Source organism: Vicugna pacos, chromosome 35, assembly GCF_048564905.1.
Source record: "Vicugna pacos chromosome 35, VicPac4, whole genome shotgun sequence".
In the NCBI taxonomy this organism is placed as follows: Eukaryota; Metazoa; Chordata; class Mammalia; order Artiodactyla; family Camelidae; genus Vicugna; species Vicugna pacos.
This window is the reverse complement of record NC_133021.1, coordinates 29,383,903-29,455,991: the sequence shown is the minus strand read 5'-3', so window position 1 is coordinate 29,455,991 and position 72,089 is coordinate 29,383,903.

Genomic DNA, 72,089 nt, shown 5'->3' with positions numbered 1-72,089 from the left:
CATTTGCTGAGCATTAAACAGCCTGAAAGTTTTCAGCAGATTGCAATGCAGTTGGAGTTCTTGGAGCTAAGCCCACGTCTATCCATACAGAATGAGCAGATGATAGCAGGGTGGATATCTTTGTTGAGCTGTCTCAGGAATTGATCTAAATGGCCACTTAAATCATTCCCCCGCAGAGATGGATGGGGAGGTGGCAGAAGTGAGCAGATGGACTCCACAGTCCCGGGAGATCTGAAAGCAGACACTCGGGTGTCAGAAGATCTCGGAAAGCAAATGGGCATGATCACAGCTTTGGGGTTTATCTATCTTGCATGCCGGGGCTTTTACAGTGCTGGTAGGTGCGTGGTCAGGACCCGGTGTTTGGGGAATTCTGGAGACACCTGGGGTTATGGAAATCTGCCTGCTTCTTCTGGGAGCCTGTGTGTCATCACACCTCTAGTTAAACTTAGAATCCTCTCTGCAAGTCTATTATTACACAGAGGTGATGTTTGAGAATTTAAATTGTGTCTAAGACAAGCCGTGTGGTTTCTGGCGATCTAGCCTTCTCTATAGGAAATCTGTATATGAAACATATAAACATACAAAACAATCTTGGGGATGGTCCAGCTCTTTTTTTTTTTTTTTTTTGAGAGACAATAGTTGATCATCTGACCTGAGTCAATATAAAAGAGAAGACTGGAAAAAAAAGAGAGAGAGAGAGAGAAGATACATTCTGCCATCTGCTTATAACAATTGCCAAACTTCCCAAAAGAAAAATGGATCTGCTTTTTTTGATTCTAAGATTGTGAAGGCAAGTGTATTCAGAACGTGTAGTTACTTTTCATTTATGAGTTCCTTTAGAAAACAAAAGCCTCCCCATTCTTGCCTTTGAAGCATGTGTAAGTGTATGGAGGATTATCTGTGAAGAGCCATGCTTCTGCCAGAGTGAAAATATCAGAGGATAATGGTTTCTTTCGACATAGTACCTCTTTCAAAGAGGAGTAGATGGGAAATTAGTCTTAGCTTATCAGCTAAAAATCCAGGGTTGAAATCTCAAGCATTGAGAAGTCCCAGTATATCATGAGACAAGACAAAGGACATGGAGCGTTTCAATCCCAGGGCTCTTGGGGGAGAGAAGAGGACAATGGGATAGAGCACAGCCTGATGGGCACAGCCCATCTCCCCACCTTATTTCCGTCGCTGAATCAAAGTGGAAAGCAGTTACAGTAATAGTTTTGAGACCATCAAATTTCAAATATGATTGTTCTAATAATTTGGGATAAATAATCATGACATTTAAAAACATCTTCCTCCAGGCTGCTGGGTATCATAGTCAGTCATCTTGGATATTAAGAAACAAATGATAAAACCATAAAATCACTTTCAATAGGCAGTAAGAGGAAATATAAGGCACACCTGACCCATTTAAGTTACAGGACGTTACTTCCAGAACTCTGTCTACCATGACCTCCAGTAGACAGACCAGCATGGTCAACACTGGGTTCTGTATTCCTTGTCACAGCTATTCTTTAGCTTTGACTTTTGGGGAAATGGTCCACTTTTTCCCCACTCCAACTCTCCTCACCCAGCTTCAGGAAACTAGAAAGCTAGTCCATTTATTCAATTAATACAGATGGGAGAGAGTTTACAAGAGACCAGACGCTGAGTGGAATTAGGAAATGCAACAAGATGCAGAAGGGGAGATACCTACATCCAAGGACTTTACCATTCCATAAAAAAAAGGACAGATGTAAAAGGATGTAACAAGTACAATAAAGTGCTCCAGGGAGCTATGAAACATGAATACACAAGGAGAACAGTGAACTTCTGGATTTCTAGATTGGATGCTGGGTGTGGTTGCAGAAGGGACCAGAGCCCCCACAGTCAGACACCCTATAAAGACCTATCAGGTGCCTACTACAGTGCCAGGTCCCTGTTTAGGTGCTGATGATAGATTTAGTAAAACTCAGCTCCAGCACGAAAGATGCTCATAAACTAGAGAAAAAGAGATGAACGAGTAATTCCCGAAATTCTTGTTTTGTAGATGCTCACCACGGTCTCTCTCACCCCCACAATTTTAATGCCGAATATACTTCTTCCAGGAAGTCCTCCCTCTCATGCAGTTTGATCACTACTTTACCTTGCATTACCTTTCTAGTTTTATTTCATTCAACGTTAATTCAACAAATTATATTATTTGAGTTTCTACTATACACTAGATACGTCCTAGGTATATAGCAGTAAGGAATGTAAACTCATGGAACTTACATTCTAGGGGAGAAAATAGGCAAAAAACCACAAACAAAGCCCTGGACCTTGGGGGACAGCAGTGCCTGGGCAGTGTTGGGGGGGTGCTTTCATTGCTTCTAGGTAGCTGGTGATGGATGAAAGACACACTTTCATATATCATTAGGCCAGTGAAGCTGTACATGCCTTGAGGGGCAAAGAAATTTTTACATGAGGCTTGGAGTTAATACATTTGGGTGTAAATCCTGGTCTGTCACTAACCTGTGACCCAGGGAAGTGAATTAAGCTGAGGATCAATTTCCTTGCCTGTAACAATGAATTTATAACAAACACTTCACCTCCTTCCCAGAGTGATGACAGGGATCCAGTTCAATGACATTCTAGTGTTTTTTGAACTGGTGTTCTAGATTGACGGGATCTTTTGGGACTAGTGCTTTAACTTCATGGTGAGAGATTTAAACCATTTTTTAAACTGAAGTATAGTCAGTTTACAATGTTGTGTCAATCTGGTGTACAGCATAATATTTCAGTCATACGTACACATACATATATTCCTTTTCATATTCTTTTTCATTATAAGGTACTACAAAATATTGAATATAGTTCCTGTGCTATAAAACAGACACTTGTTGTTTATCTATTTTATATATAATATTATCTGCAAATCTTGACCTGTTAATTTATCCCTTCCCACTCCCTGGGAACCATGTTTGTTTTCTATGTCTATGAGTCTTTCTTTTTTGTGAATAAGTTCATTTGTGGCTTTTTTTTTTTCAGATTCCACATATAAGTGATATCATATGGTACTTTTCTTTCTCTTTTGGGCTTACTTCACTTAGAATGATGATCTCCAGGTCCATCCATATTGCTGTAAATGGTATTATTTTATTCTTTTTTATGGCTGAGTACTATTCCATTGTATATATACACCATAACTTCTTTATCCAGTCATCTGCTGATGGACATTTAGGTTGTTTCCATGTTCTGGCTATTGTAAACAGCGCTGCTGTGAACACTGGGGTACATGTATCTTTCTGAATTAGAGTTCCCTCAAGATATATGCCCAGGATTGGGACTGCTGGATTGTATGATAAGTCTATTGATTTAAACCATTTTAAAATAGAAGACAAGAAGGCTTACTGTGGAAGATAAAAAGTTCCTGTGAAGTCTTAAAGAAAAACAAGAGACTTAAAATATTTCACACTTGCCTCCCTTTGGGGGGCTGTATTCCCATGCCCTTGAGACAGACGCCTGTTGTGTCAGGGGAAAAAGACTGGGAAGTGCAGTTGATGGAGGCCCTGAGTAAAATGTAGGGCACTGTCCAAAGGGTGGTCTTAATGATCATTGATAGGTCATCTAACTCCTCACAAGCAAGAACTATACTTTCGTATAGAAAAAATGGCTTTGGAATTTGGTGGCTAAATCCTACCCACATTTATGTTTGCCTTTACAAATAGTTCTCAATTTGTGAAAGACACACAGAAGAGTTGAGATCCAATCGGAAAAAAAGCAGCTTCTAGTTAAAGGTGGTGAAAATGTGCCTGCCCACACATGGGGTGGAGTTGAGAGGGGGTTCAAAGAACAGGGAACCTCAAAGACCAGGGTTAGTTAGCAAGAAGAGCGTCACAGCAGGTGACCCTCCAGCTACGCCCAGAAGGAGGTTTTGGGTTTAGACTGGAGGAGAAATGGGGCAGGGGAGTTGGCCACGATGGGAGGGGAGAGGCAAGGGATTGGGCTGTGAGATATGGAAGGAGGGGAGGGGAGGGTTGAATCCAAGAAGGAGGGGAGAGTCAGTCATGTCTCCATGACCCTATTTATAAAGTCACAGGGATATTAGATGGCAGGAAACATGATATATTCTTCCATTCATCATTGTTCTCCCGAATGAGGAGGCTTGAAGGGACGTATAATGGCTGAGATGAGTCCAGCTGGTGGAAGGGCATAGCGCTCACCCTTCTGGGCTCTCCTCCTTCACTCTTAGCACAGAAAGAGCAGAGCTTACAAAACAAATGCACAGCAAATCTAATGTATTAGGGACAGGCTCTTGGCAAACAAGCGCCAGGCAAGCTCCCCCTAACGATGGGGCACCTCCATGCCACCTGTTTCTAGTCAGAACATCCTGGTTCAATATTTTATCACAGCTTGTCATAAATATTCCATGAAACAAAACTCAGGAAGTAAGACTGGATTTGGATCATTTTTCTAGTCTCGGAAGTCGGAGCAGTGATTTTAATTTTCAAAGCATCTAATCCATGTCTTAATTATGCATGAAGATGGATGTGAGTGCTATAAGATTTAACACTCTCAAGTGTCTAGTGATGGAAAGAGACTTGGTTGAATAGTGTGGGAGCCAGGTGAGGGCCCCAGCGATCATGTGCAAGAAACCAAGTCGTCCTTAGCAGGGTAACAAGTGACAGATCTATGTTTTATGGGAAGACTGTGGAATTTGCATCAGTTCAACGTGGTGTTCATTTGCATGGATTCATTGATTTTCTTTTTCTCCAACAAATGTACTTTGCTTTTAATTGTGAGTGCTTACTGACTGGTCATTAGGAAAACGGTGAAGTAGGTGAATTTTGGTTTTGGTGGTTTTCTACTTTTCTTTCTGTCCTCACTCAAGACCTCCACCTTTTGTGGTCCTTTATCTGTGGGTGCTCAGAACACTGAGGTGGCCTCAGATGCCCTGTCTTGTAGGGAAAAGTGAACTAACACAACCTTACTAAATTGTTAGCAATCTCATGTATTAACTCTTATGTGAGAACTTGCACTTTCAAAGGAGAATAAAAGGTCAAGCTTCCAGGATCCTAAATCAAGGGACTAGGATTGGAGCATCTGGAAAGATCTGAGTTCATACACTCATCACATGAGAGTGGACAAGGTCCAGGAGGCCAGGGTCCTGCTGTCAATCCCAGCCAGCAGAGGGCAAAGCCTGGACCAGGACTTGATCACCCTACCTGGCACTCTCCTGAGAGCTCAGACTGGAGTTGCTTCAATCAGGGAAAGAAACTTTGCTTTCAGTCACTGATCTATTCAGAAAGAAATACATGGACTGCCTGTTCTTGGTCAGGAAATCCACAGCGAACAGAACACTCCAGAAACTTATCCACCATCAAGCAAAAAATTTCTTTCTTTTTTTTAAAAAAATTTTTGGAGGACTTTAATACCTTTCATTTTATTAATATTAGTTTTTCTTACAGGTTATCACTCAATATTCTGTCCTTCCCCAATTAAAAAAATCTGAACATTAAAAATGTATTAATATGCATCAGAGTAATTGATAATATTTTATTAATTTTTAAAATTGACGTATAGTTGATTTACAATATTGTGTTAGTTTCAGGTGTCCAGCAAAGTGATCTGGTTACACATATACGTGGATATCTGTATTCTTTTTTTTCATTTTTTCCATTGTAGTTTATTATAAGGTATTGAATATAGTTCCCTGTGCTATACAGGAGGTCCTTATTTTTTTTTTAATCTATTTTATGTATGGTAGTGTGTATCTGTTAACTGCATACTCCCAATTTATCCCCACCTTCCCCTTTGTAACCATAAGTCTGTTTTCTATGTCTGCGAGTCTATTTCTGTTGTGTAAATAAGTTCTCTTGTACTATTTTTAGATTCCACATATTAGTGATATCATATAAGGAAATCATTTCTTCATCACAATTGTGATGAGTGTAAATCATGAGTGGTGACCCTCTATTCCAAGGCAAGTGAATGGACCCGCTCCCTGAAACATCTATTCAGCAAGAGGGGATTCAACAGTATTCCAGAAGTAGGGCATGCCGCCAGCCAATAGCATCCCACATCCACGGAACAAGTGAGTGAGGAGGCATCCTACTGTCCCGGAAGAATCACTGCGCTTTCAAAAGAGGCCAATATCCCCAGAAGATGGTTCATAACCCTGGCGGGATTTTTCATTTTGGGTTTGTTTTCACAGCTGCTGCTGGAGGGGAGTTCTCTCCTAGGATGTGGGCTAAATTGACCAAACAGTGCCCTGATGCACAACTGTCCCACTTCATTCCCCTGTCACTAGGATTTTTTAAATGATGTGAAAAAGTTGAATTCTGTCTGACATATTCATAATCATGGCTGATTTGCTGACATTCTCCTAGTTGTCTGAGGGCTAACGGTGAGACTTTCTAAAACGTGTTTGTCAAAAGAGCCCTCAGAGTGAGAGGGGGTGGGGCCACCAAGGGGAAACCTCTGGAAGCTTATGGAGCTGAAAAAGGGCTTTCGTTTGATTTTTAAGACAAACCATCTTGGAAAAAGAAATCCACGAACATGCCTCCAAGCCCAGACGGCCTCCTGCTTCCCCCACCTCGCTCAGATTGGTCCCACCTCCTGCAAAACCATGGGACAGAGGAAGATGAGTTGGTCAGCCTGCCTTTGTGAAAGTGAACATGGAGATGCAGTGTGTGGTTCCCTGCGACCGGCTGCTGGCTTCACCCCATGGTCAACACTGACTTCGTAAGAATAAAGCCGACACTGCTGTGTCTCAAAGCAGAAGCTCTGAAGTACACACACACACACACACACACACACACACACACACACACACACTATGTCGTCTCCTAATTGAATCTAAAATGTAAGTGCTTTGCTGTTTAAAAGGACCTTGCTATCTTGATAAGAAAAACTAATGAGATGCCCTTTCCAGAGCTGGTCACACAATAGCCCTAGTGACAAGGACCCCTATCAAGAAATAAAGCAGAAGATAAATGAGATTTTTCTAATATCCATTTCACCCATTGTTCACAAGTGTCAGGCAGCACAGATTCTATTTATCCTGGGGTTGTAGAGAGGAGACGTGATTTTGTAAAGAAAGCCAAAATCGCACCATCCTGTTTTCAGCCATAGGTAAACCTCTTTTGTTACCTGGTAGGAAACAAAGTGAGGCCTGGGCTTGAGGCGCAGGGAGGTGAGGATGTCTGTAATCTTGCATTTTTACCTGGAGGCTAAGACAGTGTCCACACTGTCTTTTGGAAGACACAGGAGAGAGATTATTTCTGACAATGGACTATATGAGTTTACCCATCAAATTGTAACTGTGTCAAATGTTCAAAATGCAAATGGAAACCTAATTGCCACTTAAGACTGAAGCAACTTAGAATTTGCACAGGTGACATAAAGACAAAGTCAAAGAGTAGTATTCAATTTCAGGTCTCGGAGAAGGTTGGATAGTTTTATAAGAAAACCCTGGTGTTCATCTTTCTAAAAGAAGGGACTCCACAGATATCTTGTTGTTCCCTAAGATCCATGATTTTAAAGACAGCATTAAACAAAGGGTCAGGTATAAAGCAAGAAAATATTTTAAAAACTCTGTGGTCCAATGTTCAGAAATTTACATTCACAAGGGTTACATAATCGTCAGAAATCTGACTGTGCCAAGGGCTCAACTCAAGTGAGATGTTGAAATACACTTCTGTCCTCTGCTTACCCGGCTCAGCATTGCAGGGAGTGTAGCCTTGTGATGGTTAAAACATTTTCTAATATTTTGCATTTCAAGAGAACTTTCTTATCTGCAGAACTCAAAGGGCTGAGCCAGCTCGAGTTCTCACAACAACGGCTGTTTACCAGGGATGGAGATGAGGAATGTCCTTGTTCTCTGAGGCTGGCTGAGAGGCAGTCCATGTGGAGTGACAGCATCCAGATCAGATGGCCTGCCAGGCCTGGGGACCACAACCCCCACCCCTGCCACCGGCTTCCTGTTGAACCCACGACGGAGCAGGGCTCCACCCGCACCCCTGCTGTCTACGGACTCACTGGGAAAAAGAATGATTCATTTACTCTTCTGGGAACTTTAACTCTTCCATTTGCTATTTCTAAAGAAAGTATGCATTTTTAAGATAAGTATTTCCTTTCCAAAATTCTGATCTATTTTCACAGTATTCCTGCCCTGTAACATGGTAGAGAAAAGCAGGTGGGGGCAGGGACGAGGCAACATTGCTATCTTCTAACAGATTTTCTTTTTCAAAAGAGCTAAAGTACAGGCACAAAGGATTCATTTGCATTTCAATAAACATTTTCTCTCCCGGGTTGTTTCCTTTTTCCTATTGCTCCTTGCTAGAAAGACATCCTTGGTCTGGCTGTGACATCATTATTTGATGAAGGCAACCATGGAACACTCTGCCTGTTAGGGAATATGAATTTTAAGGTAATCTGAGTTTGGCTTTGGGGCTCTGTGGGAGAAATGAGCCCGAGTTTGGTGGCTGGTGTGACCTGAAGTCCCTTTTGCTCCACCACTGTGGTGACAAGATCCTGGGCAATGACTGTGTGAGACAGAGAACAACTTGGCTCTGATCATAAATAGAAAGACCAGCAACCCTGGGACTCTTACAAATCTCCTCACCGAGGCAAAAAAGGGAATGATCCCTTTCCGCTCCTCAGCCTGCATGCAGCTGACTTCCTGGTTTCTTTTTCATTCCAGGAGCTCTTGATTGACCACCGAATAAATGAACGACTCAATCATTTACTGACCATGTACTGCCAGATCTTTACAAGGCACTCAGAATCAGAAATAAAAGCAGTAGTCCTTCCTCTCAAGGGATTTATGATCTAGGTTGAAAGCTTATTAAAATAAACAGCCTGAAAAAATGACATGACAGTAGAGAACACAGGATGCTTGGGGAGAACAAGGGAAGAAGCCTACGTAATACAGCCCGGGGGTCACCCAGCTGAGCCTTGATATTTACTTTAGCCCATTTTTATCTAAAAATGATAATGTGGCTTGGGGTGAGGGATGTCACAGAGCAAACTTAGATAATGCGAAATATGTTTTAAAAATTCTTTAGCACTATACCCATCGGGAGAAGTGAAAGCATACTTAGTATATTCTAGACACTGTGCTGCATATAGACGCATATTTTGAAGCTGACTTCCTAGGAGTAATAAAACAAAGTACTATATTATTTCCGTTTTACAGATGAAGACACTGAGGCTAAGGGACCTGCCTAAAGTCATACTAGGAAGTGGAGTTATACAATGTAAACCTTGGTTTCTCTGGACATAAATCTGTACTTTTCCCCACTACTCCATGCTTCCTTTCAAATACAAATATTTCTTAGTGGTGTTGATGAGCTCAGGCTACGGGAAGCTGGTGAAATTTTATGCTTATCCAGAACGTCCAGTAAGTTATTACTATGATTGATATACCACACTTTCTCCACAGCATAGTTCATACTCTATTTAGAGATTTTTAAGCTCTTCCTTAAAGAGAGTATATCCTACTCCTGTAATTGACTTCTAGCCAGTTGGAATCTCTGCTGCTCAAAGCCGAGTAGATGGGACTGGGTGGTGGGCAAAGTGTGGAGGAAAACAAAGATGGCCACTCGGGGTATTGATTGCTGAACCCAGTCAATATTCTCATGTAATGACTAGTAGAGGTAAAAGGAAAATGAGGTCAAGGATTCTGAGATATGCTACGTCAATTATTTTTTCTTTTCTCTTTCTTTCCTTCTTTCTTTCTTCTTTTCTCTCTCTTGTTCTTTCTTTCTTCTTTCTCTCTTTCCTTCCTTTCTCCCTTCCTTCTTTCCTTTTTTCCTTCCTCCATCCCTCCCTCTCCCATTTCCTTCTTTTTTTCCTTTCATTTTCACAAAATAAGACAAGGGTGATAGTAAGATCCTCTGATTTATCTGCCAAATTCATTCTGCAAATACTTACTGAGTGCCTACCATGCTGGTTTTAGAAATTCAGAGACACAAGAAATGATTTCTGTCCCCAAGAAACTCACAAGACTACTGAGTACAACTGCTGTGTAAATGGGCCATTACAGAACCATGCAATCCCTGCCATGATTGAGGAAGAGATTTCTAGAAAAGTGCAGAGGAGAGACCTAAGTCCCTGTTGATTTTCGGCACAGGGGAAGGTGGTAATCGGAGAAGGCTTACAAGGACCTGACAATTGGAGAAGTCTTAGCGCCTGAGGAAGAGATTTGGGTAAAGAAGTGGGTAGGACGTGGGAGAAGGCATTCCGGGCAGAGGGAACAACAATGTGGACAGAGGCAGCTAGACGAGAAAGAGAACTATATCTTCACAGAACTGCAAAAGTGATTGAAGTCAAGTATCCAATGAACACCTGATATTGTCAAAACATCGTTAGGGGCAAAAAGATACAAAGGTATTACAAGGTCTTCATTCTCAGCATGTTTAATATGTCATTGGAGAGAAAGACATAAAAGTAATGGCATAAATAAAATAAATAAAGTCATACTGAAAATAGCATGAAACAGGGGTGGAAATAGCAGACTGAGTGCAGAATAAGGGGCAATTAATTATGAGATAAGGAAAGGCTTTTTGGAGGAGATGACATTTAAATAAAATGGGCTTCACTAACGAGAGAGCTTCTGTAAACAGACAAAAAGGAGGAAGAAGTCATCAAGGTAGCAAGAAGAGCGTGCAAAGACAGAAGGTGTGACCCGTCCCATGTGGGCTGTCCCTGGGGGCTGGAGCATGGCATAGCATCCCAGGAGGAGGAAGAAGGGAAGGCCATGTTAATTCCATCTCCTCCCACAGGTTCCTGTTCATCGATTGCCTCTAGTGAATCTTGTTTGCTCAGTCTAGGCAACAGGCATGTCCTCACACTAAGAAATTAACTCCTGGAAAGTTAGTTGCCCAAATAAATAGATTTATTTTAAAATTAGGTACTTATCTGCCCCCAAAAGAAACTCTACTCACAAATAACATTATGGCACGTTAACTAGGGACTGTCCAGGGGTTTTTCATCATTTCAATAATGTCTTGGAAGGATTTTAAAGATATATACCAGGGCAATTAAAATCCATCTATTCTAAAGTCTTTCATAACATGCAGTTTGAACGAAGTCCAAGGGGACATGGTAAAAATAAAAAAGAATGAATTCATTATTTGCATCACTGCTTTGTGAAAATAGATACCTCCTCCAACACTTCTAAAGCCCCTGACGTGTCTTTCATTTTATATTTAAATTTTTTAAAAAATAGGAATGTTTTCAAAATGGCACAAGCCCTGTAAATTGCAACCACTATTTCAGTATCCAGAGAAGGAATCTCAAGAGGGAGAGTGAAATCTGTCATACAGTCCAGATTGGAGAATATTTCTTTTGCCATAATTAACAGCACCGTATGCCACAAGCCGACAGTGACATTAGCCATTAAAATACTCAGGCGACTTAGGGTATTCACGTGCTTGGAAAGAATGTCACAGTGTCCATGCTAATCCCACAATCACAAACTGCACATTATTCCAGAATATATATTAGTTTGTTTTCTTATGATCATAAAGTGGTAGCCAGAGTTGGATATGAAAGTTCTCTTTTGATTTTTTCAAGTTTTTTCCTATTTGTTTCTTAGGATAGAATCTTAGAGGAGGAAATGTTAATTAAATGTGTGTGACAATTCAAACTCCAGAGGTGAGGACACAGGGTCTGGACAGGGCAGGGCTGATTGTGGGAATAGCAAAGCTCTGTTTTCGTTGAGTTTCATAATGGGACTTCTACTTTGCTAGTCAGGATGAGGTTGAAAAGTTGGAGGATAAGGTGACATTTGACTTCAACTGACATATGGACCAACTCTTCATGGTCTTGAGGAGGGTTCTGCATTTCGAGAAACCACCTGGTCTAGAAACAGTGGAGAACTTGCTCCCTTGCCAGTAGCTCTTGACTTGCTCTGGGGCACGTATTATAATTAGACACCTGTGCTCTTTATCATATGTTTCCAGTAGCATCTTTGGTGGGTTTTTTTTTGGGGGGGGGTTACTTAACATTTGTTCATTTTAATGGAAGTACTAGGCATTGAACCCAGGACCTTGTGCATTCTATGCATGTGCTCTACCACTGAGCTATCCCCTCGTCCCTTGTGGCATCTTCTTTAGTGAACACCTACTTCCAGATCATTACACGTCATAGTAGGAACAGACGCCCTCCAAAATAAGGTAGCTGCAGTGATGGTTCCTGCCCAAATAGGCACTTCTGTTAAATGTTCCTTTTCCATTACTGAATCAGAGAATCTGGGACTAATCTCCTTCATTTTATTCATGACCTTTCAGTAGACTTTGTACAGATTGTTTCCCGGTTCCAAGCTCTTTTTACACCACAAGATGACCACTTCCCCTCATTTATAAATGAAGAAATCGTGAATGAGTGAATGAATGGGTTCATGTAGGAATTTGTTAATGAGTGAAGCCTTTGGTGGTCAGATTAACTATAGGCTTGGAGCAGAGGATATTTATAACCTCAGATACAGAAACCATGAGGCTCCATGGATTGAGAGAAGCCTGGACTCTTTAGTAATCAAGTGTCAATGATACTTATCTGCTTGCATTAATTTATATAAACAAAAGAAAATAGTACGGTGGTGGTGTTTTACTCCGTGTATCAGAGTCACTGGCAACATTGCTTATGATCTTTGAAGATACTCCAGTCCAGACGTATCAATGCCCTTAATGAAACTGAATACTTGTCAAGATTCTGTGTATGATGAACTATTCATCAATCAGACAAAAGGGGAAACCAACCATAATAACCTGATGATTTTTCTTTTCTATTTAAAGAAGTACAATTTTTAAGTATTATCAAACCTTGTAAATATGACACTTATATTTAGGACCTTGGAAATTCTACTTAGCCCCTATTCAGGCTGTGGAATTTAATGGAGCTGCAACACAGGAGGTTCTGATGCAGAGGGCCAAGAAGGACCAAGAATGTTCTGTTCCAGTTAATTTGAGCAGAGCAGAGACCCCATGACAAGCTCAAATCATTTGAGACTCTGTGTTCAATTGAAAGGTGAATCCCAAATGTTTCAGGTAACTGTTGGGATCACATGTCCACTAAGGAAGGGCACAGTTTCATCATTCGTATTTGTCAGGCATTCGGTGTATTGATGAGATGATGCATTAGGGTTCTGAGAGCAATATGTTCTTTGATTTGGGGCTGATGGCTATGCGGTTTTTCACTGACCACCTGTTACCATAGCCAGAGCTGATGTGGGATGTTCCCTCCTGCTCTGAGAAAACATAAGCCCATTGTGATGGCTGCACAATGTGTTGTTTCTGTGGTGCTAAGGGGGATGAGACAGCGCTGGGGAAATTGCACTGCTCTGGGATCTAGCAAGCCTGGGTGGGTCTCTAGTCCCAATCCTTACTGGGCAAACACGTTATCTTCAGTTGAATGTCTCTGTGCCTGGGATTCTGGGAAACTACGTTTTGAGGGAACATAGTAAGTTGCTAGGGGATGAAGACTTTACTTCAATATTCATCGCTTTCCCTTAATAATTTACCAGGGGTTGGTTACTCATGTGGTGTAATGGAGAAAAGTGGACTTCAGTGGGCCAGGACACTGGGGTCTAATGCAAGTGCTGTGTGACCACTGGAACTCTCTGAGCCCCAGGTCCCACATCTACACAATTACCATGATATCCAACACACTTTCCACCTTGAAAATCTTTTGATTTGTAAATTTTATTTATGCATGCCACCTATATAATCCCTAGGAAAAGGTATATTTTAAAACTCATATACTAATATGAAAACAGTACTTGTTTCTCTTTATTATAATAATTTCATTGCCACATTTGCAAATGTCTCACTGGTCTAGGTTTTCAGAATTTGGTGAACCACTCACCTTCATAATCTCTCTTACAGATTATCTCCACATGGAGGGTCTTTTTGACAACAGACATAAATTATTCACCCCATGATATTAGGGTGAAGACTCTCAAACAATGGCGATTCCCATTTTCTCAAAAATCGGGAAAAAAACTGGACATTAAACACGCATCTAATGGATTATTGCTATGTTGGGCTTGGTGATGGGAGGGGAGACTGAGGATGACATATTTCCATTGCCATTTTTTTTCCCATTTAAATCATCTAACACAGTCAACACAATGATTGTGACATAGCTCACTGATGTCCTCTGAAGTGATATGTTCTGCTCTAGCATGAGGCTATTAACATAACAGAATTGTAATCTGATTTTATTGCTGAACTCAATCCTGCTTTAAAAAAGTAGACAGAAAAATGTTAATATATGCAGTGGAAAATACTTTAAATAAATATCTGTCATCTATAGTTAAACTTGTGCTTCCCTGGTCTTAATTATGACACAATCAGAAAAGAATAGAGACAAAGGTACTTACTGCAGGTTGAAAAGCCAAATATCAGTTCTGCGGACTGGACAAAGTCAGTCCAGTGAAGGAGCAATTATATACTGTTTGGATCATGCAGGGAATTTTTAAAGACAGATATCTTCTTGTGTATATATTGTTGATCAGAAGGAAATAATTCAAATAAAAACTTTGACTAATTGGCCACTGAGATGATATTTTGGAAGGGTTAAAAATTCATTCCTTTAGAATCTTTGATATATTTCTTATGTGAAAAGGATTTCTGCCCAATAATCTTTTCTTCACGCTATCTGTCACAATATATTTCTGTTTAGTTGGACCCAAATGGGTCTGGGGAAGAAGGAAAGATTTTCCGTAAAGAAAACATGAGTTGTTAGAAATTATATTATCATAGTCACCACTCCAATTAGTAGGAACTGCAGGTCACACTAGATGGTATCTGTTTACTATCATCTGTAGTAACGTTCTTGTTTGGAGATAGAATTTGAAGAAAACAGTGCCTAAAATTCTTTCCAGAGGCATGTAGTATCACTCCTCTCCTATGCCAACATTTTCCATTTTGCTAATTATTTAGAGACAACTTGAATATGTTTACTTTTGAAGTTGTGACTTTTGAGGTGAGCAGATGGAGAAGGTAAAGGTTTATACACATACAGTCCTTCCCCTTCCATACGTATCATTTAAAAACAAAGATTTTATATAGCACACAGTGCTCAAAGAAAGAAAGTGTCTCTCCTCTTCCCAGAGGTACAGAGTTAATCCAGAATTAAAGGGATAAACCACAGAAGAAAAACTCAAGGAGATAAACCCTACAGTGGATAGGATTAGAATATGGCATAGCCTCCTGGAGGAAACACTGAAAAACTGACACGTGGGGCCTTGCACAGAGAAAGGGAAATGGACTTGGGATTATTCCTAAAATATGTTTGAGAACTGGACTTCAGTAATGATTCCTTTTAGAAAGAATTTGAAAGATTTTTTTTTAATCATTTCCATGTGAATTTAACTTGCAGGGTGGTAAATAAATCAAAGAGTTAATTCTGCTGGGAGCACCTGGAAAAACTCAGTCAAGAGAATTAAGGGAGAAGGCACACTGCATTGTATTTGAATCACCTCTACTTCCTGGGATGCAATAGGATTAACCTGCACTGCTCTTGGATTTGAGTGCACTGTTTCAGTTGCTTTGAACAATGAAACATAAGCAGAAGTGATGCCTGTGCCTACTGGGTTTAATTGCCAGTACCCTACTCTTTGTCCATCCCTTCTGCTGCCTGGGCTCCACGGGAGTATGTGCCAATGTAAAGGTGCTGTAAGGGTCATGCCACCTGGAGTGCCGGGCCACGCACGGAGGACTGCTGTCCTGGGGAATCACCTGGACCCACAATAGACCCGGGCTGGGCAAGAAACACACTTTGAGCTAAACCTCAAGAATTTAGGGATGCTTAGTATTGCAGCATAACCTAGCTTATCCTGACTAACAGAAGGTAACATTAAGAAGGGATATTTGCAGTTGGTACGTTATTTACCTGTAAAACACAGGGAATCAGCTGACAAACCGCTACACACAGTATGATAATTCAGTAAGACATCTGGTGAAAAATTCATATACCAAATGAATAACCTTCAACTATCCAACCAAGAATAAATATAAAAGTATAATAGAAGAGCATTCTCTATTTACAGTCACATCCCCAAATTCAAAACATACTGGGGAATAAAACTAGTGAGACATGCATAATATACATAAAGACAGTTTTAAGATGTTTCTAAAGAACTAAGAAACTTCTAAAGAAGTTTTCTAAAGAAAACTTGAAGGAATATAAAAGCATGCCAGGCTCTTAGACAGAAAGTCATGGTATCACAGAGATTTAATAATCTGATGTTAATTAGTAAATTTCATGTGGTCTAATTAAAATACCAAGACAAGCTTATTCCAGAGTACATATGGTAAATAAAAACAAGAATTCTAGGAACACTCTAGAAAAGCAGAGAAATGGGGAGTAGGTCATCCTTAAGCACTTACTAATGTATTATAAAGCTACAATAATTAAAACCTGTTGTTTCTGGCAGATGGAGAACTGGAACAGAGTAGAAACAGCCCAAATACATACAAAGATTTACTATATGATAAAAATGGTATTTTAAATCAGTGGGAAAAGATGTAATGTTCATTAACTAACAAATGGATAGGTACATGAATATATTCTCTCTTTCTCTCTCTCACTCCTCACACAAATACACATGGTAGAGCAGTTAAATTTTTTTTTAAGTAAAATTATTAAAATAAAAGAAAAAAATAATCTCAGAGTAGGAAAGTTTTTTCTAATGTGACACAAAGCTCAAAAGAGATAGAAGATGAGAATGAAAAATTAAGTTACAAAAAAAGTTATATAAAAATAAAAATATTTTCTATGTGACTAAAAATATCAAATACAGAAGGTTAATGACAAGCTGTAAAAATATTTGTAACCCATACGACAAAGAGTTATTATTGTTAACATAAAAAGACACAAGTCAACATAAATACCAACAATCCAATAGAAACACAAACAATGGATATGAAATAAGACATATATGAGGGATTAAAAACATGCAAAAAAAAATCCCAAGCCAGAGAAATGCAAGCAAACTCCATACTGAGAGATTATTTTCACAGATTAGCAAAGATCAAAACAGCCAACAAACAGTGTTGAGGATGTAGGGAACGAATTCACTTGCATTTCTGGTGGTATAACTAATCACATCTCTTGGGGATTAACTTGGAAACATCGATCTACCTTTCAAGAAAAAATCCCCATAGTCCTTGAACCATTGGTTTAACTTCTGTAAATCTGTCTTACAAATAGGTTCACCCAAGTGCGAAATGAGTTAGGCTCAAGTATAGTCCCCAAGATACTCTCTAATTAATAATAATAATAACAGTAGAGACTGAAGAATGACTTCAGTGCTCATGCAGAGAGAAACACTTTCAGGGCAAGCACGTACATTCATACAATGGACTATTACACAGTCTTTATCCAGAATGAGGCATCTCTGTATGACTAATATGGAGGAAGCTACGAGGTATATGGTTAAGTGAGAAATGCAAGGTTCAGGTGCAGAACGGTGTGTATCTTACACTACTATTGGTGTATATATTTGTACCTTTCTGTGCACATAGTCTAATTCTGGAAAAATATCCTAGAGCCTTGGTGATAATGGTTGCCTGTAGAGACAGGACTTGGAATACTAGGTTCAGAGGTAGGAAGACTTCCCTTCCACCAGATGAATTTGAAAAGAAAGCAGAAGGGGAGGATGGAAGGAGAATGGGTTGGTACACGGGGGTGAAGTGAACTCATAGGTAGGAACACCTGCTGTGTGGTGGGCATTGTGCTAAATGTTTGCACTGATATTTCCTTTATGTCTCACAACAACACTATGAGGCACGTATCATTAATGTCATTCTGTGCACAAAGGGATAGGTAGCGTTGCAGCTGGTAAGAGGCAACCCAACTTCTCAGCCCACTTCCCTCGATGCGCACGGCACAAGAGCTTTGGCCATCACTTAGCATCTTTGTTCAACAGTTTCCCCCATCCTTATCTCACATTCTGTAGAATGTCATTCTTCCTTCATGAATAGAATTTCACCCACGCCAGGGAAAATTTCGCTATTAAGAACTCAGAAGAGGAACTGAACATTAAATGTGGATGCTCTTCCAAGAAAGGAAAAGGAGGGCGATCTACCAACATCTCAACTTTCTGGGAGTTTACAGCTTCCTTCCTCTTTCCCTCAAAGGAAGTAAGATTTTTAGGTTTCTTATTTTTAAGCAACTTAAGTTGGTTGTCAAGGTGTAAGTCATTCCTCCATGGAATGGTTGGTGCTGGGATGACTGGTATTCCTGTTTCTGGAGTTCTGGAATTTTTTAAGGTGACATTCTTCAAATAGGCATGACCTCCAGAGACAGATGTGAAGTATATTTCTGGGTTGGAGAAGACAGGTTAGTCCTGAGACCTTCCGGTCACTTCTGTGCACACACAGAAGAGCATCAAGTCCAAACAACAGTTTCCAATGACATGCACATGCTTTTGAAAGTAGTTTTTTTCTTTAGTCCCAGCCTAGTTGGTTCAGACTCATTATGAGTTTGGCTTTACTTCTAATGAGGAAAGGTACCTTTGTTAATTCTCAAGTCTTCCATTTAGAAACAGAGTTCCAAATGTCAGGCTGAATCTGGAAGTCATTACTCGTAGGAATAAAACATGGTAAGTACATATTTGAATGAATGCTCACAGCTGTGTTTTTTATTAACAAAATTCAGCAAGAAGAAGAGTTTTAATGCCAAGTTACAGTTGAGAATCTTAAGGTGCATAACATGGGCAATTCCAAATTAGAGCTCCCCTGACAACTGTCACTCTGTGACATCACATTTTATCTAATGAGGCATAAAGATGTACACTTTGTGCACGCCACAGCAAAGTCCCATGCAGGGGTTAAGAGTCGAGGGGAGAGTGGGAGTCCTCTCTGTGGAACCTTAGCTAGAATGCTTCACCTCTGCAGCTCCTTTATTTGCAGCTCTATTTTCTGCAGTCCTTCTCACTCAGTAATGTTAATGCTTATAGAGATATTTAGTCAATTCCTTTTCCAATTTCATTTATCCCACTCTCATTAATTTCCCTTCCAATCCATATGATCTTTCGGAGCTATTAACAGATTCTATGTTTATGCTTGTCCAAATCTCACTCATTTTATGAGCTGTTAGCTTAATGGCTACAAAATGTTTTACAGCATCCAGCGACAATCTCTACCGAGTAGATCTGGTTTCAACTAGTCATTGGAGACCTGTTACATTCACTCATGATCTTGGCTTCTGTCTTTCTCCAGCTAGGGGACCAGTCAGTATTGAACAGAAATCGACTGAACCTCCGATCCAGACACCGGGTACGTGGATTAGTTCTCTTCCCAGAAAAGACACAATTCCTTGCCTAATATTTAGCACGACCCCCACTGAGCTAAAAAAAAATTGGTGAAAACCGCAGACTGTGTGATGGCCTTTACAATTGCTAACTGAGTTTTACAAAGTGTAGCTGTGTTCCCGCGAACACCCTTACATTCAAGATGTGAACTGAACGAATGTTATATCCTCAATCCCTTCCCCCAGATGGAACCACACAGATGGGCTGATTAAAATCATAGGTCTGTGTTAAAGGAAAACTATTGCATTAGAGGAAGCATTTGGGGAAAGTGGGCGATGGGTTGGGAAAAAAAATAATAAACAAAAACAGATGGAGTGTCTTGCTTGGCAAGATATTCTTCCATTATTCTTTTATTATCTAACTTTTGAAATGGGAGAACATAGAGTAATCATCGATACAGATTTGTCAGTAATAAAACAGTAGGTAAAACTCCTTCAGGGCCAAGACAACTAATAGGCTATTGTTTAATAACTTCACAAAAGCAAGATTTTTTTTTGTCTTCATTTGTGCTTTGCAATGATTCACTTATGCAAAGAGCCACTGCATATGTGACACTGTGTTCAATGTGTCCAGATTCCTCCAACAAATGCCTCCAATTAGTATTTTAAAATGCAGCATGCTGGGCACACTAACATTCCCACTAGAAAACATTTCCCTGGAAGAGTCCTGCTATCTTCAAGCACACTGGTTCTTTTGTGAGAGAAAGTGTAACTCCCAAAGTAGCTGGGTTTATGTAATCCAAAAAGAATGCAGCTCAAGTAACAATGATTTTGAAGTTTATGTTGCAGAAAGCATGCAGGTTAGACATTTATCTAAGATGATATGAAGGGAGATTTAATTAAACATAAGGAAATCAAATTTTAAAAAAGAGGTTAGAAACAGTTTGCAAGTTTTCTAGGGAATATAAGATGCTTAACATTAAAAAGTGAATGTACTCCTTAGTCCAATAAATTGTGAACTGGACTCCAGGAATGAGAGTGCCTTTTGTGAGCAGTTTCCTTCTAAAACCATGGGCGGGGGTGGGGGCAAGTTATGAACTTGAGGCTACTTTCAGAGTCTGGGAAGATGAACTAGAGGAAGATGACAAAGAAGGTCAACCCCAGGGAATGACTGAGGCAGAGGTTTAAGGTCAGGGTGGTGAAGGAGTTCGGGGCAATTACCCATCAGAGTCCAGGAACTGGGAGATTCAGCATTAACCAGCTCTTTGGGAAAATGGGAAACCCTATCTCCCCATCACAGCCCATTAACGCCACTGGATGACAAGTGTGGGTCCTCTCTACTCTCCTGAAGCTCTGAAATGAGAAAGTGATTCTCTTACTTACATTCATAATCCTTTTCTGGGGATCTTCTCGATAACCACAAATTTATGGGAAGGCTGCATGGTAAAGAGGAAAGTTTCACTGTCAGACACACGAGTACGAATGTCTGCCATTTTTAGCCCAGGGACTTGGATAAGCTACTTCATGTCTCCCAGGCTTGATTTGTTCATCTCCAAAAGGGAGATTATGCTCCCCACTTCTAAATTTTTTGGAAAGATGGTGAAACACACACCCGGAAGGACCTAGCAGAGTGGCTGGCATCTGGTAGGTGCTTCATAAATCGAGATTCTCTCTCTGCCTTCCTTCTGTTTCCTTTTCTGGAATGGAAACAGCTCGGTCTGCATGAGAGTAAAATATTTGGTTCTAAAGACACAGGGATTGTGATAAAAGTTTCAGATGGTGCCCGGCGGCACTTACCAATTTCAAGAGGGTTAGATAAAGACTCAGGCATCTACAACGTCCCAAATACCGTGTTAGACACTAGGAATATAGTGATAAAGACATTCCATACACATGGTTCTACCATCCGGGAGCTTCTATTCTGGTAGAAAGTGGAAAAGAATTTTATTTTCAAGAGGTTATGTAGAAAAGCTTCTGCCAAGGGGAGGACTTGGTCTGCTGGGCTCAGGGCGGGCCTGACACATCACACAGGCTCTTCTGCTATGTTCTGCTATGTGCTTCTCTTGCACACGTGAGCCCTACATCAGCGTCACAGTGCCCTGAGATCACTGGTTGCCTGGCGACAGGCACTGAAGCCCAGACGGGAGGAAATCTGTGCAAGAATTCGGGGCTATAGAAGGTACTGGACAGAAATGGGCAGTTCCATTGTTTGAGGCTCTGTCTTCACACCCTAGGGAGCCCTGACTTCCTGCCACCCCTCCACCGGCCCCGTTCTTGGGTGTAAACGCTAGGGGCCCAGTGAAGGCTCCAGGAGGCCATCCTGAGACCACTCGCTTATGGAGTATTAGCCCACCAGCAGCTAAGAGTGTCAGCAAGGCTGAAACATATCTACCTTCTTGTACCATCTTTAAAGAGCCCTCCAAAATCTGCACTCTACGCTTTCCCCCGGAAGGTATATGCATTCATTCCCAGGTTCTATTGGAAAACGTAAGGCCCAGAGACAGGAACTCTTGTGAGCACAAACCTAACAGTTCCTGCTCTGAAAGCAAGTTTATTCACTTTCCTTCAGGCATAAAATGAGGCTCTTTGGTGGAGGCAGTTTGGGGAAGTTGTACATTTTTATCGGGTGACCCTGGCACTGGGATTCCTCTGATCAATTCTTTGTTCAGTTACAACAGCCACTTAGCAGTAGCTTCTTAAATGCCAGGGACCTAGAGTTTGGAATTAGATGGATTCGAATAAACAAGTATTTATTTTAGGAAATGTTAAAAAAACAAAACAAAACATAAAGAATCCCCAAACCCTCTAAGCCCTGGAACAGCTGATGTGACATCAGCATATCAGCGATGTTGACAGAGAAAAATACTCAGCACCTTAAAATTCTATTGTAGACAGGTGATTAAGGATTGATTTTTCAGGATTTGAGGACTCCAAAATTAATATACAAGAGATAGCACAGTTTAATAAGCTGTCAATGAAGTACACCAAATGGAAAGTTTAGTGCTGCCTGCTATCAGAACTAGCCAGCTGAAGAATTATTCTGCTTCAACGCAATAATATAGGAACCCTTAACAGCATTAAACATTAAGTTCTAAAATAAGAAAAAAAAAGTAGAAAGAATAAAACTCTGTAGCAAAAAGACAAAACCCTAGGGGGAGAATGCAAGAAAATCTGTATATTTGTGTTCTTCTTTTTTCATTCCCTTATGAAAGCTCTGTCAGGAGCTGACGGATCTCACATACAAGAAGCTGTTAATCACATTTAGGAGATGTACATGCTGTTAACTGCATGTGAAACTCACGTCGGGCAGATTTACTACCCCAGACCAGTCTTACTTCATTTACTCCATACCTATTACTGATACAAATTCATCCCAACACGAATATGTGAGTCTTGACTGGACAATAACCCTTTCCTTTCATGTGAATGACAGCCCAGATGCAACTCCCGAGCCGTCTGGAGAAGGCGTGATTCTGCAGCTCCAAACCAGGAAGAAACAGCAAATCGATAAAGCAACTAATGTGCTTCACAATTGGGTGCAGACACACAAGAAATACCAGCTGAAGGAAAATAAATTCAAGGCGAGAAAAAGTCTACATTAGCTTTTGATTTTGGTTCAAGTTGGGAGCAAGTACCAAGATGTTTTTCTCTTTCTAGGTGAAAGCAGTGGCAGGTGAAAGCAGATGTAACGGCACAGTCCCGGGCTTGAATCTTGTTACCAGACAACTCGATATTTTTAGAGGAAAAAAAAAAGTCACATGAAATCAATGCCAGGGCTAGAACTTTCAAAGAAATGAATGAAGCGAAAGAAGAAAATTGTGCTGGGTCTGTGACATCCAGACACTTGTATTCACCCTCCTGTCCCTTTGGGGCTTAGGATGACACTGTGTGTGCCTTGTACCTCTGCATTTCTTCAATCCAGGACGGATGAGGGGTTCAGGTGGAGAGCTTGGGCTAAGGAAGAAAGGGAAGCATACCGGGAAGAAAGGGAAACTCAAGGAAGCTGACCCTACCAGGATGCTCTCTATACCCAGCCTGAGTTATAAATGATCAAGAAAGAGGTTTTCACTTTGGCCCTGAGGCTATTTCATTACTGGGGGAGACCTTGCTTTTCAGAGCTTCAGGATTTGAAGTTTTGAAACGTCATTGCCTTTCCAGCGGATCCAGCAAAGCACGATGCTCTTTGTTCTACGAAAATACAGGACGTCATCACCATGCCTCGAACGTACGAAATGTTGCTCCATGGGTAAAACGGGATTGAGTACCCACTAAAGTACCTTATAAAAGGTTGATGTGAGCATTAAATGAGTTTATTCATAATGGCAGCCCTGCACAGTACCAGGGCAAGGAACCTGAGCTGCTGTCCCTGTGGACAGTACGGTCATATTTCCACAGTGGGGACTGCCCTCAGTCACCGTACTTGGAAGGCAGGCCGATGATAACACAGAAAGTGGATGGAAGGCCAAATGGGGGAAAATTTTAATTTGTCATTTCTATGAATACTATACCTACAGGGTTAGGGGAAAATCTCCAACCTTCCCTGCATTGTTACTCAGCTGTTTTCAAATGAAAACTGAAAACTGGTATGGAAAACTTGAAGGGAAAAAAAGTCCCCAAAGCAATTCAAAGACTGAATTCTTTATTCTTTATTATTCTTTATATTTATATATATATATATATATATATATATATATATATATATATATATATATATATATATAAAATACACTTTTTTTTTGGTATACTTGAAAAAATATTGTCACCCACTTTGGCAACAGTGTCACTAGTAACAGGCATCAGCAGAGTGGATACATGTGTCTATGTGACATCTTATTTTATTAGTAGCAGCAAAAGCAGCAGAACCAGGACCTTTCCTCCTGCTGTCTGCCTCCTTGTGGCCCTGAATTTGCTCTTTCTCCCCTCACTCCCTGGAGGGAGATGATTATCTGCTAGTGATTGGAGTGGGGCAGAATTTCTCTCAAAAATGCCCAGGATGATTGTCTTAATTTGTCGAATTCCAGGAAAACATCTGAGTATAGTATGTTATTCACAGATTTCTAGATCTGCTGGGATTTGAGACTCTCCCCCAGGGTTTTTCTGCAATCAACATATATCATAGCATCAGGACTAGGTTTATATGCTGAAAACATGGTGCAGCATTCATTTGGGTCATCTTTATAAGCCATTATGCATCGACTGACCAAATTAGCTGAATGTGATGCGCGCTGATTAAGGGAGCTAGATTCACTAATTGATTGGACTGAAACAAAAATCATTTTGGTTGTGTAGATGCAGACCCAATCTTTTAAGTGACTAGTATAGCGCAGTGCATTGCAGAGCTATGACGTATGACGTTCGTACGGTGACTTTATGTGGCTCATGTGGACTAGAAAAAAGGTGAAAGGTTAAAGGTGCTGAAAGGTCTTTCTGATTTAGAAAATGATATGGAGCAGCTTTCTGGTATTGATTATAGAAATCTCTGCACAAGCCCAGCTATGACCTATGTCAACTGTCACTAAAGCAGAAAAGATGATAAAAAATGAAGCAAAGGCTATGGGGAAAGGGATCTGCTTGTTGTCCATGGGATAGTCTTCCTAATGCCACTGCCCAGGCACTCATTCCAAGTCACAGAGATAAGTTTAAAAAAAAACACTGGATAATTAGTGACAATGCAGAGAAAAGAGACAAGAGCACAGCCCAGAAAGGCTTGCTGAGTCCAGTTTTATCAGCGTCCCATCAGATGGGCACTCTTTGTGTGCTGTGGGGTTAAGTACATCACTCTGCAGTCAGACTCCCTGGGTTCTGCACCAAGCTCACCAGTTTCACTCCTTGACATTGGGCAGTTCATTCCCTTAACATCTCGACTTCCTGGTCTGTAAATTGGGTCTAATAGAACAATCTCATAGCGGCACGTTAAGCATTCGATGAGGTAAAATTACACAAAGCATTTAGTAGAGTGTCTGCCGTGTTATAAACCCTTATACTTCAGCTCTGTTTTGTTTTCATCATCTTCCTTATTTCGAGATGTCTTCTTCCTTCATCATCTCTGGTTTGTCTTGACTTCTCCAGCTTCTTAATACTTAGGCTCAAGTGTGCTTCCTCTGAAATCTAGAAGCCACGGGTGCTGGCCTGCTGTTTCCAAGGGGAACTTCCAGTTGTAGTGGCTTGAGGTGAAGTCGTGGCCAGGGAAATGGAGCAGCAGCCAACTCTGCCCAAGGGAAAGGGGCTTGATGCCGCTGAGCTACTGCCAGCATGACATAATTCCCCACTGGTAAGATTAGCATCTTTGCAGAATCAGAATACAGTATTAGTAAAAATAACAGAGTAAATTAAATTACTCCACAATCAACTTGCAAACTGTCTTTTACTTTTAGTAAAACGAGCTCTCTTCTGATGGGGATTTATGGCACAGATGACCATATTTGCTGCCCTCTGGAGAGTAAGAAGGGACTTCACTACATACTCTCTCCAGATGGGTTTCAAATTCCAGCAAATAGAGACAGCCATGCTGCCATTCACAGGGACTCCATAGGCTGCATCGCCCGTGTGAGTGAAAGAAGGCATTTCATCAAATGGTCATATTGTTTAGAGCAAGGTTGCTTATGGCCATAAAGAGGGTTCCAACCATCTACTTTGAAACCAGGTACACAAACACACATCCTGCCTGGAGTCCACTCCTTGGCCCTATGACCAATCTTTATTACAGCTTGAAAATTTCAATTCTCTCCCCAGTCCATGGCAATAACCTTGGCCTCTTTCAAGAATCAGTCCACCTTTCAGGTACTTAACCCTTCACTGAGTTACATTAAAAGTCATATTGGTAAGTCTCCAAGCCAAAAATATATTCATTTGAAATCTGTGTCTAGAATGATCTAAATCAGAGAATGTACCGTCCCGTGGTGATATCTGTATCTCAGAATCCCCCATGGGGATTTATGGGGATGCCTGGGCCTCAGCCCCAGAGATTGTCAATAGTGGGGGGGGGGGCCTAGGGATGGGCACTTTCAGAAGCTTCCAGTGTGAAGTCAGCCTGTGAACCATCCTGCTTTTCACTGCCCCTCCAAGCACCCCTCCAAGTCCACAGTGAGAAATTAAAATTTAGGGCTGAGAAAACATTTTAATTCCCCAATAGAGACTCAGCTTTCTTTCTTCTCCTTCATAGACAGAATGGTATAATACACTTCCCTTCTTAGTATACCTGATATAAGGAAGCTTAGAGTAAATTTAAGATTTAATGACAGAAGCCATCTTAGCTCTCTCAGTGAGTATATTTGAGCCCTTCTTTTTAAAATTTCATTTTAATATTGCTCTTAAATACATTTGGTATGTATTTCATTGCCATTTTCTCCCAGTTCTTGGAGGAGTTGCTTCTTATTTCTGTTCTTCAATTTTTTCAACTATAAAATGAAGGATGAAAATGGGCAAGATAATAATAATAATTATGATTATATAATTATAATATAATATATAAAATATTATGATAATACATAAAAATTATATAATGATATAATCATTATCATTATTATTCATGGTGTTTCTTGAGTGCCTTGTGCCCCAGACCCTGGGCTAGAGGTATCATATAAGTAACCTGCGCTGGTCATGGTTTCAGGGGAAAGGGGGTAAACTCAGATTCAGCACCCCTCCCCCACAACCCATAGCCCACTTAATTCCTGATTAGAAAATCCCTGTTGGGGATTTCTGTGCATCCTGAACAGGAATCCCAGCTCTCTCGCTCTTATTTCCACTTATAAGAGTATGGTCCTTTGCCCTGGATGTGAAATTCAACTTTCCTTCCAACTTGCCATACAAAGTCCTCTCAAATAAAAGCTTCATGGACAAACCAGCTCTTCCCCCCAAATTAAGGAGACTAAGGGTACTAACAGTGCACATTCGGTTGTGTAGTAGGCCTTTGTGATCTGAAAAGTTCTGTTGTTAAACAGTTCTCTCTAACAAGCACAGGGCTTGCCCACCGGCTGTTTTCCTGTGTCAAGGATCCGCAAGCTTCTGTGCAGGACCAGAGAGTACTTTAGGCTTTTAGGGCCGCATCATCCCTGTCACAACTATCCATCCTGCCCTTCTGGTGTGGAAGCAGGCGTGGACCATCTACAGGCAGATGGGCGTGGCTGTGTTCAACACAACTTGATTTTTGAAAACGGGGGCCAGGCCAACCTTGCTCTAGGGTATTCTTTTTGATGTCTTGGGGGTTCATTCTCCCTCCTCTGTTTATCTTTTTTCATCAATCCTTTCCCCATCCATCATCACCAACAACCCCAAATGACCCTTTTCTCCTATAAAGAGCAATTCTGTCCTTTTCTCCAGAATCTTGGCATCAGTTGGTACCCATGAGCTTGGATTTTCAACTTCTACTCTAAGCTCTTATGATGATGTTTTTTTCCCAAGCAAAGACAACTCTCGTATTAAAAGGGATTCTGATGCTAACTGTTCAAATGATACAATGTTCGCTGCCTTATTATGTTTCTATATCACCTCACAACAGTTCTGTGCATCAGTGGTCAAAAACTCTTATGCCTTAGAGACCAGGGAGAGGCCAGGTGGGTGAGACCACAGGGAGTGGGGAACCAGGAGGTCAACTGGAGGGGATGCTATGATTGAGGAATTCACATCTTTAGAAACAACACTGTGTTCTTCGACATAAAATCTTGCAGACTAAAGACAGAGCAATCAAAGACACTGGCAGTATGTGAGCTGTTCTGTAAGGTTGGTGGGTAGGATTTCTACACATTTGAAGCTGACACTCAAAGTCTTGGTGGTTTTTCCACAGCTGATAAGTGGCAGAGCACTTTAGCGATACTTATTGAAATCCCGCTGGCTTTACGCCAAGCCCTGTGGCTGGCCTTGCAGATCCTGTGACAGACAAGGGGCAGTTCCTGTCCTCAGGGAACCTGCAGTCAGGTGGGGGTGAGAGGCCACAAAGCACTGGGATGGGGATTAGTTGGGGTTCTCTGCATTGGCGTGGTAGAATCATTAAACCAAATCACATGCGGAAGCAGCTTCCTGGATGATGCAATAGCTCACTTGATATTCAAAGGCAAGTGGGATCTCATGAGGCAAATTTTATATCGAGCCAGAAGGCCAGCAGATGCAAAGACTCTGAGATGTAAACGAGCCAAGGAAAAACATAAGCCATGGAACACAAGTGGGAAAGATGCAGGTAGAGAGGCTGGGTAGAAATACTGGCTCAGGTCATCAGAAATCTTGAAATAGGTTTATGTCTAGGAACATTGGGGAGCCATCAAACAGTCTTAAGTAACAAAGTTACATTTTGAAAAGATTCTTCAAGATGGATTATAGCTAATGGATTGGAAAGATGCAAGCCTGAAAGAGCAAGCTGGGGCTGTCATCCAAGCATGAGGTGCTGGTGGGTTAAATGCAGGTGTGAGGGCTGAGAGAGCTGGGCAGAGTCAAAAAGTATTAAGGCAGTGAGTTAGCAGAAGTTCAAGATTTCTATGATTTACAAAAGTTAGGGAATGGAAGAAGTAAGAGTTATAACTGGGGTCCTTTCCGAGCCTCTCGCTTTCTGGTTCCAACACAAGAATTTTGTACCAGTTAGAAAAGAAGGGGCTGCTATGGAAATGGAATATTAATGTAAATTAGATGTGTGCCCTTTTTGGCAATGCCACTGCACCCTGGTTCATGATCACTTAGTCCCAACAAAGCTTTAAAGTTTGTGCTTTGTCTCTCCCGGACTTCCCTCTCCAGGACCTTCTTCTCTTTTCTGGACCGATCCTTTCCCTTTCCAAAACCCTAAACACTGTTGCAGCTCTTGTGTTTTCATGATTTCTAAGAGAAGACTTGGTGGGGAGCTGCTGTATCTAGTCAAGAATCTTCAATCAGAAGACCTATGTTCGAGACCCAGTTTAACCACTTAATAGCTGCGTAAACTTTAGTAAGTTACTCAGCCTCTTTATGCCTCATTTGCTTCACATTAAAATGGAGCTAACAATAGTTTCACCTCTATAATATTTTTAGGAGTAATAAATGAGTTAAAACCCACAAGTGCGCCCACCACAGAGCGAGGGATCAAAAAATGTCAGCTACTATTTTAGCATTCTGTGTAACCATGACTTTCCCTCATCCCCAGTTTATAAACCCATACTCCCAAAGTTATTATTTCATTCTATCACCACCCAAACTCTCATTCTTTTAGAAGATTTAGCTGCCAGAGATCTGAGGAACTATCCGATGGATGGGAATTGATATCGGCCAATCTAGGATTTTTCCATCTTAAAAGAGAAGTTTGGAGAGGAGAAAGCAGTAGTTTTGCTTTCATTCTCTTGGAGAGCATGGGGTAGATGACAGCCTCTTTCTGACTAAAGGGAGTGTGACTTGACTGCATTATGACACTGCCAGCATAGTACAGGATTACTATAGAATCCCATTCATTCATTCAACAAACACCAATCAAGCCCCTCTACAGAACCTGACACCTAGAAGCCACCTTTATGTAACCCCTTTACTTTATACTCCAAGCTGAGCCCAGAAAGCCTGAGAGACTTGCTAGAGACCAACACTGTTTAATGCCAGAGTCATTTCTAGGACAGGAAGCCACAGAATCCCCGCATTTCCTCTGAGTAACAGTTTCTGAATCTGCTTTCTAGAGGAACTTCAACATAATGAAAAAAAAATGCTTTGAATCCACATAGTCCTTTTTACGTTTCAAATTACAGTTGATGCTTACATGTGGTAGTTAGATTCTATAAAAGTCATGGTAAACACTGAAGTAGCAAACACTGACCCACCACTCCCAGTGGAAACATAAGGTTAGGTTCCTGTGAGAGTCTGGTCGTAACACTTCCATCAGCCTATCAGTACATAACCTTGTTTTATATGTTTAAAGTTTAAAGACACCTGTATTTCTGTTTAAAGAAACTTCATATAATATATGTTGTTGATTCATTAAGACTGAACTTAGGTCCAAGAGCACTTTAACTCGTTCTTGGATGATGTTGATCTAACACACGTATAAGCATATTATAGCCTCCTTGCCCTTAGAAGCTCTACACTATGCTCGAAGGCCTCTTTAAACAGCAAAACGTCAACAAAAAGCACAACATTGTGGAAATGTGACACAAAATAGACTGGGAGGAGGAGGCCTTGTTCGACAGCAGTTAGGAACGTACAACATCTGGTGAGTCAAGTTTTTTGCTGCTCTGTGTATGTCCATAAATGACTGCAAAAGGGCTGCAAGTATTGATCTGGGGGCTACAAAGCAAGTTTAGCGATTAGGCCAATTGGCAAATATGCAATCAATGAATAATGAGGATTAACAGTACTTTGATTCACATCTTATCTCTCCAGTAATTGCATTAAATGCTTTTTTATCTCTACTTCATGGCTTTACAAATTACAACAGAGAAGAGTGAATAGGTCACACAGTCATGTAACAGGGGCTAGAACTTTGTAGACTTAATTTATTGATGGAAGCTGGCTCCTAGGAGGCTGGGAGACATGAGCTGGGCTGACCAAATTGAACCCTGATCGAATTGAGCCTACAGATACCATCAAGCTCTCCAGAGTTTCTTTCTCTTCCCATCACTTGATCGCTACCCACCACTTTAAGGTAAAAGATCTGTCTGGCTACGTAAGTGCTGTGGTTTGTTGCTTATGTCTGTTTCCTAGAGAGGGATTTTTCATTCAGCAATTCACCTTTGCCTGGGCTCTGGCCAATACTTGCAGAGAGAAAAGGATCCTGAGTTCACTATCCAACTTCCAGTCAGTGGTTTATAAAACCAAGGTCACCTTGCTTTATCTTAATAGTGTGATAGCAACTGGCCAGGGCAATAACATGAAGATAAGCTGCACTCATCTCTCTCCCTGTCAGCAGGCCTGGTACCCTGTTCATTTTTATTCTTGAATAAGTGACTCAATCAGTGCTCCCTTGCTGAGTTCCTTGTGGCAGCCTCTGTGAAGTGGTGGGGAATCTCAGTCACTCAGGATCAGTTCTGGAGACAGTGGGATTCTGTAACTTTTGTTTCCTTTTGTCTAAATGGAGCTATCTTCCATAAGATAAATCTGCCTTTAAAGTCAGAAAAACAATGTCTGGGGAGATGGCCTTATGGAAGTTCCTTCGGGGGGACAGACACGTTTTACACTGGCTTCATAGTGGGGTCCTATGTCCCAGGAATGGGGAAATAGCCTATTTGGAGGAAAATGGTGTGTAGAGGGTGGTTGTTCTAGAGCAGAGTAGGAATGTTAACAGACATCTAACTGGTGTTAAATCCAAAACTATAATAAAAATTACCAGCATTGCCAAAGAGACAATGGAAGAGAAAGGAGACGTCTGGTCAACCTAATCAACTGTAGCAATCAGTTGACCCAGATGCTCAAATCCAAATTGCTCTAGAAACACAAGCTCAGTCTCCTCTCTGCAAACATCACTCTGGGTTGCAGCCCATGCCCATGAATTCTGGATTAGTTGGGGAAAGGGCCAAGGCATCTGTTTATGCCCTTAGTCTGATCTACCCTTTATTACACATTCACTGGCACAAATAACAACACTTTCAAATTATACACATCGAGTATAATAAAAAAAAATCCAGCCCTCATTTCCAAAAGACCTGATCACCTTACCGGAAGGAGCAATGAATCTAAGGGACATCAGCAAGATGAATAATCATTTTGGGCAGGTTATAGTACTCCAAAGTGCCATTTCTATTTTGCACTGTGAGTATCTCACCATAATCATACCCCTGTGCTACATTATTGCTCATAATAAAAGTCCACATATTGGAGAGGAAAAGCTTTTTTTTTTTTTAAAAAAAAAGCATTTTCAGGGAGGATTAGAAATTATTTGAAATACAAGCAACAGCAAATCTAACAGGAGACCAACTAACATAGCACATTCGACAGTTTGAAAGTAGGCTAATAGTAATTAAGGGGGGATGTCGGGAATCCGCTACATTCTGGCATCTCCGTAATTAAACAATAAAACTACTACATCATTTCACACAGACATTTAAATACTAAATTAAGAAGCTCCGATGAAATGTCAGAAGCATTTTCTTATGAGTTTATATCAGACATGTGATTATCACATTGATTCTGCATGCCAATGAGATAACATTCCACTCTGTTTATTTTTCTCCCAATTGCCTTCCAGAAAGTAATAAAATTAAATCCAATATGATATTAAATGTAAATATGCATGGATAGTGAATGTAAATACTCATTTTAGACTCTCTTTGCTTTCTGATATTTTCTGAGCATAATGTTGTCAAGCTACAGTAATATTCCTTACCCCCACAGGGCCCGCCCCTCACTCCCAGTACCGTGAGAGGGAACACCCTTTGTAATTCCACTTGACATTTGTTTCATGGTTTAAACAAAAGAAAACACCAAAAAAAAAAAGTCTGCTTATAAAAGTTACTGAACTAAGAGTTTAAGAGTTTACAAGCTAAGAAAGTTTGATATCTGATGTTGATGCCTTGAATGGGTATTTGCCATAGGTGTCATTACACTGCTTTACTTCTCTTCATGTTAATTTTATCTTCCTCTAAATGTGTCACTTCATGTTAATTGGATAATTAAAACAATTGCTGACTGTTGATTGAAATGTCCAGCTAGGACTCTGTCCTTGCAACTCAAACATCAATGAGACCTTTCTATTTGCAGAAAACAAGGCTTTTCATCAGGACAAAGAGACTGGTCACCTTCGCTAAGTCATGAGGATGCAATGCAAGAATCTGGCTCAAAGTCCATGGAAGTTGGTCAGACGTGGTGGCCCCAGATGAGACCAACCAAGGGCATCACAGGGCACATGGAAGAAGGGCGTCCAGTGCAAATCAGTAACTTTAAAGATGTTCTAATTGAGGTCTGGAGGAATTAAGAGGCTTGTTCAACTTGACTCAATCTCCTTTCATCACTCTGCTACCATCTTCTGTTGCAGAATTTCTGTACCTTTGCAAACATTGTCCCCTCTGTCCAGGAAGAATAAGTCACTTGCTTCTATCAGAGATCTGTCTCTGTTAATCAGAATAATTTGTCCTTTTCTCTCTGGCTTGTATGTCCTTGCATCTAGCAGAGCTCATGGTACATAAAATTCTTAATAATTGTTTGGTGATAGGCTGCTTAAGGTCACACAGCTAATTAGCGACAGATCTGAGATTACAAGTCGGATTTACTTTGTGTGTGTGTGTGTGTGTGTGTGTGCGCGCGCGCCTTCCCCCTATTGCTCCATTCTCTTTCCTCTGCAGACAATCTGTGGAAAACTTTACCATTTCACCATTTCCTGGGGAATGTAACCAAGAAATGAAGATGAAAGGTATGATAGGATTTACTGTACTCATAAAGTAAATTGGCTTTTTTTTTTTTTTTGGCCAACAGAGCCTTAAAAAAAAAAGACTATTTTTTTAGAGCAGTTTTAGGTTTACAGCAAAATTGAGCAGAAGGTACAGAATGTAACCCCTGCCCCATACCCCCCAGATGGCCTCCCCCACCAGAGTGGTACATTGTTACAATTAATGAGCCCGCACTGACCCATCATAATCACTTAGAGTCCACAGTTTATATGAGGGGTCACTCTTCGTGTTGTACATTCTGTGGGTTTGGACAAGTGTATGATGACAAGTATCCATCATTATGGTCTCATATGGGGTAGTTTCACTGCCCTAGAAATCCTCTGTGCTTGACTTATTCATCCTGCCCTTCCCCTTTACTCCTGGCCACCAATAATTTTTTTTTTAACTATCTCTGTAGTTTTGCCTTTTCTAGAATGTTATACAGTTGGAATAAGACAGTATGAATAATGGAGCCTTTGCAGTTATTTCCTTTGTGGAAACATCACTGATGATACTTTGGATAAAAGTCACTGACATATTTTTACGGCAGGTCTACCAATACAGCAACAACTAGACTTGAAGAGGAAGCCTCAGTTTTCCAGTAGGTTGTTGCTGCTACACCATACCACAATGAGGGGATAGCGTGATTCTTTTTCTTTTTTTCCTCAAATTAACTACACTTTAGGTTGAAATAATAGATCTCCTTGGAGTCCTCTTTAGTGCGTAGATAGTGCTACAGATGTTTACGGAGTCCCTCCCTTCTCCCTCCAGTAATGATGGGCTGCACTCAGTTTGCACCTGCTCTGCCTTCTGACAAATAGCTTGCCTTTACAAGATAGTTGGCTGGTTATAAAATAGAAATATAAAAAAGGTTTTACACATATAATATTACATATGTATGTAACACGTAAGTATACATACAGACACCCCCCCACACACACACACATATACGGAGAGAAAGATGTTTCTGAGTGTGTGCTCGAGTGCTTGCATATCATTTAAGGGCCTCATATGTCTGTGGCCTCATTGTCATTAATCTCTAAGCAAGTCAGGAAATCAAATTCGACATGGATTGAGGGGCTGCTGAGTTTCAGTATCCTTTCAGGGAAAGGGCTTTACGATCATGTTGGATTTTTTGGTGCAATAATTTGAAGTGATCTCAGCTACGTTTTGTTACAAATATGGCTTATTACATCTGTGTCTTCATCTCGGGGGCTTGTGACTTACAAGTTCTAGATGATATTCCTAATGCAACCACGGTGCCACTTTTCTGAGCATTTTGCCAAGGTAATTTATTGGAGGCAGTATCCTTGCAGCTCAAAGAGGAGATGTCTAATGAGATGATGCAGAGTTTCCTTATAGTCCCTCAGTGCCGGAAGTTAGGATGAGTCAATGTCTCCGGACTCTCAAAGGTCCTCTAGGTGTGACTATAGTGTCAGCTGCCCCAGAAGGACTCATGCTACAATCTAACATCATGCAATAAAGTGGGGGACACTTCCTAGCTACACGAGGCCATCCTCTCACACACCGTAAGGCAGAGGGTACAGAGTAACACTCCTTAACCTGGCTCCACTCTAGGGTACTTCCAGACTCTCCTGTCTGATTCCCATCATAGTGGGATCACAGCCAAATGTGGCAGAGCACTCAGAAGCGCCTCTTTCAAACTCATTGCCCTTCCCTCCATTCTCCCCTTCCAGAGACAGAAAGATATGCAGTCTTGAGGGGCTGTGTGGTCATTTTGCTTCCAGCTTCCCTTATTTGGATCAAGACTGACTTACAAAAATGTCTAGGTTGGCTTTGTTGTCAGCTTCATTTCTTTCTTTTCTCAACCCTGAATCCTACAATTGACTCCCCCCAAGCATTGTAACTGATCTAAAAATGAGACGCTAGCCAGGTAACTTGCTCTCTTTGTACCTACCCAACCATGACTTCAACTATTTTTTATTGACCTTTCCGAACCCACTGTTGGCTCTTTTGGCATCATATAGACAAAAGCCTTTACTGACAGGAAAGGACAGTTTCCTATAAGTTGAGTGGAGATGAATCAAAGAAAAACTCCTTTCTTCAAACTTTTAGTCCAAAGAACATGTAAATCTGTCTAAAGATAAAGTTAAGATTTTAAAGTTATTTCATATTAGTGAAAACAACTTGGAGCAATAATCATTTTAAATGAACTGTCAAAAAATGTCAACTCTAAAAAAAATTATCAGCCACTCACAGAATAAAATCACATTCACACATGTTCTGAAATTGAGAATGAAAAATTTTGTTTGGCACCATTTTAAGGAAGCACTGAGGGAGAGAAGTGTGAAGATATAGCTTTGCTTGTTTAGGAAGAATATTTTCATTTTCTTAAACCATGAATATCTTAAAGATACAGTTCTGATTAGTAATGCTGGGTGCCGTGGCATATTCAATCAAGTGCGTAGCATATCCATTTTGAAAGATCTTATCTAACTGCCTGAAGAAAGGCAAGGTTCATGCTGTCACTGTCTTTTAGCCTTGATCGAAATATCAAAGGGTAGTTCAGCCTGAACTAGTTATCTTAATTGATATGATGCACTGCAAACTATATTGACCCACAGGAATCGATCCCAGATCAATTGTCCTTTTGAAAACAATATTTACATTTAGAAAGGACCTCAGAAATTCAATGAATACAAAGGTGAAAATTAATTTCCCCTTAACAATAGCAATTAGTTGAGTTCCTTGTAACTTGAGTCATTTTGAATTAATCTGCAATCTCCCAGAGATGTTGTAATGCCGGTCTTCAAAGCCTATCTGTGAGGCAAGTAGAAGCAGAAGATGGTGGGGCCCATTATTTTAGCATGTGAGCAGATGGAGAGAACTGAGTCACAAGCCAGTTGGGTGATTTGGCTAAAACCACAGCATCTACAGTGATTACTGCAATCCCAGAATAGAGTTCTCAACTCCTACTTCCCATCTGTTCTTTAAAGAGACTTTGGGAGCCAAGTATCTGTTCTTTTGTAAGAAGAATCTATTCGTTCAATTCACAGGGATAGAGTTGGCCCCAGAAAAGTTTGCCTAGACTTCCCCACCCCCTCTTGCCTGCCCTCTTTGCTTCCAACAACAGCCTCCTCATCAACTATTCAGTGCCTTCTGCTGCGATGCTCCTGGAGGGAGTGTGTGTGTACACGGGAGATAAAAGCGGATCTTTGATAAAGGAAACATTTATTAACCATTATCTATGTCCCAGACACAGGTGTGGGGACTTGGAACCATGTTCTCATTTCACCCTCAACAGGACTTACTGGAGTGGGTCTGTATTTCACAAGGTACATGATAGATGCTATAGAAATATATTGATGATGATGGTGCTGGTGATGGCAAAGTAGAATGTTACTGAACCAGACTGAAATAACTGGATTCTGGATTTGGTGGTTGCCACAAAACCCACGTGACCTTGGTTACTACACGTTTTTTCTCTCTGGACTTAATTCTTTCACCAGGAATATAGGCAGGGGATGGAGTAGACGAACCCTCAGACTGTGCCAACTCTAAAATCATAGGGGAAGGTGATTGGAATCATTCAATTATGGTGGGAAAGCTCAATGGTGCCCCCAGGGGAGATCACCTTTGCAAGAAGGCTGCCTTTCCATCCTGGTTCATTTCAGCATTCTCAACACTGGCCATAAATTGTAGTCACCCCCATCCCCAGAGTATGTGAAATCTCTAATACTGAACCTGTTGATTCAGGAGGTCCCCTGGGTACCTATACCTATATTTTAAAAAAGAACCTGAGGTGTTTCTAATAGGTACTTCTAGATAGACAGATTTAGTTAGGAATCACTGCTGTAAAGAATTCCAGACATCTGACAGAGAGTCAAGGCTTTCCCAAGCTTCCTTAATGCGCACATCTATTTGAACTCAGTGTGAGTCTAGACCTACCCATGAGGTAACTGGTTGGGCTGGGGAGAGTTTGGAAGAGCTGGGAAAGTACTGATCGTAGGACACAAGTCAGTTCTGTCTGTGAGGCCAGGCGTCATTTGCTTTCATTTCATCCAGCTCTTTTTCCCTTGCTTCCAATTCAACCTGGATAGAGTTTTACATCTTTCTTTAAAGAACACCCATTAAAGATGATGAAATAGTCTGGCTTCCAGATCTATTCAACCCCTCAAGCCCGAAGATGTAATAACAGAGGTATCTACAGTGTCTAATGTTGTGTTTGGAGCTAATTCAGTATCCTGTGGGAAGAACTAAGTGCAGGATGTTATTTTGCCTTAAGTAATGGACAGTCACCAAGGATGAAGGATGGTTGGTCCTCAGGCCAGTATGAATCTGGTTGTCATAAGGTAAACACATCTGGAATTCCAAAATGCTCTCTCTCATCTAAATCAAACAGCTACTTTAACTTGGAAATCCCCCAACCAAGTATCTTTTGTATAATTCCATGGACTTCCAGGATGTAACCAGGGTTATAAGAAATTGTTTTCCTCAGTCAACTGATATTCAGAACTTTCTCTTGTTGGTACTCAAGAAAACAGAAGCTTGTATTGCTTTAAAATGCCTGGACTCTCATTTTCAATGATCTTGGGCAAGTCATGAACATAATTGAAAATGAGTCACACACCAGGTTTAAAGCTGTCTACTTTCGATACTTCTGCCCTGATGTCTTGCATCTGAAATATACCTAAACGGTCTTGCTCTAAAATTAACTGAGAAAGAGTTACTTACAGCACTCCCGTGCCTTTCTTTACAGTGGTTGTCTTTTGATACCTCTGTGTCTTGGGGGCTCCAAATCAGATGAACGGAAAATCCCAGCTGCCTTTCAGAATGGGATTCTATCTGTGCTTGGCTTTGAGACCTATCAAAGAGTAAACCTGTAATTTCAATACTTGTAGTTTGAACCTCCAAGTTACAAATGGAAGTCACAATTCCTGTGGCAGGCATTTTGTTAGGCTGTCAGGTAGCTCATTTTGCTGCTGTTTCCTATTTTTAACCTTCTCTTTACATAAATAAAATGTAACACTGTGAAAAATGAAACACCTGAACAAAAACGCATGATGAGGTGCACCAAAGAGCATGTACATTAGTCATCTCAAGCGGTGGGTTGACGCGTGATCTTTGCTGCATATTTCAGTGTTAGGAGTGTTACTAAGGTTACAAACTGGGTAAGGAAATAAAATTGCTCTTGGTCAAGGATCATCTTCCAGCATTAAATAGCTTTTGAATATTTATGGGGAGCATGTAATACCATAGTTGTGTTTAAAGACAATCTCAGTCACATTTCTCCTCGGTTACTCCTTTGATGAAAATTACCATGGAATTTCAGGTCAAGAAAGAACTTCAGAAGATGGTGGGGATAATTCTTGCCCTGGTTTACACTGGTGATTCTTAACAGACCTAGCCTAAATCCCTCGTCTGTTATCTTCCTTTCACATGTAGGCACACATTTGTAGGTAAATGAGGAATCAGGCTTTTCCAGTGTTTACTGTTAGTTAGCCCATCTCCATTTTATCAAATAAATTATTTCAATATTCTAGTTTTCCTCTAGTGATTCCAGAGAGCTTTATGGTACAGCTCAAAAAGAGACCAATAGAATTTACTTCACAAGTTGCTTAGAACACATTACAAGGAACCCAGTTTGTTGACTTGGAGTCCACACGATGTTAGTCACTGTTTTGTGAGTACAGTACCTGCAACTCGTGAAAGAACACGCCAGTGGCTGAAGACTGGCCCCGGGGTCTGCTTCTGCTCAATTCCTCATTAGTAAACCCATCCAATTCAAAGCTCATTCTCCACCAACCACGGGTCCGTACCACCGTGTTGATTTACAAAGGACATTCATACTCAAAAACGTCCGTAAGTGCCTTTAGTTTCAGGACTAGGACTAAAGCTTAGGTCTTTCATTCTCTGTCCAGTGGGTTTTCCATCACAGTGTAAATCCTCCCAAGGTCTCCTGGAGGAATGAAACTGGCCAAGTCTCCTCTCGTAACATTTTTTGAAAAAAAAACAGATTAACTCAGTGCTGCAAAGTCCATTAAATGTGTCTTAACTTGCAGAACCAAACAGAGGCAGTGATGCTCAGTAGCTTCTCTGAAAACCAAGGCCATGTCTCCTTCCTTTAAAGGGAGGAGAAGGGTTGGGACAGAATGGGATGAGAGGGGAGGGAGTGAGAAGAAGCAGTGAGCACAACAAAATGCCAGCACTTTCCAACTCTCTGAGTCACATCAGGGTTGTAAAATGACTTATAGCCCTGAAAATGTTGGCAGAACATTCAGCGTAGATCATGCATTTCAGGCATATGATGCAAATGCTTTTTGGCTCTTGATTACAGGCAATTTATGAGGCCCTAGTACACTTCCAAGTAATTCATTGTATTTGCTTTCTGCACTGAGTCCCTTGGACTGATTAAAGAAAATCTTCCCAAAGCGTCTCTCTTACTTGCCATACGACTTTGCTGTTTCTCACATGGCTGATGTGATCCTCTGTTCCGGCACTGAGTTTTGGGAAGATGAGTGATCTCCATTTCCTGGACACTTCTCAGAGTTAACAGGCTTGTACAATGTGCTCAAATTGGCCAGGGTGTGGTCCAGCCAATGCTTTAAGCTGCTTTCATGTTGGACGATGTAGTGAACCCCAGGCTCCTCCACACACTCTGATTTGACCAATATACCAGCCAAAAGATTAATCATATTAGGGGTGGTTCAGTTGTAAAGACAGAGGTTTTCTTGGTTATATGGAAAATCCAAAGTTTCACTGTATAGTTGGAAGTATGTGTTTTTATTGGCAACAATATTCCTAGGAAGATAGTAAAGGAACAGTGACAGAAAATATATGTATTCAAAGGATAGACATGAAGTGTATTTTCATATTTTATACGAGGGTAAAGGTATCTCCATCAGTTATTATTAATTTGAATGCAACATTCGTATGAATGATGAAGAAGGTAGATGTGCTTAATTGACTATTTTTTCTATTATCTGATCAAGACTTATGTTCTGCTGATTGGATGCTGGCTAGAACATCTCGGTGACTCTAGCTAAATTTACTGGAGTAACTCTTTGTAGAAAAAAGTTGAATACATTCAACAAACCTCTTCTTCCCCTAAGCACTTATGTCTGTCCCCCAGCAGACTTACTATAACTTATATAATGATTCAGTGAATTATTATTATTATTATTACAACTACTACTGCTATGAAGAATCTTACAGGTCATTTTACTCAGTCTACAGGAGTTAAATCCACTGAATGCAGTAATTTCAACATTTTTAAAAAATTCTTTTGGTCAGTCAAGACTTTGTAACCATCAAACTTCTTTTTGACCAGAACATTTGATTTATTATTTTCTAGCAAAATTACTAAATCTATAGAGCTTTAAGCTAATTTGTTTTACCATATGACAGTTAGATAATATTTGTAAATTTTCTAAACATTTTTATTTTATCCCTCTCTGAATTGCTCTAACCTTTATATCATAAAAAATTGATTTTGAGGTGGGAAGCCCCATAAAAAGACAGGCAGGACCCCCAGGCAGGGCCACTACTCTCCTGCCAGCACCATCTGGTTCCCTGGCCCAGAGGCTCTACCTTACTTTTTGCCTCTGAAATGGCTTACTTACCCCTAAGATTCTATTGGTTCCCTGAGCTCGCTTCTGATTGGTTATTTCCTTCACTCCTGATTGGCTATTTCCCTCACACCTGATTGGTTATTTCTCTCCCTCCTGATTGGTTCATTTCTACAAAGCTTGTTCCTAATTAGTCAACTTTGTTATACCTCATTTGCATATGATGTTGCAAAGTGTAAACCGGCAGCCTATAAAAGCTGGTGTAAACGTACAGCCGGGGTCCAGAGCTTGGAGTGTTAACTTCTCTGGGCCCAGTGGCATAAGAAACCTGAGTTCTCCAACTCTCTGAGTGCTTCTATCGCCCTGATCTAGGTTGCTGTCACAACTGAGCTGTAACACATTTTTTTCTGCAACAATTTTACAAGTTCAAGTTTTATTTTTAAGGATTTTTTTGGAGGGGGAGGTGAGAATATCTCACACATTGTTTCCTTACTTTGTGCATCAGTAAGATTTGACCACTTTCTGTAGGAACACTAAAGACTAGACGTTTATTAGCAGACTATTAGAAAAAAAGACATTTATCCTTATCTTATTCAGAGAATGAAGATTTTTTTTTTAAGCAGTAAAATGTTCTAAGTTTTTGTTTAAGTTGGTGGTTAAGTTCTGGTAATCAGATTAGTGGTGAAATCTGCTTTGGTGATAATTAACACTCTTTCCTCCCTACTCTCCCAAAATATGAAGAAAGTTTAGACTGAAATTCATCCCAAGAGGTAGAAGACAGCAGCCCCAAGGAAAAAGCAATTTGAGTCTTCATGTCAGTCCTGCTCCCTTAACTGTTTATTCACTTTGTGGCCTGAGAAAGCATTGTCTAGATTTGTAAAAATATATGGAAAATAATTCTACCTCCAGTTCAGTGTCCTATTGGCTATTTTTCTCATTTTGAGGCTGCATGGAATGATTTGAGGGCTTCCCAGTATACTTCACATTGCATGAAAACAGATTTAAGTTTCCCTACAAGACTGAATCTCCAATTCTCCATCAAACAGAGCCGTGTGCCCTTAAAGATCTATGAGGTGTTTCAATATGCACACGTGTATCTGAGGCTCCTTTTAGTGAGACGTGATAGCAATTGAAATTGAAGATTTATGGTTATGGTGTGATTTGATGGAAATACTGGTGTAAGAGCAGCTTGCTGAATACTTGGCAAAGATACCAATCCAAATTATACTTTTAATGTCAGTACGTATTCCTTCTTGGTGTAGCTCTTTGACAGGCACAGTCTCGTGTTTTAGAGACAAGTCCAAATCCCCCAAATAATATCAGTCACGAAGACACAGGTAAACTTATCTGTGAATTATGCGCTTATGGCATACCCGTTTTGTAGCTCATTTGGACAAGTTGTTGAAAATGAAAAACCGGCTCGTTATGGCCATAGTGGATACTTTTGTGATGCCCGCCTATTTTTATAGATTGGATGTGTCTTCACCTAAGTGTCAATCCACCAAAAAATAGCTGAAAATCATATTAGGAAATAAAGTTCTCTTATCTGCCTCCAGCTCTGGTGGGGAACCCTTTGTCCAAATTATAACATTTTTATTGATTTTCGAAATCTCATCAGCAAATCTGAAGTTTGGTACACAACCGACACTCAATAAATTTTTGTGACATGGAAATAAATTAACCTAAATATAAAAGACTTTCAAGTCACAGTACCTGCTGCTTTTGTTTTATCGAGCCCCGTCTTGAAGCCAGGGGTCGGGTGGACTTTGTGAAACTGTAAAAGGTCAACACCATGAGCAATTCAGAGAAAACCCTTGTCTGCAGCCTCACTCAGTGGGTGGAGTAGCCACTCTGATGAATCAACAACCCAAGGTTTAAGCCAAATTGCTATTAAGAGACAGCAAATCTAGGAGCTTAGTAGTGAGCACAGATGGACCATTCCTTAGATGTACAGTGCAGTCCACGACACCTGTAAAAGGTTACAGACAGAATGGTTTGTAGAGGAACCAACTGTAGCTTAAATGTGCCTCATTTCAGGACGGGCTTTCCTGGCCCCAAGTTTAAGGAGCTGTGTCTGTTTACATATACATATATATAATGTGTGTGTGTGTGTGTGTGTGTGTGTGTGTGTGTGTGTGTGTGTTTGTGCAGTGGAGTTCTGAGCTATTAAAAGTTGGTTATGTTTCCTGATTAAATCCCATCCCCCCAACTAGAGATGCGCTACAATTTTTACAGCATCATTAAAATCTTCCTCTCATCTCCTGTGCTCCCTTGTCACTCCCCATCCCTGTACCCTCTGTCAGTGCAGCAATAACTTAAAGTGATTTCTTCCTTTTCATTTCCCTCCATCCGCACTTGGAACATTTTTCTAATTTTGGGGGGATTGGGTTAAAGCGTGATGAAGAGACTGGGACTGTCTCAGGATTTTAGCAGGGAACTTAAAATCTCGTTTAGCTGTGGATGAAGAGGAAAGGGAGTTCTAAAAGCGAGGATGCTGGTTGAACTTTCTGGAGCCAAGAGCTCCCTGTTCTGTACCCTTCCTTCCCTATTTCTCTTAGCCTGATTGCTGTGCTGGCCCCTTAAAGTCCTGTTCCCCCTCCTTCACCTTATCTTCCTAGACTTTTCTAATCCTGGAGTCATTCTTTCTGCATCTAAGTGCTGGATCTACTTCTTATTGGCTGTGTGACCTCGAACCAGTTACTTCAGCTCTCTGTGCTTCAGTTTGCTTATCTGTAAAATAAGCAAACATCAGGGAGGGAGTAATCATAGTACCTATTTGCCAGGGTTGCACAAGATTTAAATGAGTGACTTTACATATAGCGTGCTTATAAATGCCGCACAGTAATTCCTACCAGCTTGTTCTTGTTAGTTTATTTCCTGAACTTCACATAAAATCATTTGAGAATAAGGATCTGTGTCTTAAAAAAGTTTGAAAACCTCTGCTCAAGTTTTGCCCCCTCCCTTGTGTTATGTGTCAGATAATTATATTGGGTCCTCTCCCTCTCGGACTATGAGGTTTGCTCCTTCTTCCTCCAGCCATCATTTGAATGAAGGCTTTTCCCAAAGGTCTGCACCCAGATTTCAAGCTTCCTCTTCCACTTTGGGATTTTTATTTGTTTCCATGGCTACAAATCTCATCACCATGCAGGCGTGTTTCTGTTTTTATCCAAATATGTCTTGTAAAAATACCATAAGCAAAATCCTTTTAATCCCTCCAATTAAAAGACTACAAAGCAGAATGGTAACTATATATTGGGAACAATGCTATGGCCCTCAAGATGACTTCAGCGATAGAGCGGACTCCTATGGAGAAGTTTTAACAAGAGATTTTGGTAATTGACTCTCTATGAATGCCAACGGAGAAAATAACTCCAAAAGGAATGCTCATTGTGCAGAATCCTAGATCTTCCAATTATGAACCAGCTTTTGATTTCCTTACATCCCCCTCCTGGGAGGCATGAATTACTCTGCATTTTTCTGATGACACAGTTACCAGTGTCCATTTGCCCCACTCACATGAGCCGGTAATAACTATTAAGGGTTTAATCGTGCACTTATGCAGGAGGTCAGCATTAAGGCAAACAAAGAAAAGGGCAGAGATTAAACAATAAAGTCAACAGAAACAAAATAATAAAACACGTCATAAGTGGTTTGGCAGCCAAGAGGAGAGTGGTAATCTTTTCACTCTTTTAAGGCACATCTTTCATATTTTCTTTACACACCCACCAGTTTCAAACTTACTGTTTCTCCTCTGTACTTCCCATAGTCTTACAGTCTTGATGGGCACACTTATGGACATCATCCAAAATTTACAAACATTATATATTTTTTATAATGTGACTTTGTCTACTGCTAGTAAACATAAAGACTGCTAATATGTACTGAATTCATATTTTGAGCCAAGCACTGGGCTAGGTGTTTTTATACAATTTCATTTAATCTTCTCCATAACCCTAGTGGGGTATACAACTTATATGTCCATTTTACAGGTAAGGAACCTGAATCTCAGAGAACTTAAGAGCCTATGACAGGCTTTGGTTACAGTTCACAAGGGGTGAAGCCAAAATGTCAATTCAAATCTTACTAAAAGTCATTTTTCTGAATGACATCTCTATGCTGTTGTCATAGTCTACTGGGGCCACTGTGACAAAATTCCACAGACAGGAATTTAAAACAACATGAATTTCTTGCTCACAGTTTGGGAGGCTGGAAGTCAGATTAGGGGGTCAACATGGGTGGATTCTGGTGAGAGCTCCCTTCCGGGCTACAGTCTGCAAACTTCTCATTGGAAGGGGTGAGAGAGCTCTCTGGGGTCTCCTTTATAAGGGCCCTAATCCTATTCATGAGGGCCCCACCCTCATGACCTAATTATCTCCCAAAGGCCCCGTCTCCAAAACCATCACCTCAGCTGTGAGGATTTCAACATGGGAATTCTGGGGTAGGGGAGGTGCACAAATATTCAGACCATAGCAACTGTTCCTCCAATTTATATCAGTTAACAATGTTCAACAACACATCTGTCAGCTTAAAAATCAGTCCCAAAAGTGGGCACAGGGGAGGAAGGAAGAGAAGCAAAATGCTGAATTATGCATAATTTAGAAACCCAGCCCTTGATTTTCAAAAGTTGTCAAAAGTTGACAAAATCCCACAGATTATTCAGCATGCCTACACTCTTTAGTTTCAGTCGAGTTAATCTAAACTGTGTGCTCTGAATATCTGTAGACATTCACGATAATTGACACAGACACAGATACCCTGATGACTAAGTACATGCATATCTGACTCTGTAACTGGAACCAGGTGGCCCCAAACCCGTGTGCTGTCTGGTCAGGGACCCAAGATGCTCCATCACAGCCCAGCCACATGAGGCGAGGCATCTGCCACAGCATCTCAGTTTCATGCTCTGACACTGACCATCACTGCTGTCCAACAGGAGCCACAGCCACTGCACAGAATCCATGGCCAAGTCCCCAAAGGACTGCTAAGATTAAAAAAATCTCCTCTGACAGAATGAAGACTAACACAAATCTGTAAAGGATCTGAGGAGGGCCTGAGACCCCCCCGGTAATAAATATGTTCATATTTTATTCATACCTAAATGAGGTTCCAGAACACAATCTTTGGTCATATCAGTATCTCATGTAAATATATACACAAAAATATAAATATACATCTCAAATCATATCTAAATATAAGATTTGAAGTGAAACATTCGGGAAGAGCTTCATTCATTGGGTCCCCTGCTCTTTCTGGACACGAGGTTTCTGAGAAAGCATGCTTTGAAATGCTTTTTAGCCCATGCACAGAAGGGTCCCTTTTCAACTGGAAAGCACTATATTGATAAATAATATCTGCTTTGCACTCAAAGGTAGTCTCCTTAGACTAGATTTATTAAAATAAAGGGCTCATCCCTGGGTTTCATTGAGAAGTAATATTTATGTGTTAATCCTAGACACCATTTTCTTTTGAATGCACTGGGGAATATTTAAGAGAAAATATTTAATTGGACAGAAGTCTTGCTTTCTCTATAGTCAAGTTTCAGGGTCATTAAGACACTGAGCATCTTGGTAGAAGAGGCTTAGGTATCAGGGCACTTGAAATGTGATTTTTGTTAATGCTGCTGCACCTCACTGCATCCATTTGTCCAATCTTACCATTAACTTGAAATCAACTACAAGGATTTTTTAAAGTATGACACACTAGTCTTTAAAAGTTAATTACAATTACCACATAATATCAAAATAACAAACCATCACAATAAAATGTTCTCTTGACTATTAGTGTTGATTTTGACTTTGTCACATTTGTGACTGCCTGGAAAGGATATGAAAGTGTGGTTTGTCATTATTACTCAATAAACCCAAAGTTTTGAGTACTTTTTCCACGGTTCACTAATGTGTGCCATTTGAGTTTACTTTCTAGAAGCTTTTGGTATTGAAGACAAATAGAAATTCTATTCTCAAGGCTTATTTAAAAATAATCCTGTGGTTCAGAATGGTATTGCAAAATATACCATCATTCAGAGTTCAGTGTGGATTACAATGTGCTGAATGTCCACATACAAATTCTCTAAGTCATTGGACCCCTTGTTCTCTTAGATTAAATCATCCATCTCTGACATTTACATTACTGGAGACATGTGTCATTCTATCCTTGATTAACACACTCAAGAAACTCAGATATGGTTCCCCAACCAATCTCCCCCAAAAGATTAAGTTTTATAAGCTCCTAATCTGAAAAGATGTTCTAGGGTAACCAAAATGGTGACTGCAACATGGGGAGGGTTGGGGCACAGTTTTGGTGTGTTGATAGTTGCTGAGGTTTGAAAAGAGGGGGACTCTTGCATGAGCTTTGAGGAACCACTGTATTTCCATGAGCCTAGGAGAAAGAAGTACCAGTGAAATGGATCTGAGAGAAGCTAGAGGACATCTACACAAGTGAGGCTGAAAACCCTCATCCCCAAATCCCTTGCCATCACCACACCTCTTAACGCTCTACTTCAACCAAGAGGAAAGATGGGAAGAGATGGGAAATGCTCAAGAGGAAGAAGAAAGACAACTGTGGCTCTGGCGGTCCTCTCTTCTGAGAAATGGGTAAACGATTAACTCATGAGTATACACACACAGAGATGCTGGGCAAGGAGCCCACCAGGAGAACTTCAGGCTCTTTAAAACAGGAATTTGAGAAGTGGCAAGAGAGGACATACGCCCCACCCTCTAGACTCCTATTGTGTCACACAGAACTGTCTGACATCCTGCGACACCTACGTTTTCTACAGTAGCAACTGGGGCTCCTCCTGCACAGATTGCAGCCTACCTCCCGCAGCAAAGCAGACCCAAATCCCATGCACTCCGTGTTCCTGGAAAGAACACCAAGCCATGTGTGCAAATCTGAGACAAAGGCAGAGTGAGTGGATGGCTCTGGAACTATAATCTAACCCCCCCCCAAAAGTGAAAATGTTTCCTAAATTCCTCTTTCAAAGCAAACATTATAATGAAGGTGTGAATTTGGTATTGCTAGCTTTGTTGTTGCTGTTTTCTGTGGTTTCTCTTTTTTCTTTTTTAACAGGAATCCTTTAAATTGGAATCCTTTCTCAAGTTCCAAAATTCCTTGCTTTCTCACCAAGCTCAATTCTTTTAGCCTCTGCACCCAGGACACCAGAATTGGGCAGTGACAATGGTTTTCATGGAGCACTTTCAGCGGGTCATTATCAACTCCCTCAGCCATTCTAGCTAGCATCATGGTGACACTGTGCATTTCTTGTATGTCCTTGACCTGACTTGGTCCCTGCACAAGTCTTCTGAATGAGGATTCAACTACCTGATGGCCCTTGTGCACCCTCCTTCCCTGCTTCTATGTTAGGTTGTTAGCTTTGGGTCCTCAGATCTTCAGATTTTCCATGGGTAGTCTTTAGGAGGCTTGTGCAAGTCTTGAATTTCTACGAATAACTGTGTGTGAATGTGAATTTTCATGGCGAGCTGTCCATGGTTTTCATCAGTTTAAGAGCTAATGACCCAGTAGGTCAATGCTTCCAGATGCTCTGCCCTGTACACTAGCATGTTTGGACATTGTTCTTTCTGCTCTTAGCTCAAGGGAAAAGCATATGCTATCTTGGGGTAGTCCTCCAGGTAGCAGAGTAGGACAACCAGCCCACCTTCTGAAATCTCTTCTGACTAGAAGACTTCATAACTTCCTTCAGGGGGGAGGATAGAGTTTTTCTAGTTGTCCCAGAGTTCTAAGAATTAAGGGCTGAGAGAAGTCCTAAGAGAACTAACTTGGTACCCAGTACTCTTCCAGTAAATGTCTAGAGTTCTTAAGCGAAACTGCATCTTTCTTTTCTTCCTACCTAGTGACCCTTGGTGCTCATCATTTGGGAATTTGTAGCGCCGTCGTTTAGATCAGTCTTGAATGGCTGTTTCCTATTAGAGGAGGGAAATTCTCTCCCCCTTTCCCCAGATGCCTGCTCTCTTCCTTTGTTTTGGCCTTCTCTGATTCTGAGTATTTCCCCTAGCTTATCCCTTCCAGTGGAGTCTTCTGATGGGATGGCCAAGCAAGCACTTTATGACCTTTCAGGGAAGCTGCAGTCAGTTAAATAACAGTGAGCAAGACAAAGAATACTTGCCACTTACATTTGCCTCTTTGGGTTTGGATTTTATGGAGGAATAAGTCTCTATTCTCTTCTAAAAATAAGAACTTCCACCTGCAAACCTATTTAGAGTATCCAGGTTGTTTCTTTTCATATCATGTAATGTCAAGGCTGGGCACAGATGGGCTGGAACCTGAACTCAGTGTCTTTCCAGTGGGTGTCCACCAGCCTAGACTCCCACAGGTGTCTCAAATTCACTCACATACAACTCATCATTTTTCCTTTTAAATGCTCTTCCTGCAATATTATTTATATGAGTTAGAAGCAGTCTACTCAGTAATTCAGGCTAGAAAGCCTAGAGATTTCTCTTGAGTCTTCCTTCTCCTTAGAGTCCCCCATTCAGTCAGTTTCTTTATTTTTCCAATGTTAAGTCCCAAATATTTATCAAGTCTGTCCTCTCATCTCCATCTTAACTACTATTGCCCATTTCAGGCTTCTCTGTGATCATCTCTCAACTGAGCCTCTGTATCTGGGTCCCAGCTGCTCCTTAAAATCTACAATAATGATAATAATAATAAAGTAGTGTTGGCTAGCACTTAATGAGCATTCATCACAAGTTTAGACTTTGTTGAAGTGATTTGTATGCCTTTTCTCATGTAATCCTCACTATAATCCTATGCAGTAAGCATTTGGTATTTTTATTGCCACTTGAAAGATGGGAAAACTGAGGCTTGAAGAGGTCAAAGAACTTTCTCAAAGTCACATATTTAGAATGTGGTAGAGACAAGACAAATTCAGGTCTTTCTGTCTTCAAGAATGAGTTTTTATGACAAAATCATAGTTTTCTAGTTGGCTCATTTAAAATTAAAACAAAATATAAATATGACAAGCCCACAGCTAGCATCATATTCAGTGGTGAAATGCTGAAAGCTTTTCCTCTAAGATCAGGAATAAGAGAAGGATGCCCACTCTTGCCACTTTTATTTGACATAGTATTGGAAGTCCTAGTTATAGAAATCAGACAAGAAAAATAAAAAAATAAAAAAAAAGACATCCAAATCAGAAAAGAAGTAAAACTGTCACTATTTGCTGATGACATGACATCATTTATAGAAAACTCTAAAGATTGTTAGAATTAACAAATGAATTAAATATAGTTGCAGGAAATAAAATCAATATGCAAAGATTTGTTGAATTTCTATACACTAATAACAAACTATCAGAATGCCATTTACAGTTGCATTAAAAATAATCAAATATCTAGGAAAAAAATTTAACTAAGGAGGTGAAAGACCTATACATTGAAAATTATAAGATATTGATGAAAGAAATTGAAGTGGCAAGATATTCAGTGTTCATGGATTGAAAGAATCAATATTGTTAAAATGTCCATACTATCCAAAGCAAGCTACAGATTCAATGCAACCCCTTTCAAAATACCAATGGCATTTTTCACATAAATAAAATAAACAATCCTAACATTTGTATGGAAACACAAAAGACCCTGAATAGCCAAAGCAATCCTGAGGAAGAAGAACAAAGCTGGAGGCATTGCATGCCCTGATTTCAAATTATATTACAAAGCTATAGTAATCAAAACAGTATGGCACTGGTGTAAAAACAAACATGTAAATCAAGGGAATGGAATAGAGACTCAGAAATAAACCCAGGCATATATGGCAAATTAATTTGCAATAATGGACCCAAGACTATACAATGGTGGGGAGGGGAAGGATGGTATTTTCAGTAAGTAGTGTTGGGAAAACAGCTACATGCAAAAGAGTGTATCTTACACGATAAACAAAAATTAACTCAAAGTGGATTAAATACTTCAATATAAGGCCTGAAACCATATAACTCCTAGAAGAAAACATAGGCAGTAAGCTCTTTGACATCTGTCTCAGTGATGATTTTTGTATTTGACATCAAAAGCAAAGGGAAAAAAAAAAAAAACAACTGGGACTATATCAAACAGCGGTTATTTTAAGCCACCAAGATTTGGGTGGTTTGTTACACAGCAAAAGCCAGCTGATACACCTGTCCCCTCTCCCACCTTCACCTCTCACCACTCCTTGCCTGCCACTTACTGTCTAACGATGGAATTCTGCTTGTCACCCTGGGATTCTTATCTCTTTGCCTACTTGCTCATGCTGAGCGAGTCTTCTGCTAGGAATGCATTTCCTCTCAGCCTTGTTAACTTTGACTCATCCTTTCCTATTTTGTTTAGATTTTATCTCCTTACTCCTTCCTTGACACTTCTCTCCTGACTTCCCTATGGCCCTTCAGGCTAGGTTAGGTAGGCACCACTTCTAAACATTCTCAAAAATCCCTGTCACCATGCTTCCAAGTAGATTTACAGTGGCCTGTTTATGAGTCTGCTAACTGTTGGGATTTATGAAGACACAGTGTGTGCTTTATTCTGCCTTCTGTCCTTGCCAACAGGGGCTGGTACTCAGTAGTAGCCAGTAAAACTTGTAGAGCCAATGAATGAAGGAGGGAGAGAAGACAGAGGGCAGCCTTAGCTAACTAGGGCAAAACCCCCACACCAGTAGATACTGGTTTGTGTTGACACTCTTTCATTCACCTGTTATGTATCTTTGTCTTACCTTGGCAAGATACGAACTCAGCAAAAATAAAAACAAAACAAAACAGAAAAATTGTAGACAAAGAGCATGTGAGTAGTCAGCAGAGCAGACACCTCAGGGACTTCAATCGTCTGGTTTGGGTGATGGTAGAGAAGGGGGGAAAGTAGCTAAATTAAACCCACCGAATTAGGTCTGAGGGAGGTCATTTAACCTGTTCAAGTGTTCAAAATGGACATCTGAATCCACTTTCTAACAGGTTCCCTATAACTGGGTAGGAAAGAGAAAAGAGATTTTTTTTTCCTCTCCTCTCTCCGTCCCAAACCTGGTAGTGCCATCATAAAACTCGCCATAGACAGAGTTGATAAACTGACAGATAGTATCAAATGTCAGGCAAGGTTTGTTTCCATCCCCAGGCTCTTGGGAACGGCACGCGAACAGATTGTTCCTGCCACAGTATCTCATTATTTTAAGCAAATTGAATTTCTCATTGACTATGTTGAAAGGTTGTACGCTAGTTATAATTACCGGTTTTATTTAATTTCCTTTTATAAATAGGTCTGTACTCTGTACTTGAAAGTAGTATGTTGATTACTGACTTTTTTTTTTCCCTTTTAGCCTCAGGGACTGTTTGGAGCAGAAACTGCTGACGGAGTGAATTTAATGAAACAAATACACATCCAATTATAAGAGGGAGTGTGTGTGTGAGGACATACACAGGTCCACAGGTAGCAAACCCACAATCAGCCAGAATCCTATGTCCGACCGTGAGTGCAGGAGAGGCTTTTGTTACGATGCTGGGTTAGGTATGCTAGAACTGCTGCTGGAAACCGGAATCCTGGCGGTGGGAGCCGAGAGGCAGGGCAGAATCCCCTCTTCAGAATTATCTGCTCTACCTGACTGGCCCCGCATTTCCACTCATGGAAACCCTCTGCCCTAGTGAAAAATCAGCTTCCCGGAAAAGTACAAATAATTTAATCTGGGAAGGAGAAGAGAGCCAACCACCAATTCCACCACAATAGTTAATGAAAAATGCTTTTTAAAATTTTTTTCTGGTTATAAGAATAATGCATTTTTTGTCAGAATATTTAGAAAATGAAGAAATGCAAGGGAGAAAAAAAATCATAAAAATTATCTATAACCCTACTACCCAGAAATAACTACTAAAATTTTCCTATACTTAAACAAATTATGTAAATATGTTTACGTACACATTCATGTGCTCATAAGCACAACTTTCTTTTGTCATTAATATGAATACACTGAAGCATATCCCCATGTTATATAACTTTCAAAAATATAACTTTGAATGATTAGATTCCATAGTGTGGGTAGACTGATATCTTTATAACCATCCCATGATGATTGTTTTCATGTCTCTTTTCATTTATCACTTCTGGTATTATAAATAACACAATATTGAATGTTCCTACAATGAATTATTCTGCATTCACTAGTCGTTTTGGGTAAATTCAAAGAAATAAAATTCATGGGTAAGGAAGTTTGAGCTCTTTTAGGTCTTAATACATTGATTTTTTAGAAATATTGTATCAGTTTATACTCAAAGGTACAAGAGACTGCATGTCTTACCCTACACTTGTGAACACAAGGTATGAAATAGTCTAAGATATCGTCACCGTGATAAATGAAAAGGTCTATTGTTCTAATTTTCATTTCTTTTGTTCCTAGTAGGGATAAACAACTTTGTCTATGATAGCAATGTAATGAATGTGTTTTGCCCTAGTAAGGGAATAGGGTTTGAAACAATGGGACACAGACCTATATTCTGATGGAAAAAAAGTAAAGTGCAGAGCTTAGATACAGTGGCACAAAAGAATCAACTTTGGCTATAATGGCTTATCAAGAGGCCGTGCCTTGGTATTTTCAAAACTCTGCACACACAGGCACACACAGAAAGAGGTGAGATTCCAGGAGAGAGTGAAGGTGGGGCTCCTTCAGGGCTGGGGGTAGTAACAGTGCAGGGGTGTTACCAGAGAGAATCAGATAGTCAATAACCAATCAGATAGTCAATAGAATGAAAAAAAATATATACGTATGTATAGCTGAATCACTGTGCTGTACACCAGAAACTAACACAACATTGTAGATCAAATGTACTTCAATAGGAAAAAAAAGAGAGAGAGACAATCAGAAATGAAAATAGCTTAGCACTAGTCTGCCTTCCCTTATATCACTGACTCTGGATTTGGGGCCGATAACTCTGCCTTTTATTCTGTAACTTACTCTCCAATTGGGGATGATGATCCAGCTTGTAAATTGTTCTGGTTCCCGGTTTTTCTTGCTCCGGGGTGGCTTTTAGAAACTTCCTTGCTCCTAACCATCTCTGTAAAAGGTTGACCAGTAATGGCTAAAATGGAAAGTTGGGGATTATCTGTGGATTCCAAGTAGCCAATCTGGGGCTGGGGTGGGTACAGCTCAGTGGGAAAGCGCATGCTCGGTGTGCACGAGGTCCTGGGTTCAATCCCCAGTGCCTTCATGAAGGGGAAAAAAACCCTGTCTAACCAAAAAGCTAATCTTTTCTTGACCCCTGTGGCCACAAACAGACAGCAAATTAACCTTCAGAAACTTTTTCTTCCCATTCCTCCAGCCCTAAATAGAGTTTCTAGAAGGATATGTGTGTGTGTGTGTATGCGTGTCTCTCTTGTGTGTTACACTTTGGGTCAAACAGCATTTTTAATTGTCATGGAGGTGAACATACATCTGCTACAGTGCCATCATTCATGCTCACCTCCAGGGATGTGGAAGGGTCCCCGAGCTGCCCATGAAGAGACCTGCACTCAGCTGCATCTAATTTTCCTGCCACAATTGAAAAGGTGCCCAGCCAGAGGTGGGGCATCTCAAACCCACTTCTTTTAAAGTCCTAAGGACATGGCTTCTGATGTCTGAGGGAGGTCAAGGGCTTTGGCCAGTGTTATAGAAGCAGCATGATGTGGAGAACAGAATATACAACTCTGGGTCAGGAAACCTGCATTGCAGTCCTGTTCTCTGCCGCCGGCTGGCTAAATGAGTTTTGAGAACTCACCCAGTTTCTCTGGGTCTTGAGTTTTTTTTTCCCCTTCACATGAACAAGGGAGACAGTGACTTGTGTCCCCTGGTGTGGTAGAAAGGACACGTTCCTGTCCCCAGCTGGGCCAGGCCTGGCAGTCATCATGGAGTGTTCTCCAGCTTTGGTTTCGTATTCTATCAAATGGGGGTTAACAACATTAGCCACAGCTACCTAACACAAGAAAGGTGTAGAAGTGCAGTAAGTCAGTGGGCATGAAAGCACTAGGGACAATGTAACTAACGAACATGAAAGCACCAGGGGGAGTTTTAGCTGACATTTCACTGTAAGGAGGCAGAGCTCTGCTAATATCAGCATCCACACCAGAATGGGGTACATGGCGGGGTCTGTTTCAGAATCAGGTGATTAAGCCTGGAGTATCCTGAGGACAGACCGAGGGTTCCTGGTTCCACTAACATTGCTCTGCTTTTTTTAATCCATGACTCCTTGTGATAAAAATATGTCTCATGTACTTCTTCAAGGCTGTTTGAAATGTCAAAATATATTCATTATCAAGACCAAACTTAAGTCATCTACAACCCCTCAAAGAGCTGCCCCTTGCTGGTCCCTCTCACCCCACCACTGTAGTGAGCACCACTGCTCTGCAGGAAATCCAAAGATGTCAGCCACAGTTCCTCCAGATGGTTTTGAAGTTCTGGGGCTGGAGAGACCACACCCTTGGCTCAGAAATACGGGTTCCAGGCTCCATCACCAATTGTTTATGGCTGGTGTGAGACAGGAAAACTATTTCCTATGCTGGAATGTTCAAGGCTGCCTCAAGGGAATATTTTGACTTGTCTTATAACCATTTTCATTGCACAGTTAAGAATCAGCCTTAAAGTGAATAGAAAAGGCCATAGCCAACCTCTGGTTCTGCTCACACTTTGGATTTTATTTCCATGATTCAGAGATGAGCAACTCCTTTCTTCCGGAGGTTCTCCTTCCTGTCCCCTGCATCAATCCATGGGAACATTTCAACCACAGACACTGAGAACAGGGAGGAACAGTAAAGACCCTTGAATTCACTAGCTGTTGTAGACAATTCACATGGTTCCTTTGGGTATATGAGAACCACTTAAAGATCTTGTTAAAAAACCAGATGCCTGGGCCCTACTCCTTGGACATTCTGACTCAGGAGTGGTGGAGAGAGGTACAGAAATCTGCATTTTAACAGATTCTAATGTAGAGAGAGACAAGGAATCCACTGATCAAGCCGACCTCTTAACTTCCAAGAAAAGGAAATTATGTGATTTGCCCAAGTTTGCACAGCTAGTTACTATCAATTAGAATAGGACTTAGAACTGTTGACTTCCAATGGAACGGTTTTCCCTTGACATTGTGTAGCTTCTAGAATGGGGCATTGACTAGATCTTTGGGACCAACACCTCCCTGATTTGTGACTGACGTTAAGTGGTAGGATTTAATACTTAGATTTAAGGACTGGAGTATTGCTTCAAATCAAAACAGGCGGAAGAGCACACAAACACAAGCGTGTTGATTTCATCTGGGCAACATGCTTATGTAGATTTCCCTTGGTCTGAACTGGAGCCATCTCTGAGGGGGGTGAACTATGGCATTTTTTGTCATCTCACGGTATTTCAGAGAAAAAAAGAGAAAAAGTTCCCCAACTAGGTGGCAACTAGATTTTAAGACTAGAAAGCCTATTTTCCCTGTTGCAAGGCTATGGTCCCATGAGGGAAACAGAATAAGTGTAAGGCGTGCCTGTTTCAGGAAAAGATTAAACAGAGACTGACCTGACTCGGAGCCGCTAGAGTGAAAACACTTGCCAGTGGAGAAGCTTAAAAGCATGCCGTATTTTTATTAGCATCCACTTCTTTTCTGAAAGGCTAATTGTAAAATTTATGGAGCTAATTATCTCTCTAGATTAATATTTATGAACATACAATAGCAAATGTGAGTTCTAAGTGTTGTATTAAGTGTTGGCTTTTCTCCCTTCGCACATACAAGCAAACAACAGATAGCTCAAGGTGATGTTAATATTCTCTCTACAATGTATGTAAACAGTCATGCTAAATTTTTCTTTCCAGTTGCTGCAAATTGGTATTTGCCCAGCAACTGAAAACTATTTTTAACAGTTAATACTCCTGAAATATATAGGGACCTTTCTGCAAAATGACTAAGAGCTTGGAAAATCAATTGCATAAAGGCTCTCCTAATCAAATACCAAGGAGCTGGACTCCTTTATTGATGCCTTTTAACCACACTTTATTCTGATAAGAGAAAGGAAAGATAATCAAATGCACTGTTGTTCTTCCTGCCTTTCGAATATCGAGCTAATAGTTCCTTCACACTCAAGAACAGGAGAACGAGGTTAAGTGTTGCAAAACACACAGCACTTTGAAATAAATTCAAGTGGGCTTACTCCAACACACCCAGCTCAACTCCCAGCTTTTGTATATAAATCTTAGCTTTACTCTCCATGTAAAACACAAGTTGGCATGACTCCAGGTAAAGAAAGATGTACAGAGGATGGGACAGGGAGACTGTAGAAGCCAAGTTGGATGATCAATGAATGGCTTTGAGCCAATCCTTAAACTCTGTGTTTTAGTTTTCTTGCCTGTCTATAGACTGAGGGGTGTTTTACTGTATCAGGAATTCCCAAACAGGGATTTGTGGTTTGGAAAGGAGACCATGGATGAGCTTTAGGGATTCTCTAACTCTCTTGCCCCGAAACCTCATGGAAATTTATCATACGAATTAGTCTGAATGTATTACTGACTGTGAATATCCATTGCTTTCAATAATTCTCAGGGGGTTCCGTAACCTCAGAAAGGTTATGAGCTATGGTACTAGGGGATCTTTCAGGTCACTTCCTGAATTATAAAATTCTCTTTCATTTTTGCTGCATGCTGGCTCCAATCTCATGCTTTGCTTCCATTGCCCACCGTTCCTCCTGTGCCACACAAACTTAACTTTTCTCTAAGCTTCCTTCTTCTAGACTTTAGAATTGTTTCACAGGGCCCCCCTCCAGCCACACGTGGCTATTTAAATCTGAATTGATTAAAATGAATTAAACATAAAATTTCAGTTCTTTCATCACACCTGCCACATTTGAAATACTCGATAGGCTCACATGGCTTGTAGTTACCATCCTGGACAGCATAGATAATGGAACATTTCCATCGCTGCCAACTTTTCTATTGGAGAGCATTGCTTCCCAAAGAAAGACGATGATATCTGAGCTTTCATCCCAAGAATCAAAATTTTTAATAAGCTCCTCAGGTGATTCTAATGCAGAGGGTCTACACATTATACTTGGAGAAAGAGCACTGAGAAGAGGACTTGCAGACATCCTGAGCCCTTGTTTTCTACTTGTTTTTAGGTTTGCAGTGATGCCTCTGTTATTACTGCCCTCTGAGCACTCACTGTCACCAGCATCCAAGCTCATTGTCCAAGGTGAGTAGACTGGGTTAGCCTCCTACAGTCTTGGGGTTGGAGGAATCTTTAAGGTTATCTAGTCCAAACACTCCTTTGCTGTTTGCATCTTCTCCAGGACACTTTCCAACAAATGCTCATGGAGTGTATACTTGAACAGGAACAGTGACAAGGGAAAAATTCTCCAGGTAGCACATTTGAGCTGATAAAAGCCCCAATTATCTACTAGTCTTCTCTTATATTGATGCACCTCCAGCATCTTTCCCCATCAGTCCCAACTTTCTCCAGTAAGAGCTCAATCCTGACTCTTGAGTGTGTGAAAACTGATGTCAGCCCCTCTTATCCACAGGTCATGCTCTATGAATACACATTCTATGGATGAAAGCTTTGGGAAAAGAGAAATTTTGGTGAGCTGTCTTGGGTGTGATGGAAAGGAATCTGGCTTCCAGTTCTACCCCAGCAGCCAGGTCTTGGGCTTTACTGGAAGAAGAGATGGTCTCCTTATTGATAGTAAGAGAGAAGCAACTTGAATTAAGCCTAAAGGTCCCATAGATTTTTGCATTTGAGTGATTTTGAAGCTCTGGAGCTGGAGAGACAGCACCCTTGGCACAGAAGTAGGGTTTCCACCAGCAGCATTGGTAGACATGATGCATTTCCCTCATGGGGCTCATGGGCAAAGAGATAACAGCAGAAACAAACATGAGGGACAAATGGTGAGTACTAAGAAAATACTCTGAGGACACACAGACGTAAACAGAGATGAAGCGGAGCCAAATCCTGCAGTTATCCAAGGAGGGAGGGGCAGTTACATAAAATCCAGGCATTGATGGGGGCCTCATCTATACCCTCAGGTCTCTTCTTTTAGAAACACTGAGGTTACATATTTCTATAGGAGAATAATCCTCTTTCACACAGTTGCACTGCAAGACCTTCAAATACTTGAAGACAGCTTTCACTGTCCCCCCTATATCCCTTCTTCTTTAAGTTAAAGGCTATATTGTTCTTCAAGCTTTCTTTATGCTACAAGGTCTTGGAATTTTTTCATTATCCTCTGAATACATATCATCTTGTCTAACTCCTCTTAAATTGAAGAGTCCAGGAGGGGATGTTTTATTCCAGATGTGGCTTGATCACCCCTGAATAGCAGGAAACCATCACTTTTCTTCTTTCCAAATCCTGTACTTCTATATTAATACAAATCTGAGATGTCACCACCACTTTTTGTTGAAGGCAAAGACTGGGTGAATAGAGCAGAAGCTTATGAGCCCTGGGTCCCAGTTCTTTCATTTATTTTACCTTGTTTTCTGATTTTAATCATTCTTAAGGAAAATACCATGATATAAATAGTTGTACTGCATCTCCTAGAGCAGATAGAGCTCAGAGAGTATGAAGAATGCTCAACAGAATGTATACTGATTGTTTGAAAGTCTGAGAGAATAAGCATAAGTGATGAAATTACAAAATAAATACAGTAACATGCTTATTACTGGAAATTGGAAAGGATTAGGAGAGCTGATTGGTTAAAACAGAGTATAGGTAATGAAGTCTGATCAATTTATAAAGTAAGAAGCCTGAACTCCATAATCACTGTTTTCTGCCTATTGTTAGTTTATATATGTCTATTAAAAAAGTTTGAAGTCCAAGAAGCTATCTCACCCTTAGCAAAAATACTTCCAGCTTTTCTAATATCCTGGTTACCTAGAAATTACTAAGAGCCTCACTAAAGACACAGAACCAAAAGATATCTAACAATGGGTTTCACCAATATATTTACATTTTGATAAAATGTTTACAGTCTTATAAGGAATGTATTCTACAAAGAGTGACACCAAATAGTTAAAAGATCTCTAGTACCTGAGCTGGGATTCACAAGCACAGGGTAGTATACAAGAAAACCGAGGCACGCAGAAATGAAATTTGATTGGAAGAGTTACCTTCTCGGGGTTCTATAGAGAATCAGGGGAATGATCACAGGAATGAGTTGATCTTGGTCCTGTTAGTTGGAATATGTGACTCTTCCATCCTTAATGTAAGTATGTGAAGGTATCTTAATTTACCCCACATCTTCAGGCTAGATATGTTCTTGATTTTTCAAAAGACTTTGGAGATGGCTTTGGAGCCTTTGTCTCTGATGATGTGCATGGCTGCCAATGCCAGCTTTCTGTCTCCATCTCAGTCCTTCTTGTTGAAGCCTCTTGTGACTCAAATGCCTATTTGCCTGAATGTGGGCGGGAGACAGAGTGGCCTTTTTCTGTTACTCATGTCAGTGTGTCAGCTTTTCTGAGCACTACTGACGCAATTTTCACCCCTGCCAACGCCTTCTCATCATCTCTCATCTTGACTGCCATATCCTATTTGCAATGGTCAGTCCACGTTCCAGTGCATCAGGCTTCTCCTTAAAGGTACCCTCTTGACAGTAAATGGATCAAAAGTGGCATTATTTCCAATGTAGCTTTCACAGATTGCTCCCTGACTCAAGTAATTGGCTGCTTCTAAAACTATTTTGAATACACATATTACAGCTGAAGATTATACTTAAACTATTCTCTGGGGTGCAGGCATTAGCCAACTGAATGAATACATACACTTCCTCAGTTCAGTTTGTGAATATTACCCATTTGTTAGCTTGTAAATACCACATATCTTCCACAGACATCACTATGTGCAAGTGCTGATATCTTGTCCTTGTCAGGAGATTCAAAAGGTGTGTAATTCACCAAAATTTAAAAAATAAAAACACATTATCTTTGACATGCAGGCAGCAATGACCACACCGAGCTGGGAGGACCCACAAAGAGATGCAACTCTGGAAGTGTAATTGTGACCCGTAAAAATCCATTTCTCTAAAATTAGAAATGTTAGCACAAGGAAGAGAAATTTACAAATGGAAGTCACTCCCTACTACCTGCACTGTATTTCCAGATAATTCTATTGACTTCTATAGAGTTTATGCAGTCACTATGTGATCAATTCACCATTGACTCAACCATACGTAAATATTTACAGCAAATGGAATAAGTTTGTTAGGCCTTTTCCATTGCCTTGGCTCTGACTCTCAGGAGACAGAATTGTGAAGAGGAGAAAGCTTGAACCTGGGAAATGCAATAATCTAGATTCTATTTTCCTGTGTGTATTATGACCTGTGCCATGGATCTGTTAAGCCATTAACATCAGAGTTGCAGGACATCTGAGGACTTTGAAAATGGGTAGTTTCAATCATTTTATGTAAATATGAAGACAGTGAAACCCAGAGAAGTTAAGAAGCTTGCCCAAGGTCACACAGTTGGTTAGGGTCAGAATGCCCAACCTCGTGGTCTTCTCTGTAAAGTGTGCAAAATGCGAATTGTCTTCACTGGAGAACAGGTTATAAGCTTTGAAAATGAGAAAAAGGATTTCTTAGAATCTTTCCTAAGTGAATCCATGGAAGGAGTAGGACCTGGAGTCTTCTCTTCAATGAGTGACTCTAGATACCAGCAGGATTAACAGCAAAACTATATAAACGAACCCTTGCAAAGTACAAGGATTGATCTGGGAAAAGGGAAGATCTTTCCCGTCTCTTTTCCTCTGCATAAGGTTGTCCCCATATTGAAGAATCCAAGAGTGATTATATGCTTCTCAAATGGCTCAACCTTGCCAATTCATTCTCTCATTTTAGAGTTCACATGAAAACATATTTTGTGATGCAGTGTTTTAAGGGGAAAGTTTTATTTAAATATACTTTTCTCACGTGGCAACTATAATTGCTGTGGAACAGGAGAACATAATTTACGGTAACCTTTTCCAGCCCATTCTTGAATCCCCAGATGTCAACCCATATCTCACACTCCTTGCTATCTGTTCCTCTAATACAAATCGCTTTTTTTCTTCCACCAGCTTTCTATTTATAAGCCTTTCCATCAATACCTCATTGTGTTTTGAGCATGTCTTTTTTATTCTGCAGCTCCCACTCAAAAACAATTTTGTTTCTTCCCCAGATATTTGGAACTTCTAAGTATTCTATAGTATCAGATAGTTAATGTTTCCCAGAGGAGACAAAAAATTGTGCTGAAGGGAACAATATGGCGCCAAAAGATGAACATTCTTATTATTCTTGGGCAGCAGTGCCTCTGTGTTTACCCTTTCTCAAAGATGTAGCCTCTAAAGCCAATAACAGATGCAACACAATGAAAATTGTAAGTAAGCACTTAACATCCTATATTGACTTTAGGATCGAAGTAGCACAAGCTGAAATGAGGCTTCTCTCTCCTCCTTACCCCAGAGCCTCTATCCCGCGGAGAAAGGGAGTGACACGAGGGGCACTGACAGAGGACGGATACAACGGCTCTTACACGTATATTTCTTCATGAGTTTAAATCACACATTTTCAGCCTTCTCAGTCCCCAAACCCAAGATCCATAAACTCTCCTGGAGCATTTTGTTGGGATTTGAATTTTCCTTAGTTGCCCAGTTTGAAGTTCCAAGAAATCGGAACCTGGAGGAACCTTGTTGTCCTCTTACATTTCTTGTTTGTTTTTCATATATTTGTATCTTCAGTCGTTTAATGAGCTAAAACATGTGTTCTAGGATGTAAGGAGAACTAGCAGTCATTTTTGAAATTTTCAAAAGAAGGAAGAATAATTCCTATGTCCTGGACCTGGAGATTATAAAGTAAATGAAGAGACAAAACATGCATAAGATACATAACTAATGGATAGAAAAACTTATTAATCTTGACAACATAAAAAATACAGAGTATTAGGATGATTGGTGTAGAATGAAATTATCCTTAGTTTTTATAGGAAGAATTAATATAAAGAAATGAATACCTAAAGAGTGCTGGACCCATGGAAGGACCAAATATATGCATGAATCGTGAGCAAGCTAAGTTATCCTAGTGAACGACACAATGCAATGAGAGAATATCCAGAGAGAAATATCTGGCTGTGACAATTATATTTTGTGGTCGGAGTATGCCCAGTGGTACTTTGCCTACTTTATAAATCAATATTCCACTTGAAATAGTCTTGTAGGGCAAACCCCAGATAGACGCTCATATTGGATTATCTCTCTGATGTATGAAAATTGAAGACTTCATGAAAGTGAATACATTGATTTGATGAAAATAGCCGAACTCAAATTTCACAATGAGAAAAAACACAGAGTTTGAGTCCTAAAAGCACCTGAAGAGTTGACCAAGTGATTTCTGTCCCTCCAGTTCCACTCTACGGAGAAATAATAACCCATGGTCACAGAGGCTCAGCAAATAGATTTCGTCTAGTCTAGATACTCTTCTGTGTGTCCTGGGATATTCCCACCACTCACTTTTGGCCCAAGGCAGTTTTCTTCTTGCTTCAGGGCCTCAGATTTGGTCTTTGCTTAAGCGCTTTCTCCAAGTACAATGTTCTGCCTCTGAATTTCTCTCTGCTGTGATCTGAGACCTTTGCTTGGATGGCTGCCTTCTCCTGGTGTGATTAGTGTTTTCCTTCTTGCTGAGGCAATGGAAGTGGATTTGTAAACCCCTTTAGGGATAGAATAGCCTCTTCCTGTTTGGTTTCTAAAGTGAAAGCAGATCTCTCACTCACACATGCATAAACAACACTACATTTTCAGTACAACACACACATTCCACTGGCAAAGGGAACTCCAGTGTTGGTTTATTTACTTTACGTAGGTTATTCAGGATGTAGCAGACATTGCACAAGAAACTGTTAAGTGGCTGAGGGACGAGAGAAAGCATCAGACTGGATAGAGCAGAGTGAGATAAAAAGCATCCTGAAGGGGATGAATTTTGTGTCAAGTTTTACAGTTCAGTGGAGGCATGGTCCATGGTTAATCCAAATAAGGGAAACAGCACAGGTAAAGGCACCATGGTGGGAATATGCAAGTCATCCCAGGAAGATTAAGCAGCCACACAAACATAGGGTGTCCTTGTGGCACTGTCAGATTTTCACTGCGAGTCAAGGCGGGCTCACTGAGTAACTGTGTCCTGACAGCTGACATCTGTGGGGCACCACGTAGGAGAGAATCACTAGGCTAAATGCATTCTATGCATTAGCTCATTTCACTTTCTTTACCCTCAGAAGTAGACACTATTCTTGTTCACATTGTACCAGTGAGGAACGCAGGCTTATAGTGTTTAAACAATTTGCTCTAGGTCACACACTCCTAAGTAGCAGATCCAGGCCACAAAACTCAGGCAGCTTCACACAGGGGAGACCATGGACTTGTGTTGAAGATGTACGGCCTCCCTTAACTATCCATACAAATAAATTCATAGTTAGTAAGACACTGGCTAGTAACTAAGAGCATCAGACGTCTATTTTGGGGGTTGCTGTCTTCTCTCATGAGTTCATAAAATGTGAAAACACAGGCCTGAGGAAGCAAATGCTTGCACTCATTACACATCTTGCTAAAGAAAAGAACCTAAAAATTCATCTGGTAGCCTCTCCTGCCATGTTAACTACAAATTTTAGAGAAAGGGGCAATGGGTAGGAAACTTCCAGTTAGCAATGTCTAGTCATCTGACCCTTCCAAGTCCTGTAACGTCTGTCTCTGACAGCTTGAAGCCCCTGATTTGGTCTCTATCTCCCCATAGGATGAGACGAGGCTTTTGGAGCTCTGGTCATGTAAGAAACAGAAAAACTCTGGGGCTAAAGGGTTAGTCAGGTAAAGAAGCCGACAGATGCCTGGAAGTGTTGTCCTTTGCAGTTTTGGCAAAGGATTCCAAATGCAGAACCTTCTCATTAGTCCATGAGACTGACAAAATGTCTGCTTTGATTTGATTTAAAGTCTGCTTTGATGTGATTTCCTCCTCCAAATCTGGAGATAATGCCTGTTCATAAGCCTCGACCTTGCCAGGGGTCACAGGATTCCTTTGATGCTATCTTGAAAGATGTTTTTGGAGCTGTTGAATTTTACTGAGCGTGCCCAACACTCCCAGCAAAAACCAGTAATACATTTTCATTTCCCCCACTTATTTATATAACTTAAGGCAAGTAAATATCTTGTCCTTTGAGAACCTTCCATCCTTTATTGTCTATTCTGCACAGAACCTGTTTTAACTGGATGTATTGATGTGAAAAATTAAATGCATGACCTTAGTAGCCAGAGGAAAGCAAGGCTTTCGGTTCTTGGGCCAGACTGTAGCTACTTGATGTTAGGTCAGACAGAGAAATCACAGTGCGAGAGCACTCCTTTTGCCTGGTAGTAGAATAGATCCTACATTGAGGAGAGAAGAAAAAATCCTGACATGGTTCAGGAAACACACTCAACAAAAGAAAAACCTGTCTGGATCAGATATTGTGCAAATTACAGTTTCTTTTTATTTCCACAAGAAAGAGTCTCCAATACAAACCAAGTTCCATCAGCACCTCAGTCTCTATGAAACAGTTAACCAAGACCAACAACTTTTGTCAGCCAAGCAAAATGAGAAGAGATGTATAATCTAAACAAAAGGCTTGGATTTCCTAAGATTTCATCCAGGATTGGGACCTTATTCTATATCGGGCATTTACTCAGGGTCTAATGCCCATCAAGAATGATGTAATGAGGAACGTGTATGCTTGTGATTGTTTATTCACACTTTCTTGCCATTATTAGGAGAAACTGGCTCAGTGGAACTCTGGATGACTGGCCTGGTGATCAGTTATGCTTCTATTTATTCTTCCACTGTTAAAGCTGTTTTTTTAAGTTATTAGATGCACTTAGCATTTCTAATAAAAGGAACAAAATAAAAAGTCATTTGCTTGAGATAAAACATTAACATAACACTCTGCCAGCTACTAATTTTGGAATTGCTTGTGTACAATATTCTTCACAAATATAAGAAAACTTGGTTTGAGCTAAAATGGCTTTTCCCTTCAATTTTCCACTATTTTCATGAGCTATACTACCCTTTTCTTAATTAAATTGAACCCTTGTTGGACCCTTTGGAGTCTCTGATTTACTCCTTGTTGTTATCTCATTGCTAATAATTAGCAGCAATGTCCTTTGGCTGAGCATAACATCTTTCTTACTTGGACATCTATTCTTCACGCCTCTCCTGACCTCTAAGGTAGGCCTGTATCTACCTCTTCTCGGCGAGCGCCTCACTACATAACTTAGCAGCTTCCATCATCTCTTACACAGTCCTTCTTGTACCTTGTCAGCTGTTAGTCTAACTTCGCTGCCTCCACAATACCGTTTATCTGCCCCAATGCCTTGACATTCAAAGCCCTTCACTGTGAAATCTTCTCTCACCATGATTCCCATACAAAAATCCTTTATCTAAGAAAGTGGGTTCTATGAAGTACATCTTCTGTATTTGTTTCCAAATTTGTATTCTAGCCCTTTTAAACTTTAAGAGCCAATTTCTCTTTAACATCTAGAATCTCTCTGAGGTTCTCTTTGACCAGATCAGACCACAATGATCCTTTTCTACTCTGAACAGCCATTGCAATTTTTAAAATAATCTGAGTAGTACTTCCGTTTGATATTTTCCATAGAGTGGCTTTTATCAAATAGTCTGTATATTTAAAAACATATAAACTGAAATTCTAGAAAGTAGGGATATTTTCTTATACTTCTTTGTATCTCCCGTGACACTGAAAATATCACCCTAAATGTGCAAGGGGCTCAATAAATATTTTTATCTAACTTGATTAATCAGAACTTTCTATTCCTTGTTAATGAGTCTTAGTTACAGATTAAAATTTATATTACAGATAGATTTTATCTGTATACTGCAGGATGTTTGCATATCTTATTTATAATCAATATAAGCAATAAAAATGCAAGTGCATATACGCAGAATGATCTATATCCTGCTATTAATTCATTGGACTGTAGATTCCTTGATAAAGAGTATTCCAAATCTCTTTGGTACAGATTACTTCCCCAAAGAATAATCTCCAGGTACATAAAACCCTTGGACACTCATGGAATTGTAAGGCAATGCAAACAAGGCACAAAATCCCTCCTAAGAATCCTGAAATTTAGTCGTAAGATTTAATCTAGTGACATCTAGAGAAAAAAAAAAAAAAAGGACCTCAATAGATGCTAAGCTGCTCTCAACAATAAAAAGTGAATTTCTGGATTTCCTTTCTGTCAAATTTAAATCTTGCAAGTAGGAACTTGTAAAAGACTCCTTCTACAGTGTGGTTCAACTTAAATATCCGCACATTCTATTTCTAGAATTTACTTCCTCAGATGTTGCGAGTGCTTCTGGGAGGTGCATCACTGTTAGTGCCTCTGCTGCAAGGAATCTTATTGCCCAAAGTTATGGCCCCTTCCTGGGGAGGCCCCATCCAAAGACTAATCAATGCGGGAATTATAAGAACCCAGTCCCCTCACCTAAACTCAGGACCACTCTGAGTCATCTCAGCTTCGGAGCTTTTTGTGGAGACAACAGGAACCTTGCTGGGACTGCCAAAAATCTCAACTTCTCTCTTTGCTCAATTCTGCTTCTGTTTCTTTCCTTCCCTTCCTTTCTCTGGGTGTACATCCCAAGGGCACCCCTAGATAAATCTTCCATCTGCCAACCTCTATTTTAGAGTCAGTGTCCTCAGGGAACCCAACCAGTGACACTTGCCAAAGTTTAACTGATCTGTAGATGGCAACTTGGGATCCAAACCAATTTCACTGAATTTTAAAGTCAACACACTTTTCTTCATCTGTTTGTTGGAAGTATTACAGGAATCTCTAGTTTTAAAATAAACTCCCTTCCCTTCTTCTTTCTCTCTCCAGTTCTTTTCCTGATTAACACTGATTTAGAGCAATAGAAGGAATGTTTATTTTACTTATCAAATCTATTTTCCTCTATTATTTGGGTTAGAATAAGTCTATCTAGAAATTTTACTCCTTCCTATATCCTTCAGATTATCTTTTCTTAAATGGCCATTGTCCTTCTCTTTGTAATGATCCTCCTCACTTTCAGTAATAAATGTGACCGATACTTAAATATGTATATTTATGCATATGTATATTTTAATGCATTTGTCACTGAAAGCCAAAATGCCTTATATGTTCTTCAGCTGCAGATTGTATAATCTGAGAAAATCTAAAAATTTCAATCAGGATATGTGGAAGAGATACATTCAAGAAGAGTTATTTACTTCCAAGAAGCTCAATCAATTTCCAGGAATGTGTTTTTTAATATCCCCAAATAACAGCCTTGGAAAATCTAAAGTCTTTTGGACTCAACATAGAATTCAGCTATAATCCATTATGTAAGTTATGGACAAAAATGACCAACCTGAAAGTTTACAAATATGATTGCTTAATCTTCTTATTTATGAAGTTTAAAATTCCCAAGTCACAGAAGGTCCTTAGAGGACTTTGGCACAACCGCTGGAAATTGAGAAACATTTTTTCCTACCTGTGTTCTGTGTAAATGAATGGGAGGCCCTGAAAAATCCTCAGGTCTTTGGGTCTCAGCTTGATTACGTCTCTATAGATTATAGAGATTACAATTTCCCTGGAGGCTTCTTTATAAACAATGTCTGTTGAAGTCTTAATGTTTATGCCTAGACTCAGAGTTCCTTGAGGGTAGTGACCGTGCAGGGTTCTGTTTTATATCCTTAGGTACTGAATAAGTGCTTGTCTCATAAATACATGGGAGAGTATGTGTCAGGACACGGTTCTGTATCATTTCCCAAGTTCTCTATTAGATGGCTCCTGAACTGCAGGAAAAGGAGAAGATGAGGCAGAGGAAAACCACGTTTAATTCTGCTAACACATCAAGTCAAGCACGGTAACCTCAACTGCCTCACTAGTTGCCGACCCTTAATTAAAGATCACCCATCATTGAGGACTGAGCCTAAGTAAAGTAAATGCAAAATTACAAAAACATAGGTATTATCTTAATACAAAGCTAATATAGCTCCTTATTTAGAGATCACACAAGTGGGCTTCTAAGCTGAAGATACTGATATCTGCATCACTGCCATGCTTGTTAAAGGAAACCTTGACGTCCACAATTCTTCCTTGTGGAGAAAAGAACACACATGCGTGACATCTTCCAGGGTCTTAGATATTCCTGGACCAGAAACAGCCAGGAATGACCCAGAGAGTCTCCTCATGGGGGCCCTTTCCACCTCTAGAACCAGCTTGCATGTCTCTTCTAACACATCTGCTTAGAGCTTGACAGAATAAGGGTAATTGGATTAGACCATTCATTCTCTTTTGGGCAAGCCCCTCTCCCTCCTCCTTTTAAAGTGTTCTTGTACTTTGCATTTCTCCTCTGCCTTCCCTTTGCACGTGCCTCTCCTCGTGGCTTTATGATCACCGTCATTATTGCTTAGCTTCTCAAAACTCTCACCTATTGTTTATTTCACAGTCTCTTGTTACATAACCTGGAGAAGCAGGTCAACAGCACTATTAACATTCCCCAGAAAAACGGAGGACTACGGCTGCAAAGACTTGTTTAAAATTGTCCCAGCCAGTGTCCAGGGAACTGTCCAAGAACTCAGATAATAGCCTGAACCTCCTGACTACACTCCTGTCCCCACTCCATCTTCCCTCAAACCCGAGTGAGAAAATAAATCTCCTTATCAATTAATTCAAGAGCATGGGCTCTGGAGCTGTGCCAATTTGAGCTTAAAAAGACCCCAATTTGACTCATCTGGTTGCATGATCTTCAGCAAATTTCTTGATCTCTCTAAGCATGCATTTCTTAATTTGTAAAGTGGTGGAAATACTGATCTCATCGGATCATGATAAAATGATTAATGCAAAGCTCTTGCTATGGAACCTGCACATTGCCTGTGCTCAGTGAAAGGGCCCCTCATTGATTTGTGTATTCATTTGATGAGTTACTTCTTGTGGACGGATTTGAAGTGCACCTTCCGTTTGTTTTCTTGGTGGGAAGTAGGAGGGGCCGACAGACTGTGTAGAGGGTGAATCTCTGCCCTGTCCGGGTTTCTACTTTGGCAATCTACTTATTCTTCCAGAATTTATGGCTCCCTTAGAAAGAGAAAGGGCTAGGGGAAATGAGGAAAGAGTCAGAAACAGATGAAAGGGGTAACGGGGTGATGGAAATTATGGTTAGTACTTTGTCTTCACCCCTATCCACTTTCACATAAATGCAATTCAAATGATTTGCTACAAGAAACGATATCTTCCCAGGTGTGACGGATTGAAATAAAAGGAGGAGAAAAATCAATATTGCGCAAAGAAATCAAAACAATTGATTGCCTTTTATTAGTAGTGTTTATATTCACTTCTTATAGCCAGCACCAGTGAGAAGGAAACCCGCTTAGCCTAGCTTTTCCTGAGGACTGTTGATGTGTAGCCATTTCTGCTGGTGCATTTTTTAAGCAGAGCTGCAGGGAATGTCATGTGTTGCAGTAATTGCCATGGAAACCATTGTTGTCGAATGAATAGAGAGGTTTTAAATCCTTGGTAATGAGCCTGAGAAACTAAGTAGGTCTTCAAGTTTAACTTGTATGGAAGTGCTTTATATGTCACAAAGATATCGGTGGCAAAACGTAGGGAGTAAAGGATGGCAGAGAGAAAGTTTCTTTAAAAAAAAATTGAAATAAACTAGCCTAATATTTCGTTACACTTCTCCTAGAACTTTTAAATAAAGAAACAGCAAAGATTCATAGCATCTCGTCCCAAGCCTTAAGTAACACCCTTGTCAGTTGAACAAAGTATAACTTTGATACCTTTCCACAGAAATCAACAATTTCAGTTCACCTCCCACGGACCTCAATGGTGTAGAATGTTAAATATTTTCCAGGCTAGTAATTATTCAGTTCATCTTGATCGTGAGATCCTTGAAGGGGAGTGCTGAGAAGGCACATTCACAGGAGGTACCTGCGGTCCCAGTGCATGTATGTGAGTGCTGATGTAGGAAGGACCAGGACAAAGGGACCCCACCCTTGCCATCAGCAATGTCTTGTGATCTCTCTTCTCTTTCCTTTTCACAAACCCTAACACCTTCTCTTCCACCAAGGCCTTTTCAGGCTGAGTGAGGCAGGACTAGTGAGACCAGCCTCAGAGGAAACAAGGAACAAGGGATAAAGGGCCAAAAGAGTAAGCCTTTCTGCCTCCCAGTGGCTGAGGAGCTCCCTCATCCAGAGACACCATGGCGCATAGCCAGGTTACTGGATAGAAGCTGCTTCCTGGACATTTACAGGGCAAAGGGGATCCGGACCTGCCACTGAAAATATGCCACTTGGCAGAAAAGTGATTTTTGAGCTAAAGGCATTTGAGTTCCTGAAATCCCTGATCTGCCTAAAAGCAGAGCCCGCCCGAAAGGACTCAACGGTCATAAATCCCCTCCCGGCAGCTCTAACCTTCTCTCCTGGTGCCACAACCAAACTCTGTCACCAACTATCGCATCTCCCATCTGCTCTCCTAAGGGCCCATTTATTTTCCAGAAAGTCATTTGCTTCTCTATAAATTCCCTTTCTTTCCCACCCCTTCCCCCTACCCTCCAGCTAACCCTCCCCAGAGACCCCAAGTCTAACCCTCCCTCTGAGTGACTCATCACTTGATACACATGAACGCAGGATGCACTCGCTAAAAAATTCCTGACTGTTTTTCCCTTGTTAACCTGCCTTTTATAGTCCAGAGCCTCAGCAGGAGAACTTCGGAAAGTAGAAGGAAAAGGAATTTTTCCTCCCTCCCCTGTAACTATCATGGTCACTTTTCCCCCCACAGTGTTTAAGAGAGAAAAGAGAAGATGAGGAGGAGGAGGAAGGGTCCCAGTAAGAGGTCTCTGTTCTGTCTCTCCAGCTTTGTTACTAGGGTTTACAAAAAGCATTAGAGAGACTTCCCAAAGGTTCTGTGCTGCTTAGAGAAGTAGCTCTTGTTCAGTGGAGGGTCTGCGAAGGGGAGTGTTTTTGGCTGGAAGGAACATGGCAGTGGAAGGCAAAGAGATGGTGTCAGCATCTGACCAAGAAATAAAGGGACCAGAAAGACACGGGGAGGGAAGGGAAGAGAAAGAAGGGAAAG